Here is a 72,089-nt window from a genome sequence, read left to right as displayed (position 1 = left end):
AACTACTGAAAAAATGAAACTACTCATCAGAGGCTTCCAAGCTTCCTATACATTATTTATCTATGCCTCCGGAATTCTTCTCACGACACAAGCATACTCCACAAGACACACAAGACTGTGGAAGTACAACTACTACCATACTATCCTTCCACTCGCGGGTTCAGGCATCCGCATAGAACATCTCATAAAGATTGCCTCCATGGCTTGGAAGCTCAACCTGCGGATCAGGAAATACTCCAGCCTGAGATCCGTGGGATCCATAAGGACACTGGTGTGGCCTTGGTCCCGTGACTGGTGGTAGTAGAGGTCCCCGAAGAGGGTTGACTCCTCCTATAGCAGGCCAGTCAACATGAGCCGGAAGATGGGTCCTAACAGGGTTCAGCATCTCCATATCTCCTTACCCTGTCTGCACTCCAGGTGACAGATGCGTCAAAGCCGTCCACAGATGGGCACGTGTAGCGTAGAGCTCCATACGAAGGGCACGAGCATCCCTGTCTCTATTCTCTAGCATCTCAGCAGTGGACTGCAGCAGCGGATCCTCCATAGAGGAATCAAAGTAGACCCCACTGAGGTATCCTTATTCACATGGCTGAGAGGAAGGAACATAGCAGAACTCGGAATTCCGCAGCAGTGCATGTCTAGCCCTCATGATGATCAGCATTGAATAGGGAGCATCTTGTACTACCATGTCAATAGTAACCCCCAATCCATAAGACCAATGTATCGGCTCCTCAGCTCCAGGGTAATCTGGTAATTCCCTAACAGTGCAGAGGTACTGGCTCTGATTAAAATCCCGTTACTGCTCCTCCACTGTGTACTCTGGGTACCAGCGGTAACAGGACACTGACATCATCCTGACTAGCATGGCCGTATGACCTGGCACATCAATGCACCTAGTCACACGAACCACCTGACGAGAAGGATGGCCAGGCATATGAAAATAGAGAGTAATGCAAAAGCATTAGAGCTCTGAAGAAAAAATTGGGCAACATAACGGCTGTAAATGCTCAAAAACAATTTTGAGATAGCCCATAGAAATAAGATAGTGTAACCACTCAACTATCAAGTTCAATTCCCTGGTCAACAAAACTTACTTCCTTTTCCTTGGGATAAAAGAAACCTGAAGTACTCTCGACCCGTTGTCCTATAATCTACCGATCAGAAACACGAGCCTAAGAGAAGATAAGTAACCTAGTCCTTAATCCCCGGAGAAAAGACAAGGATGACCAGAATAGAATAACTTGAGAAGAGAAGCAAGAGTCTTACATTCCCTTCCACAAAGAATTCCCTTATATATAACTAAAGCAATTCTAGCACTACTGAAATTCAGAAATTTGCCGTCTGCCATGGCAGACGGCAAAGGGGGCAACCACGGACGGCAAAGACTTTGCCGTCGGTCAGCGTACGGGAAACTAGATGGTAAATTTTTTTCCGTTGAAGAGGTTCTTTGCCGTTTGCTTTTGTAAAGCGGACGAAAAGATTCTTTGCCATGAGGGGGAAGACGACAAATTAACTGGGACGGCATATACTGCAACGTCCCCGTTAAGTGTTAACGGCAGGCGTCTTCTCTTTGCCGTTTGCCGTCCCCCCCCCCTTTGCCATGTGGGGGCAAGCGGCAAAGAGGGGAGAGAGGGGTGGGCTGATTAACCCCTTTGCCGTCTGCCCACCCCCCTTTGCCATGTGGGGGCAGACGGCAAAGTGGGGAAATAGAGGGGGCAGATTCCCCCCTTTGCCGTCTGCCCACCCCCCTTTGCCATGTGGGGGCAGACGGCAATGAGGGGAAATAGAGGGGGCATATTCCCCCCTTTACCGTCTGCCCACCCCCCTTTGCCATGTGGCGGCAGACGACAAAGAGGGGAACTACCCCATTTTAATTGATTTTTTATTATATCCAACATTTTTAACAATAATCAGGATATATATAAATATATTTGACATAAATAAATTTATTTCTGTACTCATAACCATATTAAAATAACTCTCATCCATAGTGCATACATATCATGCAAGTTGCATCCGTACCAAACCATATATTACACCAGTTTCATCCACATGCATACAAAGTTTCATATATATCCATACACTACAATAGTTTCAATACAAGCCATGGTACAAGAAATCATCTTCAAGCATTCCATCAATATAATCCAAGCTTCCCGTGAAGTGAAGGTAATCTGCAAAATTGCAAATAGGAAAGTTAGAAGAATAATACTAGATTAAGAAGGGTATATATAGGTTATTTCGGAGAGAAATTAGCTAAGTATAGACCATTTAGGAGCTAACTAAGCTAATTATGTCATTTAGGCGGAACCCTAGCTAACTATAGGTCGTTTCGGAGCTAACTTGGGTAAAATAGGTCATTCCGGAGCAAACTATGCTTATTAAGCCATTTTGGATCTAGCTAGGCTAATTATAGGCCATTTAATACCTAAGTTAGGGGGGAATAGGTCATCTTGTAGCTACGTAACCCTTATTATGTCATTTAGGAGAAAACTTAGCTAACTGTAGGTCATTTTTTATTAAATAGGTCATTTTGGAGCTAACTAAGCTAATTATGTAATTTCGTAGGATAATTAGCCAATTTAGCCATTCTTGGATGAGTCTAAGCTACGTCTAAGAAGAGAAAGAGAAGAAGAAGTAAAAGAAGGAGGAGGAGGAGAAGGTGAAGGAAGAGGAGAAGAAGAAGAAAAGAAGAAGGAGAAGGAGAAGGAGGAAGAAGGAGGAAGAAGAAGGAGAAGGAGGAGCTCCTTCTCCTTCTTCTCCTCCTTCTCCTTCTCCTGATCCTCCTCCTTCTCCTTCTTCTTCTTCCTTCCTTCCTTTCATTTTTCCTCTTTCTTCTCCTCTTGTCCCCTTCTTCGGGCTAAATTGGCTAAGAATGTCTTTTTGGAGCTAATTATGTCATTTCGAGGATAATTAGCTAAGTATAGGTCATGTTTTATTAAATAGACCATTTAGGAGCTAACTAAGCTAATTATATCATCTAGGTGGAACCCTAGCTTACTATAGGTCGTTTCGGAGCTAACTTGGATAAAATAGGTCATTCCGAAGCAAACTATGCTTATTAAGCCATTTTGGATCTAGCTAGGCTAATAATACGCCATTTAATACCTAAGTTAGGGGGAATAGATCATCTTGCAGCTATGTAAGCCTTATTATGTCATTTAGGATAGAACTTAGCTAACTGTAGGTCATTTTTTATTAAATAGGTCATATTGGAGCTAACTAAGCTAATTATGTCATTTCGTAGGATAATTTGCCAATTTAGCCTTTCTTGGATGAGTCTAAGCTATGTAGAAGAAGAGAATGAGAAGAAGAAGTAAAAGAAGGAGGAGAAGGAGAAGGAAGAGGAGAAGAAGAAGAAAACAAGAAGGAGAAGGAGAAGGAGGAAGAAGGAGGAAGAAGAAGGAGAAGGAGGAGCTCCTTCTCCTTCTTCTCCTCCTTCCTCTCCTTCTCCTTATCCTCCTCCTTCTCCTTCTTCTTATTCTCTTCTTCTTCTTCTGCCTTCCTTTCATTTTTCCTCTTTCTTCTCCTTTTGTCCCCTTCTTCGGGCTAAGTTGGCTAAGAATGCCTTTTTGGAGCTAATTGTGTCATTTCGAGGATAATTAGCTAAGTATAGGTCATGTTTTATTAAATAGACCATTTAGGAGCTAACTAAGATAATTATGTCATCTAGGTGGAACCCTAGCTAACTATAGGTCGTTTCGGGGCTAACTTGGGTAAAATAGGTCATTCCGGAGCAAACTATGATTATTAAGCCATTTTGGATCTAGCTAGGCTAATTATAGGCCATTTAATACCTAAGTTAGGGGGAATAGGTCATCTTGCAGCTACGTAAGCCTTATTATGTCATTTAGGAGAGAACTTAGCTAACTGTAGGTCATTTTTTATTAAGTAGGTCATTTTGGAGCTAACTAAGCTAATTATGTCATTTCGTCGGATAATTATCCAATTTAGCCCTTTTTGGATGAGTCTAAGCTACGTAGAAGAATAGACAGAGAAGAAGAAGTAAAAGAAGGAGGAGGAGGAGGAGGAGGAGAAGGAGAAGGAAGAGGAGAAGAAGAAGAAAAGAAGAAGGAGAAGGAGAAGGAGGAAGAAGGAGGAAGAAGAAGGAGAAGGAGGAGCTCCTTCTCCTTCTTCTCCTCCTTCTTCTCCTTCTCCTTATCCTCCTCCTTCTCCTTCTTCTTCTTCTCTTCTTCTTCTTCTTCTTCTTCCTTCCTTTTATTTTTCCTCTTTATTCTCCTCTAGTCCCCTTCTTCGGGCTAAATTGGCTAAGAATGCCTATTTGGAGCTAATTATGTCATTTCGAGGATAATTAGCTATGTATAGGTCATGTTTTATTAAATAGACCATTTAGGATCTAACTAACTTAATTATGTCATCTAGGTCGAACTCTAGCTAATTATTGGTTGTTTCGGAGCTAACTTGGGTAAAATAGGTCATTCCGGAGCAAACTATGCTTATTAAGCCATTTTGGATCTAGCTAGGCTAATTATAGGCCATTTAATACCTAAGTTAGGGGGAATAGGTCATCTTGCAGCTACGTAAGCCTTGTTATGTCATTTAGGAGAGAACTTAGCTAACTATAGGTCATTTTTTATTAAATAGGTCGTTTTGGAGCTAACTAAACTAATTATGTCATTTCGTAGGATAATTAGCCAATTTAGCCTTTCTTGGATGAGTCTAAGCTACGTAGAAGAAGAGAAAGAGAAGAAGAAGTAAAAGAAGGAGGAGGAGGAGGAGGAGGAGGAGGAGAAGGAGAAGGAAGAGGAGAAGAAGAAGAAAAGAAGAAGGAGAAGGAGAAGGAGGAAGAAGGAGGAAGAAGAAGGAGAAGGAGGAGCTGCTTCTCCTTCTTCTCCTCCTTCTTATCCTCCTCCCTCTCCTTCTTCTACTTATCCTCTTCTTCTTCTTCCTTCCTTTCATTTTTCCTCTTTCTTATCCTCTTGTCCCCTGCTTCGGGCTAAATTGGCTAAGAATGCCTTTTTGGAGCTAATTATGTCATTTCGAGGATAATTAGCTAAGTATAGGTCATGTTTTATTAAATAGACCATTTTGGAGCTAAGTAAGCTAATTATGTCATCTAGGGGGAACCCTAGCTAACTATACGTCGTTTCGGAGCTAACTTGGGTAAAATAGGTCATTCCGGGGCAAACTATGCTTATTAAGCCATTTTGGATCTAGCTAGGCTAATTATAGGCCATTTAATACCTAAGTTACGGGGAATAGGTCATCTTGCAGCTACGTAAGCCTTATTATGCCATTTAGGAGAGAACTTAGCTAACTGAAGGTCATTTTTTATTAAATAGGTCATTTTGGAGCTAACTAAGCTAATTATGTCATTTCGTAGGATAATTAGCCAATTTATCCTTTCTTGGATGAGTCTAAGCTACGTAGAAGAAGAGAAAGAGAAGAAGAAGTAAAAGAAGGAGGAGGACGAGGAGGACAGGAGGAGAAGGAGAAGGAAGAGGAGAAGAAGAAGAAAAGAAGAAGAAGGAGAAGGAGAAGGAGGAAGAAGGAGGAAGAAGAAGGAGAAGGAGGAGCTCCTTCTCCTTCTTCTCCTCCTTCTTCTCCTTCTTCTTATCATCCTCCCTCTCCTTCTTCTTCTTCTCCTCTTCTTCTTCTTCCTTCCTTTCATTTTTCCTCTTTGTTCTCCTCCTGTCCCCTTCTTCGGGCTAAATTGGCTAAGAATGCGTTTTTGGAGCTAATTATGTCATTTCAAGGATAATTAGCTAAGTATAGGTCATGTTTTATAAATAGACCATTTTGGAGCTAATTATGTCATCTAGGTGGAACCCTAGCTAACTATAGGTTGTTTCGGGGCTAACTTGGAGCTAACTAAGCTAAGTATATATTTTAGTTCATCACTGGTCCTTCTAGAATCTTCTTCTTCACGGTTTCCTTCACTGCATCTTTCTGCTGCTTGAAAACTTGTTACACCTTGGGGTAAATGTGACACTGAGCTGGGTAGTGGTTGGTTCCTTCACACAAGAAACAAGTCACCTGACTGCTTGGGCATTCCTCAGCTGGGTGATTTTCTTCACAATGAGTGCATCCATCCTTGTGTTCCTCCTGGGTGTGTCCTATTTCTCCACACGTCTTGCATGCGCAAGTCTTGTTCTTCGGATTATCATATCACTTCTGAATAAGACGGGATCTTAACAGAGTCTTCTTGAATTCGTCCCAAGTTTCTGCTCCACTAAATCCTTGTATGTCATGGTGCATTTTCCACCAGATAGCAGCACTTTCGGTAAAGTACTGGAGAGCGTGTTCCACTTCATGCTTCCTTGAGACCAAGTTGCTCCCGAAGTGGTTCTCCATGTTCTGAATCCATATTTCAGCTTCCAGCTGGGTCATTGGTCCAGTGACTACAAGTCCAGCTTCATACTCCATGTGGTAGGGATGAGGTTTTGGGGATGAGACGGGTAAGAGAGGGAGATACAAACAATATTTTTGAGAATAGATTTTGGTTGTGGCCGTCGGAAAACACACACCAATGACGGCTCACAAATCATCGTATCTAACGTGGGTACATAAAGGGGTTTGGACTTCTAATGGTCATATAATTATTCGAACGCTTCGGGGTCTTCGAGTTCTTCGGGTCTTGAGATTCTTCAATGGGTGTAGCTTCAATTCTTCAATTGCATGGTGATATCCACTTTACTTTGACGTGGGAGTCGATTGATCCTTCATGTGGTCAAAAGGGAAAGGGCATTGTCTAACTATTTGAGGTGAGAGAGAACGTTCTATGAAATCAGAAAAGATGACAAGTGAAAGGTGTTCTAGAAAATAAGATTTTTTTGAGAGATCCTATCCTAAGAAATTCCAGTTTTCTAGGGTCACGTCCTAGAGTCCACATGCGCTCTGATACCATCTCTGCAGCGACCCGACTCAAGACGAGTCAAGCCTCTGTGTTTCTGTGCCATCCCTGGATCAGTATGGTGGCACACACAGTACATCAATGTATATATCAAAGTGCAATCACATGTAAATAGCGTAAAACTGATATATACCTTAAATATCTCAGCGGAGGCAGTCAAGGGAGTGGAGTCCCAATAAACACCAACGGCAAGTTGAGTGTAGACCGTAACCCTGAATCGTACTCTTACTCGTCGAAGAAAAATATCTACAACATAAGACGTTGCAGCCGTGTAGGTGAGCATATTGAATATGCCGGCAAGTCACATAAGAGAGGGGTAAAGTAATAATCAACTATCTCTACATGCATATCTGGTCGGTGGAGCTAAGTTTTGCATAAAGCCAGTTTTATCCTACAACAAGAGGGGTTGAAAGCAAAATGTTACTACAAGGTTTGTTGTTAACGAGATGGTTCCGCCAACCAGTTATCGTACCCGAGTTGTCAATAGTTACCCTCATCAAATATATATATAATGGTGTTGAGAAATCCAGATAACTTCAGTTCCTTTGGCTCAAGTTGTCCATGACCGTGGACACGGCTAATCGATTAGGTTTGAGTACTCTGCAGAGTTTTGCACACGTTCCCCACAAGATTTGATCGCCTCCGTGTATGTCCTCGCACTTCAGGGTGTTTGAAGACCGGATGATCAAAACATGGTCTTAAACCGGGTCCCTCTGAATCCCTGTCGGTGCCCATCCATTCCTACCGTTCGTCTACATCTGCTAGCACCGCCTGTCCAGAGTCGCTGCATTGTCCAACCAAGCCAGAGCCCATAATGACTTGTGGCTGTGCAGGTAAGCCTTGGGTCTTGAAAATATCCGTCTGTCTCTTCGAGCCTGGGTGAAGCTTTCCGCAGGATGACATGGCCTCTCCAGCATCCCGGGCATCCACTGGGTTTTCCAGGGAGCCGATCAACCGTCCTTCACCCAGTGTTGCATTGCGTCCGAGGTCTTGAAAATCTTGTCTTAGTCCGGTCTTGATTATTATATCAATCTCGCATCACTCGTGGTATACACTCAACCGATAACCTGTCTACTCAAGCATAGCTTTAAGAAATTGTCGTCCCGGGGCCAAGTGTCGGGGTTGTTGTGTTCCTACCACATGATACTACAACTATACTAAAGTTTCCAAGTACCTAGGCAGCATGCAATTGGGTATAGGATGGTAGAACTACGATGCATAAAACATAGGTGAAAGTATGATCAAAGTGACTTGCCTGTGATGTTGACGAAGAAGAATTTCTCGAGAAAATAACTTGATAGACTACTCGTCACTCTCCGATGAAATCTATATAACAAACTTATCATTCACATAAGCACAGATTCTAGCAATCATTCTAGCAATCAAACAAAAGAGAGAGAGCGAATGAGAAACCGAAAGAAACTTCAAATAGAACAAAAGAATCTTCTACTACGTCAAACACTAATAGTTTTGTCTAACATAAAATATTAACAAAGAACTAGTATATAAATCTAACTAAGATAAAATAAAGTGTTTTTCACAAGACCTTTGAAAGTATTCCCAAACGGGATTTGAAACAACGGTGAAAACAATTGCACGTTACTACGGAGCTAGAATTGTTTTCATAAAAGAACAAATAAAACTAAAATAAGAACTTGTTGCAAAACTACTGTTAACTAACATAAACAAACAATAATAATCTTTCTAAAATAATAAAGAATTTTTTTTAAAACAAAAGTAGAAAATGAATTAGCCGAAAACCTAAAAGCGGTGAAACAGAAATTGTTTCACAAGAAATAATGAGTTAAATTACTCAAACAAATCTGAAACTTTTACCACTTATACATAAGATCACTAGTGATCAGTACCAAAAGGAATCAAATTAAAAGCTATTTTTAAACTCCTGGAATAAGCAAAACAAGGTTTAAACTAAATCTTCTCTAACTTATATTTAAAAAATTCAAATATAGACAAATTATATGTTTTTTCAAAACTACAGGAAATTTGTGAGCTACTGGAAAAAGAATCAAAGTCATTGGACTTCGGGATAAAATGATGTGGCCAAAACAAAACAGAAAGTTTCTGTTTTTGAAATTTAGACGGAAAAGCTGCAGCTAACTAGTATCTAACAGGGGTACACGTGGCATGTTGCTAGTGGCTGAGATGGGTGCTTGTTGCATTGCTTGGAGCAAACGGCCTAGGCTTAACAAAACTTGCTGGCTAATACATTAAGTGAAAATAAACCGCTGGTTTTTTTCTAATCTAACCGAACAGTTATATATGATCTAATCTACACCCTTGCCTAAAGATCTAAGGGCTACTAACAAAAAGGGAAAATAACAGAGAGGGGAAGGAGTTACCTCGGCTGGGAGAGCTCTCCTCGTGGCTGGCAATGGCCGATGCTGGAGGGGGGGCTCCGGTGGGGAAAGGGGGAGGGGCCGGCGAGGGGTGGTGGAGGGGGGCGAAGGTGGGGGGGTTCCCTGGGGGGCGAGGTGGGCTGCAAGGGGGAGGGGGCTGTAGGGGCGAGGTGGAGGGGAAAGCTCCTGGCGTGGTGGTGCTGGTCGCTGCTGGTTTCCAGGGTGGGGAGGGAGCAGCAGGGGGCGAGGTGGAGGGGTGGCGGCGGTGGAGGAGGGGCTGAAGGGAGGGGAGAGGTGGAGGAGGGCTGCAGGGGGGCGAGGTGGAGGTACAGGGGGGCGAGGTGGAGGAAACTCCTGGCAAGTTTTTCCGGTGATAACTCCGGCGAGGGCGCGCGAGCTAGAGGCGAGGAGATGGTTTTCTCGGGAAAAATGGAGAGAGGAGGGCGGTGGGAATTTATAGGCGGTCTCGGATGGCGCCCGGAAGGAAGGAGGAGGGAGATCGGGAAGGAGGGGATTCCTTCCTCCATGGATGGAAGGTTTCTGTGTCACGTGGGAGAGAGGAGGAAGAAGAAGATCTCCTGGGCCAAATTTGGAAAGTGCTTAATGAGCCACCTAGAGTTTTCCTAATAAAAGTGATCTCCTTCCTATTTTCAAAATTAGGAAACTAAAACGTTAAAAAGGAAATCAAATCAATTCGGAATAAAGAGTTTTTATATACTAAAATTATCAGGAATATAAGATATAGATGATGGGCATTTTTCACGGCAAAAATAAAAACTTCAGAAAAAATTATTTTTCCTAAAATCCCTAAAAGCATTATTTCTTTTTGCAAATAATTTTCAAATGATCCTCTAAGTTTGAGGGTGCAAATAACATTCAAAATTGCCCGGGTATTTGAGGGTCATGTTCCTCCGCTCTTTAAAATGTATTCCCCGGCATTTCTTGCACGAAGAAAACGAATGGAAAAGAATTCAAATGCAAACATCTCCGTTCAAATTATTCATAGTTGAAGAAGTCATGTCATCTTCTCTCGTTGCTTTTAAAAGCTTGAATTTGAATTCACCGAAGAAGGGGAAAGTCATTTTATTCCCTCTCATTCAAAAGTTTCGAAAAGTTTCAAATTTCACACAAGTTTCAGTCACTCAGCAAACAAACAAACAATCAAATCTAATAATTATATTAACATTCCAAAATTTATAATTTTGGGATGTTACACATTTAGATGGAAGTCTAGCTATTTTTTATTAAAACACTAGAAATAACATACCATTATCGTCATCACAGCGGTGAAGCATGGTGGCTCTGGCTTGTTTCACCTGGAGAAGCCTGCCGTGGAGAAGGCTCGAGTATAGAAGGGTCGTGCTATGCGTTTCGGGAGATATTCTGCACCAAACATCGTTTGCAATGTGTAGTTAGCATGAGGACACTCTTAAGATCACTGCACTGAAATGAAACTCACCGTCCCCGCCACATTAATGACTGGCATCGGCGGAGGGACTTGGCCGTTCTTCTCGCACATAGACTGTACATTTGGTGTCGACAAGTCAGACTTTTTATTTATTAATGAAATGGACATTCAAATGCAAGATTTGAAATAACATGAAGAAGAAACTTACCACGAAGAGCTCGTATATGGCCCTGTTAGACGCATCATTCCGTGCCCTCTCCGCCTCCACCAATGCAGTCGTCCTCTCCTCCAGCTCCCTAATTTCCTAATCCTTCTCCACCATAGCCACCTGCATTGCCTCTCTCTCTTTCGGAATAGCATCCTCAACACAAATCATTGTTAGCAATGTAATCATATTGGTTCCAACGCACAACATAATGCGGAAAGATAGTTGAGTCCATTAAACTAACCTCGATGGTGAGCTCGACTGGCCATGGACGACGTGTTATCTCCGGACAAGAGCTCGTTTGGCGTGCATTTATCTTCCGGAGAGTGCTAGGACAACGTATAAGGTCGTCTCCAATGGCGATCGAGCCATGGGGCCTCCCGTTGCGAGCTCTCATCACCAGCTATGGATCAATAGGCCCCTCGCTCGGGTTAAAGTCCTCCCCTTTCCTCGCCTCCCCGTGATCTCTGTACTTCACGAGCTTGTGGTGGGAGGAGATGTTGGTGAAGTTTTTTGGATGCTCGAGGTCAGACTCAGAGAATGCCTTGACCTTCTTGTACGAGGCAGTATGGGCCATCGCATACAGGTCATACATCTGTGGTGCCTCCGTCTTATTGTGACGCGCCTAAAAGAGAGAGAGACGAAAATTGTATTAGTAAAGGGCTCAAGATAGCATTAAGAATGAATTGCATGAGTCATGAAGCAAACCACATACCCAGTTCTCGCCAAATTGGATTAAGTTGACGCTCCCTTGATGGTGTGGCACGCCAACCATTTTGCCACGCCTCTCCTTGGCGTTGTTGTGGCTGGCCTCCCACGTTTCGGAGCACCACTGATCCACCAAGGCCTCCCAACAATCCATCTTATCCACACACCATCTCGGGGGCACCTAAGTTAATAAAGAGAAATTTGAGCGCGTAAGAACCAAATCAAGGAAACTAACTACAAAGCCTTAATAATATGTAATTACCTTCATGTAATGCTCCTTCTCCATCTTAGCATCACGACATTTCACCTTGTCAAGCCTAATACGCCGCGAGGAATAGTAGTCTCGAACAGCCTGCACCCGAGCCTCGTGCCGAAAGTTTTGAAGTAGGCGGCGACATTCGGTTTCGATAACCTTTGCCGCGTCCTCCTCGTATCCCTCCTCACACCTGTAGTAGGTCTGCAAACGAGACAACACCGATTAGTACAATAAATAGCTATGGTTGATTTATAATTGTGTGAAGGAGAAATTACCCAGAACTTTCGGATCACCATGTCCGCCCTCCTGTCACACAAAACACCGTCGATCTCCACCTCCGGCGGGGCCGGGGCACCCAAGTAGTGCTCCCAGGTCATTCCTACCTCTCGCTCCCGACCGAGCAACGTAACAAACCCTGGGAAGTTTTTACGACAAAGAACACCAAGGACGCTGTTGGGCTTGCGGACTCCCTTGGCAACAATCCAACCCCTACAGTATGACAAATTAAAGCCAAAACATTAGATATTTCATAAAACGCAAAGGCAAAAGGTTAAATAAGAGTAAATTAACTTACTTGTCCCCATTTGGCCTAATCGACCACCTCTGCTCGGGGGTCGCTGGCACGAGCGGGAGCGCCGAACTACCATACTGGTAGACGGTAGCCCCCTCACCCAGCTCCTCGTCGCTACCAGCACGGCCACTTGGCTCAGCCCAGGTATCCCACTGGGTCTCTTGGGATGTACCCTCATCCCTGCTTTGTTCCGGAGTCGCCTGGAAGGAAGCCTCTGGGACACGAGTCTCGTGGGTCGAAGGCTCGTCGACCCGAGGCTCGTGAACCGGAGACCGTGTAGCCTCCACCTCAGACGAATCCACCCTAGATGTCCTGTGCTGAGGTGAATCAGCTTGGGGTGGTGGCGGAGACCGTGTATCCGCCACCTCAGAAGGCGTGGCAGCCACCGCCGTACCTCTCCCGCGGCCACGTGTACCTTTAGTACAACATAAATACCAATATGAGTAATAAAATGTATATAAATACCAATATGCATACAACATGAATACAACGTGTACCTTTAGTGCCTCTCGGCTTTGCGGGGGGTCGATCTCCTGTCACGGGGGGCGCTCCTTGCATAGTAGAGAGCAACACTCTCCGAAGAGGCGAGGCAGGAATGGAAGTACCCACCCCATCACCTGCCGACAAAGAAGCAGCCGCGGAGTGCTTTCGACCCTTTCCCACCATCTTTCAACACCTGTCATGACAAAGAGTAAATGAAATTAGTACAACATAAATACCAACAGGACTAATAAAATGTATATAATTTAAGTGTATCATCGTCATAAATACCAACATGACTAATAAAAATTGAATACCTAACATGAACTCAAAATTTATATATAGTATAATAGTTGAATACCTGACATGAACTAATAACAATCGTGCTCGTCTATATATGCTTCGGGGTCAATAAATGCATCATGGTCATCACTATCATCAATAAATGCATCATCATCATCACTATCACGAAGAACATGTGGAAGGCCACCATTATGTAATCGGTCAAGAAGTGATAGGTCATCCGTAGCAGGAACCTCTTCTTCTTCCAGCTCTTCCTGTTCGGGCTCAGGGGTTAAGACGGATTCACTGTCGCTGTCTACTTCAATGTTCTGGGTGAAGTAGAGCGGTTCTTGAAACGTTTCTTGGACATACGTGTTTCTTGGAAGAATTCTCCTTCATATGTGTCTGGGTTAATGTGAGGTTCGTAATCCTCTTCATTGAGGGTAGGTGGTCTAAAATGTGGTGGCACTTCATAAATGACATCCCAACCATTGAGATTAGGATCAGTTTGGCAGGCCCACGGTAGATAGAAAACTTGTGTCGCCTGTTGAGCCGTAATATAGACATCGGGAACATCTAAGTGGGTGTTTTGGTTGATTTCGACTAGTCCTATATGTTCATGAGTCCTTCTACTCTCCCTCGGGTCAAACCAATAACATTTGATGACTACGACGGTCGATGGGTTTTCACCATAGAATAGAAGTTCATAAATTGCTTCAACTCTTCCATAATACTCGGTGTCTCCTTCGCCGATAGTAGAGACATAACAATTTGTAGACTTCAGGTCGGGCATAGATAGCTCTTTGCCAAAGGTACGAAAGTGATACCCGTTGATGTTGTATTTGTCAAATGAACGGACCTTATAGTCAAAACCATTAGCGAGTTTTCTCAACACGGCGTCCATATTCTCTGCATCAGCCTACAAGTTTAATACGAAAGAATGGATGCATTAGCCGCAAATTAGACCAAGAAATCAAATGGGCCCTTAATGGTAATTAATTACGCTTTGTTTCAACCAAGAGATGAAACCGGGACAGTCGCCTCCATGCTTTGCGAGAAGCTCATACTCTTCGACGGAATCCTTTTCGATGACCGCTCCATTCGAGAATTCAGCGACATATCGACTATATCAAATATCCGGGAATAAGAGTAGTTCAAAGCAATTAGAAGTTGCGGAACAATAAATTACTGAGAACTTACTCGATGTACGGCCGCACTTCTGTTAGGTTGGTGAAGATATACAATGAAATGGTTCGCCATTTTTTGACATCAAACGATTTCCCTTTCGAAGCACCGGATGGTGCGAGCTTACCTTTGAATAGGCTGAGTTTGGATTGAACTTTTTTTCGATCGCCATCATTGTACCGAGGCTTCGGATTATGAAAATGATGATTTTTGGCTTCGTAGTGTGATGTCACGAAGTTTGCCGCCTCCTCAGTAATGAATGCCTCAGCCATCGATGCTTCAATTCTACATTTATTTTTACACTTAGCTCGAAGCGTCTTCTGCATCCTCTCAGTTGAGTCGCACCATCGATTTTGAACGCCCCCCCATTCTTGCCTTCATCGGGAGATGCAAAATCAAATGTTGCATTGGATTAAAGAAGCCCGGTGGAAAGATCTTTTCTAATTTGCAGATCAACTCCGGCGCCAACTCTTCCATTTCATCTAGCACGCCAGGAGATAGTTCTTTCGCACAAAGAGAACGGAAGAAATAGCTCAGCTCTGCCAGTACTAGCCATTCATCCGCAGGGATAAAGCCACGCAACATCACCGGCATTACCCGCTCAATCGATATGTGCCAATCATGACTCTTGAGCCCAAATATTTTCAATTTCTCAAGACTCGCTCCCCTCTTTAGATTCACAGCATACCCATCGAGGAACATCAACCGCATTTTCACCCACAATAGCATTTCCCTCATAGCTGGCCTTTCAAGATTGAACCACGCCTTTGGCTTCGCTATGCTTTGCTTTCCTTTCCGTCGTCGCAAGTTTTGCAACGGTCTATCACATAGAGCCTCCAGGTCGATTCTAGCCTTAGGATTATCTTTTGACTTCCCCTCTATGCCGAACAATGTACCAAAAATGGCCTCCACAATATTCTTTTCAGTGTGCATCACGTCAATGTTGTGTGGGCAAAGGAGATCTTTGAAGTAAGGCAGATCCCATAAGCATGACTTGTGAGTCCAGGCGTGCTCCGTATTATACCCTTTGAAGTATCCTGGACGCAAAGGATCAGGCTCGAGAGCGTTTAACTGATCAAGGGTCTGTTGGCCCGTCAACGCAGCTGGTGCAGTGTTTTTGACAACTCTACCTTTGATGAAATTGTTCTAGTCTTTTCTGAACTTATGGTCACGATCCAGGAATTGTCTATGCATGTCGAAGCAAGAATACTTGGGACCAGCCTGCAGCCAACGGAACTGAAGAGCTGTCTTGCATATGGTGCACGGGAACCTTCCATGCACACACCAGCGAGCGAATAGCGCAAACGCCGGATAATCATGCGTCGAGTACATGTACCACACATGCATTTTGAAATTTGTTTTGGTAGCCGCGTCGTAGGTCTTGATCCCATTATCCCAGGCTTCTTGCAACTCATCCTTAAGCGGCTGCATGTACACATTCATATTCTTCCCCGGATAGTTGGGCCCTGGAATTATCAACGTCAGGAAAATGTTGTTTCTTTTCATAATCTCTCCGGGTGGCAAATTTAGTGGAATGACAAATACAGGCCAACAACTGTATTGTGCTGACGTCATACCATACACATTGAACCCATCCGTGCTGATGGCAACTCTAGGTTGCCTTGGATCTTCCGATTTATCGTTATGTAATGCATCGAAGTGCCTCCATGCAAAATCTGAAATGTATACCAGCATCTTGTTCCCATCCGCATCTAGTTCGGTTCTTTTGCCCAATTTGTGCCATGTCATCTGTCTGGCCGTCTCTTCGACCATGAAAAGACGTTGAAGTCTTGGTACGATTGGCAGATACCGAAGAACACTAATGGGGATTTTGGTCTGATTCTTCTCACCCATGCCGTTGTCTACCAGAATATACCTGGAAGAATTGCAAATGGGGCAATAGCTCAAGGCCGCATACTCAAGCCTAAATAAGGCACATCCATTCTCACAGGCATGTATCTTCTCATAGGGCATCTTAAGTACACGGAGGATTTTCTCTGAATAGTACAGGTTTGCAGGCAGTACATGGACTTTGGGTAGAAAGCGTCCAAATATCGTCATCATTGCGTCGTAGCATTCTCTGCCTAGGTTGAATTGAGCCTTCAGAACCATTACTTGCGCGATGGCATCCAGTTGACAAAGCTCAGTCTGCCCGTGGAGAGGATGTTTTGAACACTCCAACATTTCATAGAAGGCCTTTGCAGATTCCTCCATCTCATCGTCCGAATCCCGAGCATCATCAAAGTCTTGGACCATGTCTTCAATCCCGGTACCATGCTCGTCGGTGCATCGATGAATCACCTCCGCTCTGGCACGTTGGTTAGACTCACCATGAAAAGTCCACACCGTATAATTAGGCGTAAAACCCCACTTCTGCAGGTGTTTACCCATTTCAAACTCTATCTGCTTTTTCCAGTTGTCGCAGTTGGGACAGGGGCACCATGTTTTTTGCTGGCCATTTCCAAATGCAGCTCTCACAAACCCCCTGGTTTTTGTTAACCATTCATGGGTCATGTCTTTCTGACTGGAGTGACCAGTGTACATCCAAGCACGATCACTCATGTTGCCTAGCTACCTATGGGGGCACAAGAAATAAATATATAATTCATCATCTATATTCATACGCTAATCAAGTTTGTCATTTTATTACGTCCTTGCAACCTACATGCTAATAGCTAAAGATAGGTCCTAATCCCACCCGAGTATGTGTAGATTGGGTTCGTTTTCCCATGCTCTGCTCCAGATGCGACGCAGTATTTCGGCAGCACCTCCCCGCTGTTCTCCTGATACACGTCTCGGCAATAAGCAGAGAGGATGTGTACCCGGAGAACAACAGGGGAGGCACTGACGAAATTCCGCATCGGATCCAGAGCACACCATACGGGAAAACAAACCCAATCTACACATACTCGAGCTCTCCATGGATAATGTTGGACAACTCGAAAGGATAGCGGTTATAAATATGCAAAGAAATGCATATTTATAGATGTCGCCTTTCGAACAGGAGACGCATACTGGTCACGCATACTCATGATTGAAGAAACCTATAGCTAGCAAGTTTCATCGGCACGAAGACCGGGACAGAGCAAATTAAGGAGGGGGGTAGGAGGAGAAGTCATTTGTGCTGACCAACAAACGCAAGGGCGGAGGTCGTCCAACGCACGTGGAGGTCGTCGAACAACGGCACATTGAAATTCACACGATCAACGAAAATATGATGTTTTTATAATTAACATAATCGGAAAATATGTGACCTAACTCATAATTTACAAAACTATGACCCCGTGGGCCTCTAGAAGGCCGGAAAGCACCTTCTCATTCAACAGAAGGCAGAAGAGGTGTCGGGGGTCGGGGCTTAGTGGCGTCGGGAGTCAGTGCCGTCGAGGGTCGGTGGTGTCGGGTGTCGGTGGTCGGGAGTCGGGTTAAATGCGTCGATGGTCGGGGGACAGTGTCGTCGGGGGTCGAGGGTCACTAGCGTCGGGGGTTGGGGTCTTTTCGATCAACAAGAGGCCAAAGAGGTGTCGGGGGCCCGGGGTTGGGGTTGGGGGTTAGGGCGTCGGGGGTCGGGGGTAGGGGTTCGGGGGTTGGGGGTTAGGGCGTCGGGTGTCGGGGGTAGGGGGTCGGGGGTCGGGGGTCGGGGGTCGAGGGTCATTGGTGTCGGGCGTCGGGGGTCGGGAGTCGGGGGTCGGGGGTCAGTGGTGTCGGGCGTCGGGAGTTGGGGGTCGGGGGTCAGTGGTGTCGGGCGTCGGGGGTCGGGGGTTGGGAGTCGGGTGTTAGTGGCGTCGGGGGTCGGGGGTCGAGGGTCGGGGATTGGTGGTGTCGGGCGTCGAGGGTTGGTGGCGTCGGGCGTCGGGGGTCGGGAGTCGGGTGTCGGGGGTCAGTGGTGTCGGGTGTCGGGGGTCGGGAGTCGGGTGTCAGTGGCGTCGGGGGTCGGGGGTCGAGGGTCCGGGGTTGGTGGCGTCGGGCCTCGGGGGTTGGTGGTGTCGGGCGTCGGGGGTCGGGGGTCGAGGGTCAGGATCAGTGGCGTCGGGGGTCGGGGGTCGAGGGTCAGTCATGTTGGGCGTCGGGGGTCGGGAGTCGGGGGTCGGGGGTCGGGTGTCGGGGGTCAGTGGTGTCGGGCGTCGGGAGTTGGGGGTCGGGGGTCAGTGGTGTCGGGCGTCGGGGATCGGGGGTTGGGAGTCCGGTGTCAGTGGCGTCGGGGGTCGGGGGTTGGTGGCGTCGGTCGTCGAGGGTTGGTGGCGTCGGGGGTCGGGGGTCGAGGGTCCGGGGTTGGTGGCGTCGGGCCTTCGGGGTTTGTGGCGTCGGGCGTCGGGGGTCGTGGGCGGGGGGTCGGGGGTCGGGGTCCTTTTCTTTCTTCTTCTCCTCTCTCCTCATTTTCTTCTTCTTCTTCTTCTTCTTCTTCTTCTTTCTCCTCCTCCTCCTCCTCTTCTTCTTCTTCTTCTTCTTCTTCTTATTCTTTTCTCTCCTCTTCCTCTTCCTCTTCTTCTTCTTCTTCTTCTTCTTCTTCTTGTTTCTCCTCCTCCTCCTCCTCTTCCTCTTCTTCTTCTTCTTCTTCTTCTTCTTCATCTTCTTCTTCTTCTTCTTCTTCTTCTTCTTCTTCTTCTTCTTCTTTTTTTCTCCTCCTCCTCGTCCTCCTCCTCTTCTTCTTCTCCTCCTTCTTCTTTTCGTTCTTCTTCTAATTATTTTCTTATTTTCCTTTTTTCTTTTTCATTTTTTCCTTCTGCTTTTCCTCTTTTTTTGTTCTAACCTAATTAGCCTAATAATCTAACCAAATAAACTAACTAAATTACCCTATATATAATAAAGAAAGTAACCTAATAAACTAACTAAAGTAGTTAACTTATTAAAAAAGAAAAGGAAGAAGAACTCACCGGCGAGGTGGTGTGGGCGGTGGTGGACGATGGCCGAGGCGGTGGACGACGGCAGGGGGGAAGGGGGCGCGCGGCAGGGGGCACGCGGCAGGGGGCGTGCAGCAGGGGACGGGGCAGCTCCGGCGACGGCTGCGGCGGAGGTGGTCAGGCGAGAGAGAGAGAGGGCAGGGCGAGAGAGAGAGAGCGCGGGCAATGGGCGCGAGAGCCGTTAGCGGAGGGGGTGGGGGCTATGCGCCGTTAGAGAGGGAGCCCCCTTTGCCGTCTACAAAGGCTGGGTGGCAGAGGGCAAAGGGGTGGGTGGGGTGGGGTGGGCTCCGGCCGCTAGGGTGGCACCCCCTTTGTCGTCTGCCTTCCCTTTGCCGTCCGCCTGTGGTTCCTTTGTCGTCCGCTGGACGACGGCAAAGGCAAGGCCGACGGCAAAGAAATTTTTTGCCTTAGGTGTTGTCTTTGTTCTGCTTTGTGCCAGCTAACGGCAATGAAGCTCTTTGCCATGTGTCAGCTGATGGGAAAGGAAAGCTAGACGACAAATTTCTGAATTCCAGTAGTGTAGACTCAACCTCGACGAGTATGGTTTAGTAATCCTACAGTCAGTCACGCTCTGATACCAACGTTGTCGGGACCCCGATCCTAAGTCATAGGCATCTCTTTGCGGTCTCAAGCACGGTTATCCCCACGGCTGCAGCCTTACCTTAGCGGGACCGTTTGTGCCTTTTGACTCGCGTATGCAATTGTGTCGCTAGCATTCCAATGACAAAGAACCCGGATCGACATGTCTAGTCATAAACCAAAGCGGCAGTTCCGCACAGTGATAGGCATAAATGACCCAGCAAAGCAGGTGTCGATCACCAGCGAATGTAGACGAGTCGTAGCAAGCTACAAGAACTCCATTACATTGCATGACATTTCCCCAAAGGGACATACACAACAGCTAAGAAGGACACATGCCGGTCAACTAATGTGTCCGGAGCAGTAGCGAACTACCATGGCTCGCTGGAATCACGAAGGGGCATTTCCCTGTAAGGATTGCTACTAAAGCCTAAGGCTAGGTATTCGAACCCCATACATATCAAGTACAACACACATATGCATGGCATACCGATATTTAAAGATACATCGATGGCATCAGAACATAACCATAAACGTAAAAACTTTATTTAGAAGGCTCAGAAGAGCCTCACACATAATATTACATGGTAGGGGTCTCACGACCCATCATCACATGTCATACACACAATTCTTACAAGCCAGCGGAAGAGTAAAACTGTCTGAGTACAGACAGATGGAAAGATAAAGGCACATGGCCTGACTATCTACAAACCCATTCTAGGGCCAGATCGTAGCTGGGATACCAGCTACTCGTCGTCGTCGATGTCTAGGTAGAACCCTCCATTAGGGTCATTAACAACCTCTGCAACAATTTATTAAGAAAACGTGAGTACAAAAGTACTCAGCAAGACTTTAGGAAATCTATCTACTCATGCAATGTATCAACAAGGAGTTGTGGGGTTTCATGCGGAAAGCCAGCATTTGACTCTTGGCTAGACAACTTGCATTTTTAAATAGTTTTGACAACTATGTTTCTCGCACACGAGTACACTGACACCACAACAATATTTTATCGTGGAATCATTTCATCTTCGTACGGAAATGCCGTCCACGACACTCACGCTTATCTTGACACTTTTATGAGTAGCCATTATAGTTATCTATGATCAACATACGTTTCCAAGTAGTCCATATCCGCGGACGCGGCTATTCGAATAGATCATAACCCTACAGGGGTGTACTTCTTCACACACGCTCTCGCCACTTATCGCTATGTGCACGTCATGCACCTCGACAACCTTCAAGCGGAAGCCCAGCTAGGGAGTCGGCCACGACCGTTAACCACGCTAATACTTAGTCCATGTCTATCGCCTATCTGAGGGTAACCCGCACGGAAGTCCGGCCGAGGTTTCTGCCACGGCCCCAAACGATGTGCGCAGGGTTCCCAAGTCCACCATCCGAGTGCCACTTGGTACACTGTGCCACTGCCTACCGCATCATAGCCCACCTCTAAGGTCAGCGCTACGCATGGCCTCCAGCATGACTATAAACAATAAAAACTACTTGCAAGTCCTGGACAGAGTACTAAGCGATTAATAAGTCGAGCGGGATCATATTTCAGGGCCCAGCATGTGGTAGTATCTCGTCTTGGATTACATACACGGAACTCAGTTCCTAAGGACGGTTCCAATGAAACAACCCGCCATGTACTCCTACATAGCCTTTCACCGGTACCTTTACCAAATCAGGTTCAACACACAACCTTTACTTACTAAACACATTTCCACAATTCTGTTCATCACCCAGATGACAGACGATACACAACTCTAAGCATAGCATGCATAGCAGGATAAGGCACATCATGGCTCAAGCATCTACCAGGTATGGTAGGTTGCAAGGTTCAACTATTTATTATGACAAGGACAGGTCATGCAAAGGAAGTGGGTTCAACTAACGTGGTAAAATTAGTGAAAGCATTTTGACCTAATGCAATAAGTAAGAGTAGGAGCGAGAACATGGGATTTAATGGGATGATCAAAATGGTTGCTTGCCTTGTTGCTTAGCAGAGGAATAATAACCGTGAGTCGGATATTCGGTGGAATCCGGAGGAGCGGGGCCTACCGGTAAAAACAACATCGATCAATAACAATCATATTCAACAAGATGATGCATGAGCATGGCATGAAAATGAAAGGTGGTAGGCTAATGTAGCTACCATTTCTTAAGTTGAAGTTAATTTGAATCAAGATTCAAATATCACTTCAAACAAGGTATTTTCGAATACCCTTTTAATTGATTCGACCTGATGCTCAGGTAATCTTGTTTTAGCATGCACGAAGATGGTATTTGGAGGTGCTGATTTTTCTTGATCATTGTTTGGTCATAATAGTTGAAGTGGAATTCAAATGGATTTCAAATTCCAACTCCAAATTATTTAATAAGGTTATCCTATTCAACATTTTATTTGTTTGGTGATGTTAACATTTTCAAACATTTTTGAAAATATCAAAATCATATTCCTTGGATTTTTCTGATCATTTTTCATATATAAATTATTTTCATTGGAGCTACAGATTATTTTCTATGATTTTTAGAAGTATTAGGCATTTTCTAGAATTCTTTTTAAATCGGAAAATCTCTTTATTGTGTCGGATCTACGTCAGCACTGCGTCAGCAGGTCGGCCGACTTGGTCAGGTCAAAACCGACATGTGGAGGCCAGTGGTCAGCGACACAGGAGATAATCCCGCGCTGACCAGCCCCTAAGTGGGTTTGACCCACTGCTAGGGCCCACTGTCCGTGACTATTTAGCGCTAACTAATAGGGATTAGGCCGACCACGTCGTTCCCCACTGGAGACTGACCGGCGGCGACCAGATCCGCGGCGGATCTTCGTCGGAGATGCTCCAGATCTGGCTGTGGTGCTCGGAATCAAGTGCCGAGAGCAATTCAAAAATTAGTTTGAATAGCCCTCAGTGTGAGTTGGAATATTTCCAACCACTCATAAGGTTTTCAACATTTTTTAAAACTTGAATGTTTTTGAATTCAAATTTAAGTTTGAATTCAAGGGCTTTCTGAATTTAAATAAATGCCAAGGGTGTTTTGAAAATAGTTTTCTCCCCTGATAATTTATTTTCAATATTTATCAGAAATATTGAACTTTTAAGAAGGCCATTTTGGGTTCATTGATTTTGGCAAGATTTGAATTTCCTTTGAATAAGAAGTGGCTAGGGTTTTTGGTTTGAGTTTCACCACTTCCGTTGATTTTGTTTTCAACTTCTTGAATGCAATGTAAGAAGACATGAGCACAAATACAAAACCCTAGTTAGGGATCCAGGGATGTGACATGATGTTCCAATAAATAAGAAAAATCTAACACTACAGTTAAAGTTTGTGTTTTTGCACAACACATATCAAACAAACAATTCAAACATCCTAAATGTAAATCTTGAAACATTATTTTTATAGTACAATGGATTTGCACAAGGCAATAATTATTAGTTTTGAAAAGTTTTTGTAATCAATATTGAAAAGTTTCCATGGGCATGGACAAAGTTTATGGCTAACCCCCACTTCGACGGTGCTCATCTTTCTCACGTTCACCTTTCTTCTTCGAAATTTTTTTTAAGTTCCCAACTTTTTTAATTATTTTAAAACCAAAGAAAAGAAATAAATGACTATCTAAAACTTCTGGGTTGTCTCCCTAGCAGCGCTTTCTTTAAAGCCATGAATCTAGGCATATAGTGCTCAAGTAATTGATCCACCCAGATCCAAAGGTATAACAAAGCCAATTTTCATTATCAATGATTTCTAATTTAGTAGTGACAATAAAGTGATATATATCATGAAGCAAAGAAGTCTAACTCTCTTCCTATGAATTAGCGTGTCATAAAAGAACAATTCATTCACATCAAGTAAATTTTATCGTATTAGAAACATAAAGAGGTGAACATTTGGTTCCTCTCTCATGATAATTGCAAGTAGGAGCAGCAATCACGAGCATATTCTATTCATCAAAATCATCATGTGTAATATTAATACGGAACCCACTAACATAATCCTAAATAGGTGCAAACATCTTTGATATGGTGTAGTTGGGCGAATTCAAAAAGATAATAGGACTATCATGAGTGGGTGCAATAGCAACAATTTCATACTTAACATAAGGAACTATAGCAAGGTCATCTCCACAAGCATAGCAACTATCAAGTTCATTAAAAAGGGATATTTCAAATGAATCCAAGGGATAATAGAAATTATCATAGTATTCATCCTTCGGTATGTGCAGAGGGAAATTAAACAATGTATGAGTTGAAGAGTTACTCTCATTACGAGGTAGGCACGGGTAGCTAATTCGCTCTTCCTACTGCTCACGGTTTCAACAGTTTCTTGTTTCATAGATTCCTGCAAAATATTAGTCTCTTCCAAAGAAACGGTCATTCTTTCTATAAATTCTTTAACATAAGCATTAGAAGCATAGTAGTCATAGCAATATTTAAGTATGATATATTTTTCAGATTTGTAAAGACTAACATCATACTTTTCAATAAAAGTAGCAATTTCATAAGCACCCTTAAAATCAACAAATTGTTCAATTTGTTCAACATCATAATAACAATAGGCCTAAGAACGTTGGCATAAGAAGATAGTATTTCGTTATCATTAAACACACATTGGTAGGGAAGGTGTTTTTTAGTTTCTTCAAAACAACAAGTAAAATCATGTAACCAACATAAATTCCAAGCATAGCAGCACAAATTATTAATTTGATGCCACAAGAGTTTCCCTTTTTGAGATATGCGGTGTCGCACATAATAAGCATGCTCATATAATGATTTTTCCCTCAACTAAGGTAGTTGTGTTTACAGCACAAGCACAAAGGATCGAAGATGATCCAAGTAATATTCTTCGGTAATATAGAACACAAATGGTTCCTCAACTTTTGGAGCAGCAAGTACAACTATTTTTTTTGGTATTTTGAATTTCATACCTATATCTAAAGATAGAAAAACTTACAACCTATAAAATCAAAATTACTTAGTGATAAAGCAAACAAGCACACACGAGAATATCAGCCACTACACTATTGCTCCCCTGCAACGGCGCGAGAGAAATTCTTGATAACGCACAAGTGTAGGGAATTGTTTGTAGCCTTTTTTGATAAGTAAGAATGTCGAATCCAATGAGGAGAGAAAGGTAGAATTAATACTCTCTCAAGTTCTATCGACCAACGGTACAACTCTACACACGCTAACACATTAACTAGATCAAGTATGAAACTACTTTGCAGGAAAGAAAGTAGAAATAGTTAGTAGGTGTAATAGATAGTTTTGCAATATGATAAAGAACACGAAAATAAAAGGTTGTTACTATTTTAATAAAGTAATAATCAAGTAAATATAGAGAGTGGGCAAAAGTGGTCATAGGACTTGAGAGGTTGTCCTAGGCAGTTGATAACGACAAGGGTAATCATTATTGAAGTTTTATATGAGGGAGAGGCTGAGATAACATACTTTCCATACATGGATCATATGCACTTATGATTGGAACTCTAGCAAGCATCCGCAACTCAAATCAATCAAGATCATTAATCAACCCATAGGACAAAAAGGAACTAGTCAAACATCATAGGATAGCCACACGTCATAGTATAATAATATATAGCATTAAGAACCAAGTTCAAGTAGGGAAATCAGTGGGATGCGGGAGAATGGACCACTGTAAATAGATGAGGGAAGGTGATGGTGGAGGTAATGATGGCGGACAAGTTGTTGCTGCAGATTGTCGTCGCGATCGTTTCCCTGACGACGCTCCTGCGCCACCGAGAGAGAGGGGGACAGAGACCCCCTCCTTCTTCTTCTTCTTTGGCTTCCTCCCTAGGTGGGTGGAGGGTGTATCCTCTCGTCCATGGCCGCCATGGCTCCCAGAGGGCAACAAACCCTCTGAGATTCGATCTCTCTGTTTGTCTCCTATTTTTGCTTGTGTTTTCTCGCCCTTCACCGTTTTTAAATATCCGGAGATTCGTAACACCGACCAGTCTGAAATTTTGAGGGGATTTTTATTTTGAAAATATCTTTCTTGCAGCCAAAGGAGAGAACAAACCAACTTAAGTGCTAGCAAGAAGACATCAGCCCCCTCCCCCAGGTCGCGCCATTTTGGCTTGTGGGGCTCTCGGGCATCCGCTTGCGTTGATTCTAACTCCTAAAATTCACATATATTCCTAAAAAATATCGATATATTTCTATCGCGTTTGGACTTAATTTGATATGGAATTTCTACGAAACAAAAAACACACAAAAATAGGAATAGGCAACGGGTACTGGGTAAGTAAATTAGTCCCAAAAATAGTATAAAATGTTGCCAAAAGTATATGAAAGTTGTAGAATATTGGCATGCAAAAATAAAAAATTATAGATACGGCAGAGACGTATAATGGGTAGCCAGCGGAGCGTGCTCGTGCCCCCTGGGAGGCGCCCGAGGTGTGGCAGCGGACGTGCGAGGGCGACCTCGCCCCCTCGCCGGCTTCATCACCTCAACCTCTTCCCTCGCCACGTTTCCCTTCTCAGTAGCGGAGGACCTCCTCATGGGCGCCGTCTTCGCTGCAATGACAAGCGGGAGTAAAACTGCAGGGGCAGTTAAGATGAACCGAGGGACCCTTTCCCTTGCGTATTTGTAGCAGTCGGTGGATGACCGACCAATTCCCCCTCTCCTTCGCTAGGCGTATGTAAGGCAGGGAAAAGCAATCATTGTCTCGCACCGCGTGCATTCTTTATGTCAGCATGGTAAGTTGACGAGCATTGTGAGGAACTGGGGGCATCTCACGCCCTGTCGTGTGGCACGCGTCGCGCCTAACCCGCAGGTGATTGGGGCCTGCACCGCTTCACCCCTCAACTCGCGGATCATGAACCCCGTGTGCCCAGGGGTACTATCGGGCTCGTTGAATTGGGGGTACCCAGGCCCGTCAACCTAGAGCCCAAGATGCAACGCAGGTCATGGGCCTGGCTCGGCCCACCATCGGGATTCATGGGCAAGACCCTCACGAGGGACCCCAGCTCGTGAGGCATGTGTCATATCACGTGAGAGCCCAAGATATAACGGTGGAAGTTGCATGTCAACATATCTCATAATGGCTATGGAAATGCCATAATACGTAGACATGGTCCCCGTTTAGAGGAAGATACAATGTGGCTTATTTGTGATAGAGTTATGTCACAAGTTCATTCTTGAAGACGTTATTGGGCCTCCAAGTGTACAATTTTGTAGGACAACAACAAATTTCACTCAAGTGGATGACCTAAGGTTTATCACTCTATGAGTAGAATGAAGATGGTCTCTCTCAAGAAACCCTGCAATCAAATACAAGAAATGTCTTGTGTCCCCAACACACCCAATACAATGGGAAATTATATAGGCGCACTAGTTTAGAAAAGAGATGGTGATACAAGTGTAGTATGGATAGTAGATATAGGTTTTTGTAATCTGAAAATATAAAAACTACGTGGTAGCAAATGGAAAACAGCAATCAAAACATTATATAAATGCTTGGAAATAAGGCCTAGGTTTCATACTTCCACAAGTGCAATCTCTCAACAATGCTAACAAAATATAATCATATGAAGACCCCTCAACGTGCAACAAAGAATCACTCCAAAGTTCATATATAGCCAAGAACGTAAATGAAATTGTTGTAGGTAGTAGAACCACATCAAAATTATCCTTTCTGATCAATCTATTGGGTTGTTCCTATAGGTGTCACAAACAACCCTAGAGTTCATACTAGAATATCACCTATGATACACATTAGTCAACCCTAATTTCACCTAGATACTCCAAAGTCACCACAAGTATTCATCGATTAAATATTCAACATGCATCAAACAATTTCAGATCCATCATATTCAATCCAACACAAATAACTTTAAAGAGTACCCCCAAGATTTCTACCAGAGAAAGTAGGACAAGAACATATATCAACCCCTATGCATAGATTTTCCCATTGTCACCACATAAATCCATAAGTTGAGTACCAAGACATAAGTGATCTAAAATCCAATATTCAATCTAACATAACAAGAACTCAAAGGGAAAGATTCAATTCATCACATCAAGATAGCAAGGGAAGAATACCGTATGATCCAACTATATTAACAAAGCCTATGATACATCAAGATCGTGACATCTCAAGAACACGAGTGAGCGAGATAGAGAGAAAGAGATCAAACACATAGCTACTGGTACATACCCTCAGCCCAGACGGTGAACTACTCCTTCCTCGTCATGGATACCACTGGGATGATGAAGATCACCTCCGGTGATGATGACCCTCTCCGGCAGGGTGCCAAAGAGGGTTGTGAATAATTTTTTTCACTGCATAGGCTCGCTGCGGTGGAGTGTAATTTCTAGGATAACATTCGGAGGTTTCTGGATTTATAGGAATTTTCAGCGTTGGAATCACATCAGCTAGAGCCATGTGGGCCCCATAAGCTAACATGGTGTGCCTAGAGGGGTGAGCCGTGACATCTTGTGGCCCATGGGTGGCCCTCCTTCGGTGTTTCTTTGCTCCAATATTTCTCATATTGCCGAGAAAAAAGTTCAAAAAGTTTCGGGCGATTTAGAGAACTTCTATTTTCTACACAAAAAAATAACACCACTCTAATTCTACTGAAAAAGAGCGTCAGTCCAAGTTAGTTCGAAATAAATCACATAAAGTGCAATAAAACCATATAAAAGTATTGTAAACATGGGTAAATATAGCAAGAATACTTCACAAGTTATCATTAAATTGGAGAAGTATTAGCATCCCAAGCTTAATTCCTACTCGTCCTCAAGTAGGTAAACGATAAAAGAAGTAATTTATGAAGTGTGAATGCCAGCATAGTGACTAATATGGATCAATGAATAATCAAACACTTTTTCTAGCATCATTAACATCAACTTTTCTCATAAAACTCTTTATGATAGAGTAGCAATCAATTCACATGTCATGGTTCAAACAATGTATTTTCTTAAAACTTAATAAGCTATGTTCTTAGTCATCAAACAATTTCAATGGATCATGAAGTCTAAGTAATAGCTCCTAATACTCAATTATCATATAGTCTATGATTGCTAATACTCAAATCATAATTTTAGAACAAAAACATCCATTGAACACAGAGAAAGATAGGGGCGTAATGTTTCGCCTCCCAACATACTTATCATAAAGATAATTGTCAACAATAATGAATCTTGATCAAATATATATAACTGGATATATGTGTTTGGATCTTTCCCCACCACCTGATGCTTTCAACTAATATACTGAGGTTGGATGGGGAATTTGACTCAACATAAAAATTAAATAACATGAAAGTAACATGCTAGAGCTCATTGTTTAAAACAGAGATGAATATATTTTGGGTGGTGTTACTTTCCTATAAACGTTACAACAAGGGATTTCAATATCTTCCATGCTAATCACACTATTGGTGGTTCCCCATAGAGAATTGAAATTTTACTCCCCCTCCACCATTCAATCACATTCCATGGCTAGGCGTATCCACGGGTGCCCTCCAAACAATGACAAGTGAATAAACACTCATCAAGGTAATAACTCACTTATCATGGAAGATATAGACCGCCCTGGTAGCTCCTTGAGAGGTACGAGCACTAAAACGGATATTTATTTAAAGGTTTTAGAGGTGGCACATGCAAATTTACTTGGAACGATAGTTAAATACAATATATAGGTAGGTATGGTGGAATCTCATGGAAGAAAGTTGACTCAAGGATTTGGATGCACAAGTAGTATTTCTACTCAGTACAAAGTATTGGCTAGCAAAAGGATCTAAGCAAGCACCACTTGTTAGAGGATCCATAACAATATAACTTATATGCAAATATACCCAAACATAACCATTATGTTGCCTTCCTTGTACAATATCAACTATTTGATCAAGGATGAAGATAATTAATGGGTATTCACAATCATAAAATATACTGAAGATAATATATTTTTATGTGAAAGTTCTCTTTCTTATACCAATCATTCATGAATTGCTTGTATGACCAATATTGTGACTATCAAACTTCAATAAATTTTACTTTCTAAACCAAATGTGAAACTACTACTCCCTCCGTTCCTAAATATAATTATTTTTGGAGGTTCACTAGGAATCTACATACGGATGTATATAGACATACTTTAGAGTGTACATTCACTCATTTTGTTCCGTATGTTGTCCACCAGTGAAATCTCTTAAAAGACTTATATTTAGGAACGGAGGGAGTACTAAGCATATAGCACATTGATAATTTCCGTTTTATTATATTTCATTCATTCATAATTTACTCTCAGGATATAAGTGAAGCACAAGAGTAAACATCAAACTACTCTCGAAAGATATAAGTTAACATCAATGAGTAGTCAAACAATAAAGTAGCTATGTGAGGAATCTCTCTCAATAAATATTTTCAGATATAAGATTTATTTCAAATAGCAAAAGAACAAAAGTACACTCCAACAATAGCACATATCATGTGATCGAATAAAACTTAGTATTAAAGTACACTAACCGATATTTGTTGATGAAGAGAGGTGGGATGCATATCATCCCCAAGCTTAGCTACTTGAGACTTCTTGTAATATTTACTTGGGGTGCCTTGAGCACCCCAAGCTTTAGATTATGTATCTCGTTCAATCCTCTCATATCCCGGTTTCACCTAAGTTCCAAAAAACTTCATCAATACAAAAATTGAAAAGTACTCGTGAGATAGGTTAGTACACATAAGAATTAATCAACACTTCATGTACTGTCAAGACAAGTTTAATAATAATTTTAAAACATTAGGTATAGTATACTATCATTTGCACAATTTATATCTACCAATATAAGCCATGAAAACTCTATGATAAGTAGATAACAAAACTATGACATGATGATGTCCAAAATGAAGAGTATGTAGCAATTAATTTCAACAATGTACTTACGTAACTCCAAAAAATCTTTAAATTTTGTATGAAAGTACGGTGTAAAAATTTAATAGACTTTCCATGTTTCAGTAAAATCATATATTTTGTATACTATAACATAAATTTGTGTTTTTGTACAACACACATCACACATGCAATTCAAGCATTCTAAAGGCAATTCTAGGAACTTTTTATTAAAAACATCATTATATCTAGCAGAGAAAGAAAATGATGCTCCAAGAAAAACACATATCATGTGATGAATAAAAATATAGCTCCAAGTAAGATATACCGGTAGAGTCGGAGATAAAAGAGGGGATGCCTTCCGGGGAATCCCCAAGCTTAGACGCTTGATTCTTCCTTCAATATTACCTTGGGGTGCCTTCGTCATCCGGGAGCTTAGCTTCTTTCTTCTTCTTATTCACCTCATATCGGCATCTCACCGAAAACTTGAAAACTTCAATCACATAAAAGTTAATGGAGCTTTGTGAGATGGGTTAGTGTTGTAAAGATATATCATTAACTTAGGTACTGCCAATACAAGATTCATAATTGTTATTACATACTACCTACTGTATTCTAACACTTCCATAATTTTTATCATCAAATATAAGCAATCAAAACATTAAAAAAAGCAAACTATGCATGCAAAACATAATCTGTTAAAAAAAGAGCGACCTGTAATGATTAGCACACACACTATACTTCCCAGTCTCTAAAAGTTCTGAAACATTATATAACGTAGAGAATTTTCATAGCAAAATAGTGTTAAAGTTTCAGCTGTTTTTGACTCTCGAGTAAAATTACATAATTCATATATTGGACAGAAAAGTTTCTGTTTTTGCAGAGAATCAAATCAACAAGTGTCCACACCGTCCCAAAGGCTTTACTTGGCACATTACTAAAATAAAAGACACAAAACATGATTACTACAATATCTTAATCATGTGAACACACAAAAATACTAGGTAGAAGTACTGGGTTGTCTACCAACAAGCAATTTTCTTTCATGCCTTTTAGCTAGGCATCATGATTTCAATGATGCTCACATAAAAATTAGTAATTATTACTTGCAAGAGAGCATCATGAATCTCATGGCAAGCACATTTAAGTCTAACCCACTTCCTATGCATAGGGATTTTGCAAGCAAAAATTTATTGCAGAAAGAATGAATTTGCATAGGAAGGCAAAACAACCATAACTTCAAGAATTTGAACACTTAGAGAGGAAACTTGGTATTCTTGCAATTCCTACAAGAATATGTTCCTCCCTCATAATGTTTTTCAATATCATCATGAAGGAATTCAACAATATAACTATTACATAAAGCATTCTTTTCACTATGCACAAGCATAGAATTTTTACTACTAGCTACAAAAGCAAATTTCATCTCATTCGTAGTAGTGGGACCAAACTCAACAAAATAAGTATCTTGTGATATTTCAGTGACATAATGCAATTGAAAATTAAAATCATGATGACAGGTTTCATGGTTATTATTACTGTTTCTGGCATACATAACATCACCATAATTGCCATAGATGGCAACTTTGTTGACATAGTCAATTGAAACCTCTTCCAAAATAGTGGAATCATTACAAAATAAAGTCATGAACTCTACAAACCTACATAAATCATTATAATAAGATTCAACACCCTCCAAAGTAGTGGGATAACAATCACCTAAAGTTGACACTCTTGCAAACCCAGTTTCATCACTATAATCATCATAAATAGGAGGCAAGCTTACATGATAATAAATTCCCTCATCAAAACCTGAGGGACTAAAAATATCATGTTCATCCAATATGGCATCCCCAAGCTTGTGGCTTCGCACATCATTGGCATCATGGACATTTGGAGAACTAATACTCACAATATCGTATCATTCTCATCATTCAAGAATTTCACATTAAGCATTTTTATAAACTCTTCCTCTAAAAATTGAGCACAATTTTCTGAACCAGCATTCTCACGGAAGACATTATAAAGCTCAAGAATTTGAGGCCACCTCAGTTACATTTTTTGTACTTTTATTTAATAAAACCAAACTAGTGATAAATAAGAAACTGAAAGTGCGTTATATCGACTAGCGGGGGGCGGGGGGTGAAAACGCATTTTTTACAAATTAATCACTCAGGAAATTCCTAGTGAGGAAAGTCCTCACTCATGAATGGGGTGTAGCGGAATAAGTACTTAAACAGATATGCAAAAGCGGCTATAGCTAAGTCCTCAGAGTGAGTTGAAGTGTTCGGTTTGCACAGGTCACATGAACAAGATAAACAGGTGATGCATAACTTAAGTGAAGAATTTGAGGTGAGGAATTCAAAGTCTTCAGTCAAATTCTTCATACAGTACAGATCAAAGTCATCAACATGCAATTGAGGAAATGAAAGAGTTGAAGAAATAGAACCAGTAGCTCGATGAAGACAATGGTTTGATGACTCAGTTCCAACTGTTTTGCCTGTTGTACGTATGGTTTGGAGCAGCTTGGTATTTAAACCAAAGGACACATAGTCCTGGGGCACATAGTCTGTACTGTAGTCTCCTTGAGCTTAGGACACATAGTCCTCGCCCAACACTCGTGGTAAATCTTCAGGGCAAACTTCCAAGCCCTCACAAACTTGGTCACCCGACGATCCATAATTGACTGCTGGATGCTCTAGACCATGAAGGCTAACCGTTTGGAGGATGCACAGTCCTGAAAGGTACCAAGCATCGGTTCCACACAGGAACAATCTCTTCAGTGATGCTCAATCACTTGGGTTTTTGGGTTTTGGTTTGGGTGTTTTGGGTTTTTCCTCACTTGATGATTTTCGCTCAAAGTCCTTGAGGAGTCTGTTGCTCTAACTGACAAGTGTGAGTTCCTCTCAGAGCAGCTAACCAACTAGTGATTGAGGGGGGCTATTTATAGCATGGGATCATCCCGACATGATATGACATTAATGCCCCCAATGATATGATTCAGGACAGATGGCGCACGGTGCGGCAACGGTCGGATCTTTAAACTAAGAAAGTCCGCATGTCTATTATATTCCTCACTGATAGGCAGTTCGCACTGGCGAAATCCTAACTCCTCACTTAGTGCAATTTCTTCACCGACCAGAAGAACTTCATCTCTGTTACTAAAGACATTGACTAAGCTTTGAGAGATTATCAAAGGCTTAACTTGAAGGATTTGGTATGTGTAGGTTTGAGCTAAGCATCATGAGGAAATCTTTCCTTACTATTACCTCGACCCCCTTTAATAGTACGGTGTTCCTATGACTCGAGAAAGAAGAAAATGAAACACAAAGAGTAAATTTTCAAGCTAAAAATCTTCAGAGCATTTTCTTTGGGATACACCGAATTCCTCATTTTCATTGTCTCCATGAGGAATTGCAATATCTTCGCTTTCAAAGTCTTCAAGGAACGACCAAGGACTTCACCTGAATACATGCATTTTTAGGGGTCGATATTCTTTGAATAACTCAAACTCCTCAATGTACAGAGCCTGTGTACACTCACAAACATATTAGTCTCTTAACCTATAAGTATTCAATCCACCGAAATCACGAAGGGGCACTAGATTCACTTATATAAACTAAAAGATTTAATTATAAGATCTAAAGGTATACCTTAAAGCACTCACCTCCCCCAGAAACCCTGCAATCAAATACAAGACATCTCTTGTGTCCCCAACACACCCAATTCAATGGCAAATTGTGTAGGTGCACTAGTTCAGCAAAGAGATGGTGATACAGGTGTAGTATAGATAGTACATTTAAATTTTTGTAATATGAAAATATAAAAACAGCAACGTAGAAAATGGAAAACGGCGAGCAAAATGTTATATAAATGCTTGGAAATAAGGCCTAGGGTTCATACTTCCACTAGTGAAATCTCTCAAGAATGCTAACATAATAGAATCATATGATCATTGCTCAACGTGCAACAAAGAATCACTCCAAAATTCGTATCTAACAGAGAACATAAGACAAAATTGTTGTAGGAAGTAGAACCGCCTCAAAGTTATCCTTTCCGATCAATCTACCGGGTTGTTCCTATAGGTGTCACAAACACCCTAGAGTTCGTACTAGGATAACAACTATGATACACATCAATCAACTCTAATGCCGCCTAGATGCTCCAATGTCACCACAAGTATCTATGGTTTAACTATTCTACATGCTTCACAAAATTCACATTAATCATATTCAATCCAACACAAAGAAGTTTAAAGAGTACCCCAAGATTTCTATCAGAGAAAGTAGGACAAGATCATGTATTAGTCCCTATGCATAGATTGCCCCAATGTCTCCACGAGGATTTACAAGTTGAGTACCAAGACATAGATCAAGTGATCTCAAATCCAATATGCAATCCGACATAACGAGATCTCAAAGGCAAAGATTCACTTCATCACATCAAGATAGCAAGGGAAGAAAACCATATGATCCAACTATATTAACAAAGCCCGTGATACATCAAGATTGTGACATCACAATAACATGAGAGAGGGAGAGATCAAACACATAGCCACTAGCACATACCTTCAGCCCCGAGGGTGAACTACTCCCTCCTCGTCATGGACACCGTTGGGATGATGAAGATGGCCTCCGGTGTGATTCCCCCTCTAGCAAGGTGTCGGAACAGGGCCCCGGATGAGCTTTCTTCAGTAGAGAAGCTTGCGGCGGCGGATCGGAAGTTCTAGGTTTACTTTGGGAGGTTTATGGATTTATAGGAATTTTTAGTGTTGGAATCACGTTAGATGGAGCCAGGTGGGCCCCACAAGCTAACACGACGTGCCTAGGGGGATGGACGCGCCCAGTCGACTTGTGGCCCATAGGTGCCCCTTCTAGTGGTTCTTCGCTCTCGTATTTCTCATATTGAAAAAACCATCGATATGTTTCGGGCGATTTAGAGAACTTTTATTTTCTGCACAAAAAACAACATAACGGTAATTCTGCTGAAAGCAACGTCAGTCTGGGTTACTTCTAATTAATCATATAAAGTGCATAAAACATACAAAAGAATTGTAGACATAGGTAAATATGGCATCAATACTTCATAAATTATCAATACGTTGGAGACGTGTCATAGAGTGTATCATGACACGGGGTTCGGATGCATCGGCGAAGGCACGGTACTGAGGAGGCTAGGAAATATGGCAAGATAAGTGTACGTACATGCATGTATTTACATTAGTCATAAAGAACCCACATACTAATCGCAAATACTTATCAGCTCTCTAGAAGCAAAGTACTGCTGCATGCCCCAAGGGGGAGGTTGGTAGGAGTTAACCATCGCGCGCCATCGACCTCAACAACACTAGGATTTCAATGAGGAATAAGAATGCTAACACATCATCACCATGCCATAACCATTATTTAGATAAATGAAAAGTAACACACTTTAATTCTCGATATTTCTACTAACCAACAATCATGTACTCATGCCCTTTCATATAACCACATCAATATCATTAACCCACAATTTCTCTTTTATGTGCTACTTGCAAGTTTTGGTTATATCTTCCTTGAATACATATAATTTTTGGACTAGTCCGATAACCTGTGGAAATTACCATTACTCCCTTTTATACTGAAACAAATAAAAGTGAAGAACTATAATGCAATTATTTATATAAACTCTTCACGTCACCGTGCTCTAAAAGATGCTTTGTTCAAAAGATATAAGTGAAGCACATAGAGTATTCTAACAAATCATGATCAACATGTGTCTCTCTTAAATAGGTGTGTCCAACACAAAATTATTGTGGAAAACTAAACCAAAAAACAAACTATAATACACAATGCTCCAAGCAAAACACATATCATCTGATGAACAATAATATAACTCCGAGTGACACACTGATGGAATGGAGACAAAAGAGGGGATGCCTTCCGGGGCATCCCAATCTTAGATGCGTGAGTCTTCCTAGGGTATTACCTTGGAGTCTGTTTGTAACATCCCAAAATTATAAATTTTGGAATGTTAATATAATTATTAGATTGATTGTTTGTTTGTTTGAGTGATTGAAACTTGAGTGGAATTTGAAACTTCTAAAAAAAATGAGAGGGAATAAAATGACTTTCCCAAAATTTTCTATTTTGAATCCCTTTTCAATTTTGAGTTTGAATATTTTCAAAACCCTTTGATTTAAAGAAAAATCAAACGAGAGGAGGAAAATGACCCTCCAAAATCAGAGACTATGTCTTGATTCAAATTTTAAGTAATTGCAATTTATTTGAAATTCAAATTCCTTTTCATTTTAAAGTTATTGCAAAAAAATAATTTTTTTAAAGTATTTTTTTGGTTTTGAAAATATGTTCATGCTTTAGAAAATTTTATTCTGAAAATTTTGATATATAATATGTCTATATAAAATGTTCTCTCTTTTTCGTTTATACGTTTTTTCTTTGTTTCAAAAAAATTTGTTCGTCCGCAAAAAAAAAAAGACACAAAGGGCACGGCTCCTCTTGCGGCCGGCCGAACCATTACTTGGCCCATGAGAGGCTTTGTTTCTTTTCTCTCCACGTTACGTATATTTTTAGTCCCACATTGCCTATCTATGGACCATTAGACCTCCCTTCCACCTATAAATATAGATCCATAGGAGCATCCAAAAATCATCTATTTTGGGTTAAATCAATCTTTTGGTTTAACTAGATTTATTAAATAAAAATATTTTTTTTCTTCTCTTCGGCGGGATTTCTCTAAGTCGTCTCCTCATTGGAATTAATTCTTACTCTGCATTCTAAAGGTATTTCTCTTCGTATTTTTTTTATACTTCCGTAGTTTATTATATCTAGACTAGTATTCCTACACTAGTATACGGTAGAGTAATTAGATATATTAATTAGTCTTCGTATTTCCACATTAGTACTAGAGTTCCTTTAGACGTAGCACTTTTATTCCGTAAAACAGCTTGGCCCTGATTTTTCAAATAGCCATAACTTTTTACTCGTATATCCGAATTAGATGAAACCAATGCCTAGAGTTTCGTCTTGATCCCACCAATCCTGTGAACCTATCATATCAACTTTTTGAAATTTTCAAATTTCGAAATTTGTTCATATTCATATTCAAAGTTCTTTTGATCATATCTTTTTATCCGTAGCTCCGTTTTAGATGAATTCAATTACATCGGATTCGTATCAAAGTAATCTTCCCGTTTGTATCATTAGTTTTAACTTTTCAACTTATAATTTTGATCAAATCAGATTTATCTATTAGTCCCAAAAAGTGTTCACATCGTTATATTGAAGTATTTGTATCTTTTGATCCGCTATTTCAAATCTAGTAATTCTTTTTTCTACACGCCCATATTGATCTACTATATCCAATAGCATCATTAGTTTCGACCTTTGAACCTTACAAATTTGAGCGATTCAAATTTGTATTCGAACATTCATTTGATCTTATCTTGCAAAGCGTACCACCTTTTCAATTGATTCATTTCACCCCTAAACACTCATGTCATATATTTTTGTACATAACCATCATACTTCAGTTCAACTTCTCTTGACCTTTTTAATGCAAATTTAATTCATACTTCAGTTTGCTATAACTTGCGTTGTCGTGCTCCATTTCAAGAAATTCTTTCTACAAATAAATTCTTATGTCTTATACTATTTGTCAAACAACATTCATGTTGTTCTCCCAATATTTTTGATCATCTCCCATAGTGTATGCAAGTCGAGCTTATATAGCAATGATTCCTCGTCCATTAACTCTTTTGATCCCATTCATGCACCTTCACTTTACAACACACTTAGGACCTTTTTATTAAACCTTAGTACGTTGTTATTTTGCACCAAGACATGCTTTGTTCTTATGTTCTCTTGGTTCTTCCTTTTTGGCATGAATGTTTATTGAATGCTATTCACTTACGATAGATTGCTCGGAGTGTGGCGAGTAGAATTATCAGGATTTTGAGAGTGACTATCTTCATCAAGTAATACCAGGCAAGTCACTTTGATCATACTATCACCTATGTTTGATGCATCGTAGTTCTACCATCCTATGCCCAATTGCATGCTCCTTAGGTACTTGGAAACTTTAGTATAAGTTGTAGTATCATGTGGTAGGAACACAACAACCCCGAGACTTGGCCTCGGGACGACAATTTCTTAATGTTATGCTTGAGTAGACGGGTTAACGGTTGAGTGTATACCACGAGTGATGCGAGGTTGATATGATAATCAAGACCGGCTAAGACAAGATTTTCAAGACCTCGGACGCAATGCAACTCTGGGTGAAGAACGGTTGATCGGCTCCCTGGAAAACCCAGTGGATGCCCGGGATGCTGGAGAGGCCATGTCATCCTGCGGAAAGCTTCACCCAGGCTCAAAGAGACGGAGGATATTTTCAAGATCCAAGGCTTACCTGCACAGCCACAAGTCATTATGGGCTCTGGCTTGGTTGGACAACGCGGTGACTCTGGACAGACGGTGCTAGCAGATGTAGAAGAACGGTAGGAATGGATGGGCACCGACAGGGATTTAGAGGGACCCGTTGAAAGACCATGTTTTTATCATCCGGTCTTCAAACACCCTGAAGTGCAGGACATACAGGAGGCGATCAAATCTTGTGGGGAACGTGTGCAAAACTCTGTAGAGTACTCAAACCTAATCGATTAGCCGTGTCCACGGTCATGGACAACTTGAGCCAAAGGAACTGAAGTTATCTGGAATTCTCAACACAAATAATAATATTGATGAGGGTAATTATTGACAACTCGGGTACGAGAACTGGTTGGCGGAACCATCTCGTTAACAACCAACAATGTAGTAACATTTTGCTTTTAGCCCCCTCTTGATGTAGGAGAAAACTTGCTTTTCGCTAAAAACTTATAGCCCCACCTGCCATATATGCATATAGTATAGATGATTACTTTTCACCCCTCTCTTATGTGACTTGCCGGCATATTCAATATGCTGACCTACACGGCTGCAACGTATCATGTTGCAGATATTTTTCTTCGACGAGTAAGAGTACGATCCAGGGTTACGATCTACACTCAACTTGCGGTTGGTGTTTATTGGGACTCCACTCCCTTGACTCCTTCCACTGAGATATTTAAGGTATATATCAGTTTTACGCTATTTACATGTGATTGCACTTTGATATATACATTGATGTACTGTGTGTGCCAGCATACTGATCGAGGGATGGCACAGATACACAGAGGCTTGACTCGTTTTGAGTCGGGTCGCTACACTGTTGGACATCCCCAAGCATAGGTTCTTGCTTCTCCTTATTGCTTCAGCCATCGCGTTCACATCCAAAACTTGAAAAATTCAACACACAAAACTCAACAAAAACCTCATGAGATCCGTTAGTATAATAGGCAAATCGTAGACTTTAGGTACTGTTATAAATTCATTAATATTTAATTATTGCATAAGGTACTCTATTCTAACTTCTCCATGACTTATAGCACCCCTCCTTGATAATATCCATAGCATCATCAAAACAAGCAAACTATATAAGCAAAAAACAGAATTTGTCTCAAGGAGAATAGCTTGTAATGATCAACAGTAAAAACATACTTCTGTAACTTCGAAACTTCTTATATATGAGAACAACCTAGGAAATTTTTATATCAATCATGTGTAAAAAAAATTCAAATAAAAAGGACATTCAAGTAAATTCATAGTAATTTTCCATTGGACGTAAAAGTTCTTGTTTTTAAACAGGATCAAATCTATTGTCACCCAAATCATCCCAAAGGATTTACTTGGCACAAGCACTAAATAAAACATAAAAACATAAAAACACAATCATTACAGTACCAATAATCTTGTTAACACAAAATAACATCAAGGAGAAAAATAGTTTAAGATAACTATTGGGCTGCCTCCCAACAAGCGCTATCGTTTTATGCCGCTAGCTAGGCATAAGGCATAATATCAAGTGATATCATCTTTGGCATTTAGTGCATAAGTGGCCGTCATGATAGATTCATAAGTTTGTTTAATTATCTGTCTAAGGAATTGTTCCATCCCTTTATTTAATGGATTCAATATCAACCACAATGAAATCTATAGGAACATAATTTCTATTAGCAAGACCAAGAACATAATTTATTCTACCAAAATGTTTCTTAATAGTGGAATCCGTAAGATGCAAGTTATGGGAATACTCATGTATATTTTGAGACCAAGCACATCATAAAGATATTTAGGTATAGTAGAAACACTAGCACTAAGGTCACACAAAGCGTTACATTCATATTCGTAAAGCTTAATTTTAATAGTAGGTTCCCATTCATCATGCAATTTTCTAGGTATTGAAACTTCTAATTCAAGTTTCTCCTCATGAGCATTGTCATAGCTTCTACGATATGTTTAGTAAAAGCTTTACTTTGTTCATAGGCATTGGGTGAGATAATTAAGGATTTAAACAAGGAAATACATTCATTTTTAGAACAAGTCTCATAATTAAAGTCCTTGTAATCCAAAATAGTGAGCATATCACTAGTTAAAGTTTTGACCTCTCCAAACCCACTTTTTATATTTTTGTCTTTAAGATCATCACCCTCCAAACAAATGGACGCCTTATAGATAAATTTGAATAATCTTCAGTCCCTTTATCATCAATTTTCAAATTAGTAAATATAGATTCATTAGGAGAAACACCAACATTTTAAGATCTTCATCATGATTACGGTAAAAACTGGGTGGAAGAGATTTTTTCTAAGAATTCTCGGTTAGCCCTTAATATAGAGTTCCTCTTCTTACTTTAATTCATAGAGGCTTGGAAATATTTATTGGAATAATTAATATCATGCTTAGGTGGCAATTTTTAAGAGTTTCCAAATCATGAGCAATTTTATCCATATTTCTAGCCATATCGTCACTTTTATTAAGTTTTTCTTCTACCATGGTATTGAAAATATTTTGAGAACCAACAAATTATTTAATGGTGTTCTCAAGATGAGAGGGCATCATATTACTGTTAGACAAATTTCCATAGGAATTACCATATTTATTAGAGGAATTACAGGGGTACAGTCTAGAATTGAAATTTCCTTTATAAGCGTTTTTGTTGGAATTATTTTGAGAGACAAAATTCACATCACTAGCATCATTATTTTTCTAAATCAAAGTAGATGACGTTACATCATTGGGATAAACAAGAGCATATTTATTAGCAAACATATTCATAAGAGCATACATCTTATCACTCAAATTGGCAAGTTATTCAACATATAGCTTCTTATCAGTTGGAGCTTGCTCGGGGGTGCCATTAAGAATAATTTTTCATGATATTGTCAAGAAGTTTTGTAGCCTCTCCCAATGTCACCTCCATACAGATTCCATCACCAATAGAATCTAAAAGATTTCTAGATACAAAGTTTAGTCTCGCATGGAAATTTGGAATAATCATCCATAAACTTAAGCCATGGATGGGACAATTTGTAGTCATAAATTTAGTTCTCTCCCATGATTATGCAAAATTTTCTTGCTCATGTTGTTTAAAATTCATAATTTCATTATCAAGGGAGATAATCTTAGTAGGAGGAAAATACTTGGCAATAAAAGCATATTTACACTTATCCCATGTTCGAATACTATTATGAGGTAAATATGAAAACCAAGCTTTAAATTGTCTCTTAATGGAAAAGGAAATAATTTCAATTTGACTACATCATTTTCCATACCCATTTTCTTGCTCATTTTCTATAGAGATGTGAAGCCGTATACCCATTGGTACTTTTGTAAAATTGTTCTTTCATTACAATATTTAGAAATGCAACATTAATATCATAAAACTCTGGACTAGTGGCAGGTGGTACATAGTACTAACAAAATCATTACTATTAGTATTCGAGAAGTCACATAACTTGGTATTATCTTCAGACATAGTGACAAAGCAGGTGTATTTTCAACCAAGATAAGTAAACTAGCAACTAAAGCAAGCAAACAAGTAAACTATCGAAGATAAATATTTTTGTATTTTCGATATTTTTAAGAAAGGAAATAAGGAAAATAAAAAGTATAACAAGTGACTGGTAATTTGTGTGAAGGAACCTAATAAGATTTGATAATGTCTCCGAGGCAACGATGCCACAAATACTTCTTGTGACTTGTAAATTGTGCTGGGTTTTCCCCCAAAGCTGAGAGGAGACGCAACATAGTGGAGATAAGTATTTCCCTTAGTGATAACAAAGGTTATAAAACCAATAGAAGAACCACACAAATTCTCCTCGTCAGCACCTACACACAAAGAACGAAACACTTGCACCCAACGTGGGCAAGAGGGTTGTCAAGCCCCTTGAAGTCGTTACTTGCAAGGATTAAGTAGTGATAGATAGATAATATAAATACAAAATAAGATAAACAAAAAATAAATAGCAGCATTATTTTTTGGGTTTTAGTAATATATTTTGTGTAGACCCGGGGAGCAGAGTTTTCTTTAGAGGATTCTTTCTCGAAGATAGCATACTGTAGGTAAGCAAATTACTGTTGTGCAATTGATTGAATAGGGCATAGTTATGAAATATTTATTCATAGATTTGATCATATATATAGGCATCACATCCATAAGCAAGTAGACCGAGTCCTACCTGCATCTGCTACTATTAGCCACTCATCGACACCTACCTAGCATGCATCTAGAGTATTAAGTATGAAACAAAGTAATGCTTGGAGAAATATGACATGATGTACACAAAGTAAACTCAAGAAATATGAACAAACCCCATATTTTTATCCTTAATGAAAGAAATACAAATATGTGTCATCTCCCATTTTGTGACTGGTAATGAGCACCGGAAGATTGAACCCATTACAACGCACCATTCCCACTAAAGATATATCAATCTAGTTGGCCAAACCAATCCGATAGATCAGGGAGAAATATGGATCTATAATAGTTATTCTTAAATTAATTTAGAAAACAGTCAATTAATATTCATGAATAATCTGATAATAAACCACAATTCATCATATCCCAACAAACACACCGCAAAGAAGTTTACGTTGAATAGATCACCGCGGGAATCACTGTGAACTTTCTATTGAAGATAACACAAAGAGATATAGCCATTTAGGTACTAGCTATGGACCCATAGGTCTGTAGTAGACCGCTCAGACAACATCACGGGAGCAAAAAGGTTGATCTAGATACCATTCGTCATTGATCCCTCCTCCGGGAGGGCACACGAAGAGGGTTCAAGATGGGATCACGGCAGAACAAAAGTTTGCAACGGTGGAGGACCTAGGTCGGGAGGACGCATGAGGTGGCCCAAGAGCATCAGGGCGCGCCTAGCCCCCCTCCTCGGCACGCCCTGATGCCTTAGCGGTGCCTCATGCGGCTGATACGTCTCCAACGTATCTATAATTTTTGTTGGTTCCATGCTATTATTTTGTCAAACTTTGGATATTTTGTATGCCTTTTATATCTTTTTGGGACTAACTTATTAACTCAGTGCCAAGTGTCAGTTCCTGTTTTGTCTGTGTTTTTGACCCTTTTCAGAGGAGAATATTAAACGGAGTCCAAACGGAATAAAACTTCCAAAAAGATTTTTTTCCAGAAGAAAAGATACGCAGGGGGCGTGAGAACCAAGGCACAGGCCACCAGGGGAGGCCACAAGCCCCCTAGGCGCGGTCAGGGGACCCGCGCCTAGCAGGCTTGTGGGCCCCGTGTGGCTCGTCTGCCCTACCTCTTCCGCCTATAAATTCCCAAAAAATCCAAAACTACGGGAGAGATCGACGAAAATAATTTTCCGCCGCCGCAAGCTTGTGTCTCCGCAAGATCCCATCTGGAACACGTTCTGGTGCCCTGCCAGAGGGGGGATTCGGATACGGAGGGCTTCTTCATCAACACCATTGCCTCTCCGATGATGCGTGAGTAGTTCACCATAGACCTTCGGGTCCATAGCTAGTATCTAGATGGCTTCTTCTCTCTCTTGGATCTTCAATACAAAGTTCTCCATGATCTTCATGGAGATCTATCTGGTGTAGTCTTCTTTTGCGGTGTGTTTGTCGAGATCCGATGAATTGTGGATTTATAATCAGATTATCCATGAATCTTATTTGAATTTATTCTGATCTCTTATATGTATGATTTCATATCCTTGTAATTCTCTTCGAGTTGTTGGTTTCGTTTGGCGAACTTGATCTATGATTCTTGCAATGGGAGAACTGCTTGGTTTTGGGTTCATACCGTGCGGTGACCTCACCCAGTGACAGAAGGGGTAGCGAAGCACGCATCGTTTTGTTGCCATCAAGGGTAAAAAGATGGGGTTTATATCTATTGCATGAATTTATCCCTCTACATCATGTCATCTTTCTTAAGGCGTTACTCTGTTCGTCATGAACTCAATACACTAGATACATGCTGGATAGCGGTCGATGTATGAGAGAAGCCTCTAGTGAACACTATGGCCCTCGGGTCTACTTCACATCATATTTTTAGCCATACACTTTTACTTCATTGCACTTTCCGCCTTCTGATCTCACTTTGCAATCAATCTTGAAGGGATTGAGAACCCCTTTATAGCATTGGGTGCAAGCTTGTTTCTGTTTGCGCACGTACTCTGGACACTTGGCTTGATTCTCCTACTAGATTGATACCTTGGTTCTCAAACTGTGGGAAATACTAACTGCTGTTGTGCTGCATCACCCTTTCCTCTTCAAGGGAAAAAACCAACGCAAGCTCAAGAGGTAGCAGCGGCCTCCGTCCTCCCTCCGAAGCTTCCTAGTATTATTGTTGTCCAGAAAAAATGTCAATTTTTTGTCACATTTGGACTTTGTTGGTACTCATTTCCTGAAATGCAAAAAAAAATAACATAAATCAACAATTAGCACTTGGCACTTGGTTAATACGTTAGTTCCCAAAAATTATATAAAACAACATATAAATGCATATAGGGTATCCAAGAATGGTAATATAATAGCATGGAACAATCAAAAAGTATAAATACGATGGATACATATCAGCATCCCTAAGCTTAATTCATTCTCGTTCTCGAGTGGGTAAATGATAAAAAACAAAAAATTTATGTGACATGCTACCCAACATGTAATCATTTTCCAGCATGATCATTAAGAAACGATGAACAAATAAACATAAACACAATAATATCCATAAACATAAATAACACAATCATTAACTTTCAAAATATAAGATCCTTGAAGAACGTTACTCCCCACTCATTTTATCATATTAGCATGGCAAGGCTCCGTTTTAACCACATAAGTACAAATCATAAGCATCATGGTGTCAAATCAGGCAATTGGATCATACTTCTATCGTGCTTCAGCATTTTCATCCTCAATCAAAACATGAGCATGAACCATGGACATAGCAACATGTGTAATAGAGTATGGTGGTGGAGACCAAAAGAAGTAAAAGTTGAAGGAAACTCTCACATCAACTAGGTGGATAAACGGGCTATGGATATGACCATCAATTGATATCAATGCGAGGTGTAGGGTTTGCCATGCAGTGGATATACTAGAGCTATAAGTATCTGAAAGCTCAACGGAAGTTAAGTGAGTGTGCATCCAACTTGCTTTCTCATGAAGACCTTGGGATTTGAGGAAGCCTGTCATAGGAATATACAAGCCAGGTTCTATAATTGAAAAATCCCACTAGCATATGAGAATGAGAACTCATGAGACTCTCTATATTAAGATCACGGTGCTCACTCTAAGCACAAGTGTGGAAAATTAAGTAGTAGCACTACCCCTTCTCTCTTTTTATCTCACTTATTTATTTTTCTTCTTTATTTCTTTTTTTTATTTCTCCTTTTTTCCTTCTCCCTTTCCCCTTTTTTATTTTTATAGGGTCTCATCCCGACTTGTGGGGAATCATAGTCTCCAGCATCCTTTCGTCACTCAGACAATGCTCTAATAATGATGAACATCACATTTTTATCTACTTATAACTCGATATAATAACTCAATGATGATAAAAGAAATGACTCTATATAAATGCCTCTGGTAGTGTATCGAGATGTATAATGATATAGCATAACATGTAAATAATGATGAACAGTGGCTTTGACATGAATACCGTGTCAGCTACATGATCGTGCAAAGCAATATGATGATGATTGCATAAGTCATGTGATATAACGGTGGAAATTGCATGGCAATATATCTCGGAATCGTTATGGAAATGCCATTATAGGTAGGTATGGTGGCTATTTGAGGAAGATGAAAGGTGGCATATGTTGATAGAGCGTATCATATCGCGGGGTTTGGGTGCATCGGCGAAGGCTACACCATCCTCAAGGTGAGAATGGGCAATGCATGGTACCGAAGACGTTGGCAAATATGAAAATGTGAGTGTGCGTATGTCCATGGATTAACAATAGTCATAAGTAACTCATATACTTATTACAAAGACTTATTATCTCTCTAGAAGAAAAGTACTCCCACATTCCGCCAGGGAGGAGGTTGGTAGGAATTAACTATCACGCGGCCCCGAGCTAAACAACACTAAGATTTCAATGAGGAATAAGAATACTCACACATCATTACTATACCATAACTAATATTTAAATGAACAAGAAGTAACTAACTTTAATTATACATATTTCTACTATCTAACAATCATGTACTCATGGCCTTTCATATTACCATATTAATATCATTAACCCACAATTTCTCTTTTATGTGCTACATGAAAGTTCTTATTATATCCTCCTTGAGTATCTATCATTTTGGATTAGTCTTATAACCCATGAAAATTACCGTTACTCCCTTTTAGACTCTCAAACAAATAAAAGTGAAGAACGAGAGTGCAATTATTTCTATAAAATCTACATGCCACTCTGCTCTAAAAGATATAAGTGAAGCACTAGTGCAACTCCTTAGCTCAAAAGATATAAGTGAAGCCCATAGAGTATTGTAACAAATCATTATAAACATGTGTCTCTATTAAATAGGTGTGTCTAGGAAACAATGATTGTGCAAAACTAAACAACGACAAACTATAATACATGACACACCATCAAAACACATATTATGTGATGAATAAAAATATAGCTCTGCATGACATACCGATGGAATGGAAACGAAAGAGGGGACGCCTCCCGAGGTATCCCCAAGATTTAAGTGCTTGAGTCTTCCTAGGATATTATATTGGGGTGTGTTGGGCATCTAATACATCCCAAACATATCTATAATTTTTGTTGGGGAACATTGCATGGGAAACAAAAAAATTCCTACACACACGAAGACCTATCATGGTGATGTTCGTCTAAGAGAGGAGATTATATCCACATACCCTTGCAGATCGCTCAGTGGGTAGCAATAAGAAATGCGGTTGATGTAGTGGTACAACTTCTTGATTCAAATCACCGTCGTCACACGATCTGTCCCACGATCCATTCCAATCTAGCGCCGAACGGACGGCACCTCCGCGTTTAGCACACGTACAGCTCGATGACAATCTCGGCCTTCTTGATACAGCAAGAGAGACGAAGAAGTAGATGAGTTCTCCGGCAGTGTGACAGCGTGCTCGTATTGGTGATGATCTATTCCTGCAGGGCTCCGCCCGAGCTCCGCAGAAATCTAATCCAGAGGAAGAACTATGAGGTGTAGGTTTGAGTTGCACGTGGCAAAGTTGTGTCTCAAACAGCCCTAAACCTCTAGTATATATAGGAGGAGCCAAGGGGTGGGGCAAAGCTCTAGGGCACCGGCCAAAGGAGGCCTTCCTTGGGTCGGTCGAAGTGGGAGGGAGGAGTCCTTCTCCAATCCCACTTGGATTAGGACTCCTTCATTATTTTCCCACCTCTTTTGAATTTTCCACCTTTTCCTCATGGGCTTTCCTTGGGTGTCTTTATCAGCCCATTATACCTTATTGTACATCCAATAAACCCATGTGGACCCCTTGGGGCGTGGTGGGCCCACCCAGTGGGCCCTCGGAACCCATTCGTCACTCCGAGTACACTTCTGGCAATGCCCGAAAACTTTCCAGAATCCAAACACAAACTTCCTATATATCAATCTTCTTTTTCGGACCATTCCGGAAACCCTCGTGACGTCCGTGATCTCATCCGGGACTCCGAACAACCTTCGGTCACCCACACATATAACTCAACTATACTAAAACATCATCGAACCTTAAGTGTGCAGACCCTGCGGGTTCGAAAACTATGTAGACATGACCTCAGACACTTCTCGGTAAATATCCAATAGCGGGACCTGGATTCCCATATTGGATCCTACATATTCTATGAAGATCTTATCGGTTGAACCTCAGTGCCAAGGATTCATATAATCATGTATGTCATTCCCTTTGTCCTTCGGTATGTTACTTGCCCGAGATTCGATCGTCGGCATCCGCATACCTATTTCAATCTCGTTACCACCAAGTCTCTTTACTCATTCCGTAATACAAGATCCTGCGACTTACACTTACTCACATTGCTTGCAAGGCTTGTTTGTGATGTTGTATTACCGAGTGGGCCCCGAGATACCTCTCCATCACACGGAGTGACAAATCCCAATCTTGATCCATACTAACTCTACGGACACCTTCGGAGATACTTGTAGAGCACCTTTATAGTCACCCAGTTATGTTGTGATGTTTGATACACACAAGGTATTCCTTTGGTGCCAGTGAGTTATACGATCTCATGGTCATAGGAATAAATATTTGACACGAAGAAAACAATAGCAATAAAATGACACAATCACATGCTACGTTCATAGTTTGGGTCTTGTCCATCACATGATTCTCCTAATGATATGATCCCGTTATCAAGTGACAACACTTGTCTATGGTCAGGAAACCTTGACCATCTTTGATCAACGAGCTAGTCAACTAGAGGCTTACTAGGGACAGTGTTTTGTCTATGTATCCACACATGTATTTCTGTTTCCAATCAATACAATTATAGCATGGATAATAAACGATTATCATGAACAAAGAAATATAATAATAACTAATTTATTATTGCCTTTAGGGCATATTTCCAACAATTTCTGCTTCTTCCATGATCTTTTGGGTGACATATTTATATGTTTTGCTACACTTTCATATTATTTTACACATATTTATACTAATTAACCTACTAACTCAGTGCACCCAGTGCCAGTTTCTGTCTACTAATGTCTATTTTGCATGGGCTTTTACCCAATTTTCCGAAGCCCGAAAAATTCCAGGAAAAATATATTAAAAATCACCGAAACAGAAGCTTCCAGATCACCGAAGATGAGCCACACGGGGGGGCCAAGGGCTGTCCAGGCGACCTTCTAGCGCAGCCAGGCCCTAGGCCGCGCCAGCAGGCTGCCTGGGTGGGCCCCACCTCCTCCGGTGCCCTCCTTTGGCCTATGTTTAATCCTCCGAGAGGAAACCCTTCGAGAACTTCCATAATCAAGAATTTCTCCATTTTTCCGCCGCCGCAGCGCTTCCGAGATCGGGAGCGTTAGGAGACCTCTTCCCGGCACCCTGTCGGAGGGAGGATTGACCTCTGGGAGCTTCTTCACCGCCATGGACACTTCCCGAACGTGACGTGAGTAGTCCTCCTTGGACCATGAGTCCATGACCAGTAGCTATGTGATGTCTTCTCTCCAATGTTGTGCTTCAATGGTTAGTCCTTGTGACCTGCCCTACATGATCAAGGCATCCATGTAATTCTCTTGCTATTGCTATGCTCGGTTTGTTGGGATCCGATGGATTATGAGATGATGTTTAGATTGTTATCAGTTATATATTTGATTATCCTTTTATATTATGTTCCTTAGTGATTCATGCATGTACTCCGTTCTTATTTATTGCTTTGGCCGAGTAGTAGATTGTAACTCCAAGAGGGAGCGTTCTGCATGGTTGTGGGTTCATGCCCCTCGATGTCTAGCTTGAGTGACAGAAACATGAGACTAGGGATGTGCTGTTGCCACCAGGGATAAAACAACGGTGCTTGTGACCATGGTTGCAAGGATTGTTTACCTTACGCATAGTTTGTTAATGCAGTTGTCCGTTGCTTTGAGTTTACAATTTGGGTGGGGCTTGCAACTTAATACAAGAGAGATGTTCTGGATAGATATCTTAAGGTGGATGATTAGTAAGTAGATGCTGATGAATAAACGGTCTACTTGTCTTGGTGTACTGCTCATTAGTATTGAACCTCTAACCATCAAGTAGCATAATTAGCATTGCGGTGTGTTTATAATTCTGTCAATTCCCAACTGTGATTTGTTTACCCAAGCATAGTTGTTTTTCGTCTTTTGGGAGAGAGACATCACTAGTGAATATCATGTGACTCCGGTCCATATCACCATTATTGTTTACACCTCCATCATTTAGCGTTTTCATTTACTTTTCCGTTGCTATCACCATTACTATTCCCGCTTGTGTTTTGATCCTTTGCAAACTACAAGGCCGGAGAGATTGACAACCTCTGTGTACTCATTGGGAGCAAAGTTATTTGTGTGTGTGCAGGTCCACGTCTTGTGCTAGCGCCAGGGTGGGAGACACCTACTTGTTGAGCCTAGGAGTCCTCCTTGTTTGATAAACCTTACAGTCTCCGTCTAAGGGAAAACTTGATACTGACTACATCTCAACCTTCCACTTGGGGTAACCAACAAGGACCGAGAAGTTTTTGCTTTAGCTCCTAAATTGATTGCTAACCTTCCACTTGTGAAATCTAGCTGCTAAATTGATCGCTAACTTATGGAGGGGTTGGAATATGTAGAGTACCCTCATGTTACCATGAGTCGAGGATGCGCAAGGATAACCAAACCCCCAAATACTCCTCCTCGGGGTACTTGTCTCTTTTTGAATTTCCTAACTAGATAGAAAGTTACCGATAATAAGTGTATGAGTTCTTCGGACTAATGTGAGTATTCGATTGTTGGCACATCCACCATCCTTATTTTGCTAGCCTCGTCGGTACCGTGCATCGCCCTTTCTCACATAGAGAGTTGGTGCAAACTCCGCCGGTGCATCCAAACCCATGACATGATACGCTTTGTCATACATAAGCCTCATTATATCTTTCCTCGGAACAACCACCATACCTACCTATTTAGGCATTTCCATAAACTTTCAGAGAAATATTGCCATGCAACATCCACCATCTCATGACTTGATCTTCATGTCATGCATGCTTTTGCTTGATCGAGGAGCCGCATGCTAGTTTGGCCTTGCCCTTATTAAAGCTACATGATGCTCTAGTATCATTGCTTGTCCTGCTACACTGGCAGAGGCATTCATTTGCATACATCATGATAGTGTTCACTTGTCTTTATGTTGAGTACTTCTTATAAAGTGTGATGATTTTCTTTTTATTCTTGTAAAACATAGAGTATTGCCCTTAAGAGAGGAAAAGATCCCAAAGAGGACAAAAAAAGATCCCAAAGAGGACAAATGAGAGATAAAGAGAAAGAGCCAAAGAGGCCACAAAAAATAAAAGAAAGAAGAAAAAGAAATAAAGAAATAAAAAGAGAGTAGGGGGCAACACTACTATTCCTTTTGAAAGATCCACACTCGTACTCCATTGCTATATTTGTACTACATAGAGATTATCATTCATGCATAACTATGTGGGGACCCTTACACTATAGAACTTGGTTTGCATATTCCAATGATGAGCCTCCTCAAATGAGTTCTAGGTCTTCATGAGAAAACAAGTTGGATGCACCCCCACTACTTCTATTGGAGAGATTACCTTAGCTCATATGTGCATCCGTTACATGGGAATCCCTACTACTCACATCATATCTATCATTTGGCTTTCTCTCGCCTATGGTTGTCCTCATTGATGTGAGCCTTTCACACCTTTTTGTCTTCCTTCCCCATCATTATTCTATTTGCCATCCTAAGTGCCAATGTATCTTTCTTAAGCTCATCCATTGCATGACTGCTCAAAATCGAAAGGGAGAGGATCATTTTGACTTGTGCCTTTATGGTCTGGGGATGAGTCGAAATAAGATTTCAAAGGAGACCAAGCGTGAGGTTTAGTAGATTGAGTTCTAAATTAATAAATATTTTATGATCTCAACCCATCTCCCACTTCTTGCACGCAAACACCATTTGGAGACATTCGAGTCACGGACAGCGAGAGCTCTTGCACCTTTATGTTCTTACTTTGCTAATCTCAATACTAGATATAAACTCTTGCTTGTTATACTCTTGACTTGGATTGCATATCTTACTTGCTTTACTTTGAAGTTCTTATATGTGTGTTAACATGTCACCACAGAAATTATTGTGTTATCATTTATCTTCTCGAGGACGAGCAGAAATTAAGCTTGGGGATGTTGATACGTCCCAAACGTATCTATAATTTCTGCTTGTTCCATGATCTTTTGGGTGACATTGTTATATGTTTTACGACACTTTTATGTCATTTTACACATATTTGGACTAACCTACTAACTCAGTGCACCCAATGCCAGTTGTTGTCTAATGATGTCTATATTGTAGGGGCTTTTACCCAATTTTCCGAAGCCCGAAAAAGTTCAGGAAAAATATGTAAAAAATCTGCGAAACAGAAGCTTCCAGATTACCAAAGATGGGCCAGAGGAGGCCCAGGGGCCGTCCAGGCGACCTGCTGGCGCAGCCGGGCCCTAGGTCGTGCCAGGAGAAACCCTTCGACAACTTCCAGAATCGCAAATTTCTCCATCGTTCCGCCGCCGCAGCGCTTCTGAGAACGGGAGCATCAGGAGAGCTCTTCCCGGCACCCTGTCGGAGGGAGGATTGAACTCCGGGAGCATCTCCATGGCCATGGCTGCTTACCGGACGCGCCGTGAGTAGTCCTCCTTGGGCCATGAGTCCATGACGAGTAGCTATGTGATGTCTTCTCTCCAATCTTGTGCTTCAATCGTTAGTCCTTGTGAGCTGCCCTACATGATCAAGGCACCTATGTAATTCCCTTGCTATTGCTATACTTGGTTTGTTGGGATCCGATGGATTATGAGATTATGTTCAGATTGTTATGAGTTATATATTTGATTATCCTTTTATATTATGTTCCGTAGTGATTCATGCATGTTCTGCGTTGTTATTTATTGCTTTGGCCGAGTAGTAGATTGTAACTCCAAGAGGGAGCGTTCTGCATGATTGTGGGTTCATGCCCCTCGATGTCTAGCTTGAGTGACAGAAACATGAGACTAGGGATGTGTTGTTGCCACCAGGGAGAAAACAACAGTGCTTGTGACCATGGTTGCAAGGATTGTTTACCTTACGCATAGTTTGTTAATGCAGTTGTCCGTTGCTTTGAGTTTACAATTTGGGTGGGGCTCACAACTTAATACCGGACAGATGTTCTGGATAGATATCTTAAGGTGGATGATTAGTAAGTAGATGCTGATGAATAAATGATCTACTTGTCTTGGTGTACTCCTCATTACTACTGAACCTCTAACCATCAAGTAGCATAATTAGCATTGCGGTGTGTTCATAGTGTTGTCAATTGCCCAACTGTGATTTGTTTACCCAATCATAGTTGTTTATCGTCTTTTGGGAGAGAGACATCACTCGTGAATATCATGTGACTCCGGTCCATATCACCATTATTGTTTACACCTCCATCATTTAGCGTTTTCATTTACTTTTCTGTTGCTATCACCATTACTATTCCCGTTTGTGTTTTGATCCTTTGCAAACTACAAGGCCAGAGAGATTGACAGCCTCTCCGTAGTCGTTGGGAGCAAAGTTATTTGTGTGTGTGCAGGTCCACGTATTGTGCTAGCGCCAGGGTGGTAGACACCTACTTGTTGACCCTAGTAGTCCTCCTGGTTCGATAAACCTTACAGTCTCCGTGTAAGGGAAAACTTGCTACTGACTACATGTCAACCTTCCACTTGGGGTAACCAACAAGGAGCGAGAAGTATATACATCATCTCATCATCAGCATCCCCAAGCTTAGGATATTTCCACTCCTTATTCCATCATCCATCGTGATCACACTAAAAACATGAAAACTTCAGCACACATGACTCAACAGAAACCCCGCGAGATCCGTCAGTATAATAGGAAAAACATAAACATTAGGTATTGTTATAAATTGATTCATATTTAAATATTGTATAAGGTTCTCTATTCTAACTTCTCCATGACTAATAACCTTTCCCCCTAATATAATTCATAGCATCATCAAAACCAGTAAACTATGCAAGCAAAAACAGAATGTGTCTAAAACAGAACAATCTATAATGATGAACATTAAAAAGGTACTTATGTAACTCTGAAAATTCTTAAACATGAGGAAAACCTGGGAAATTTTATATGAATGTTGTGTAAAAAATCCAGATCAAAAAGACGTTCGAGTAAAATTCTTGTAATTTTAGACTAAATGTTTTCTTTTTTGAACAGGATCAAATCTACTATCACCCAAATCATCCCAAAGGCTTTACTCGGCACAAGCACTAATAAAACATACAATCACAATCATTATTGTAGATATCATATTGGGTAGCCTCCCAACAAGCAATATCGTTTTATGCCCCTAGCTAGGCATAATGCGTAGTATCAAGTGATATCATATTTGGCTTTCAGTCCATAAGTGACCCTCACGGTAGATTTTTAAGGTGGTTTAATTTTATTTCTAGGGATTTGTTCCATCTATTTATCTAATGGTAATTGGAATCTTGTATTTCCTTCCTTCATATCAATAGTACCACCTATAGTATGTAAGAAAGGTCTACCAAGTATATTGGACAAGAAATATTGCATTTAATATCAATAACAATGAAGTCCACAGGAACATAATTTCTATTAGCAAGAATAAGCACACCATTTATTCTACCCAAATGTTTCTTAATAGTGGAATCCGCAAGATGCAAGTTAAGGGAACACTCATGTGTATCAGTGAGACCAACCGAATCACAAAGAGATTTAGGTATAGTTGAAACACTAGCACGAAGGTCATTAATACTCGTGATCTGTGTTGGATTTTCCATGAAGAGAAATAGGTTATTGCAGCACAATGTGGGTAAGTATTTCCCTCACTTATGCAACCAAGTTTTATCGAACCAATAGGAATTTCAACCAGAGCCGTCTTCACTGGGTGAAAACAAAAGAACAAACAACTTGTACCCAACACATGCAAGAGGGTTGTCAATCCCCTCGAACTTGATATTTGCAAGAGAGTGGGTGTGTTGATAAGTGTAGATATTTTTGAATTGCAAAATAAAATAAAAACAAGTACATGGTAGCAAGGTATTGAAGGTTTCTAAATATATGGCGAATAGACCCCGGGGGCATAGTTTTCCCTAATGGCATTTCTCATGAAAAATAGCGTACGGTGGGTAAACAAATTACTATTGAGAAACTACAAAAAAGCGGATAGTTACATGATATTCACGACAATGATCATGTGTACATAGGCGTCACATCCATAAACAAATAGGCCGACTATTGTCTTCACCGATTACTATTACTCCGCTCATTGACCTCTATCCAGCATGCATCTACAGTATTAAGTAAAACAGAGTAATGCATGGAGAACGATGACATTATCTAGACAAAGTATACTCAAGCAACATGAATAAACCCCATCGTTTTATCCTTAGTAGCAGAAACACAAAGACGCATCTTGTCCCCTTTTATCACTAGGATATAGAAATTTGCCAGGTTCAACCAACTACAATGCACCTCTCTCAGCAAAGAAATATCAATCTACTTGGCCAAACTATTTCAATATATCGGAGAGAATTACGAAGCTATCATAATCATGCACATAAGAATCATATTAGTATTCAGAGAAGACTCAAATATCTATCATGAATAGTCTTATCATAAACCCACAATACAATCAATCCCAACAAGCGCATCGCATAAAAGGAATACATCATGCGGATCAAAGCAAAGATGCGATGATCATTGCATTCAAGATCAAGAAAGGGACAGATTGCCATCTAGGTACTAGGTATGGACCTGTAGGTCTGTGGTGAACTACTCATGCATCATTATGAGGGCATCAAGGTTGATTAATAGGCCCTCCATGATTGATCCCCTTTGGTAGGGTGCCGGAACAAAGCTCCAGATGGCCTCCCATCAGGATAGGCTTTCAAGTTCTTAGGTTAACTGAGAAGTTATAAGCCATAGAATGGAGTCGGGAGGGCTCAAGGGCCCACAATCCAAGAGGGCTCTCCCCAGGCCACGCGCGGGTTGCCTTGTGGGTCCCTCGTGTGGAATCCATCCTTCTTCTGATACATGGTGCTCTTCTTTTGGTCCACAAAAAATCTCCAAAAAGTTTCAAGTCAATTGGACTTTGTTTGGTATTGGAAACCTGGAAAATGAAAAACATGCAGAAAACATCAACTCGCACTTGGCACTAGGTCAATAGGTTAGTGCTCAAAAGTAATATAAATTGGTAAATAAATACCCAAAAAGTATTATATAATAATAATATATCAGAATGGAATAATGAAAAATTATAAATACATTGGAGACGTATCAACATCCCAAAGCTTAATTCCTACCAGTCCCCGAGTAGGTAAATGATAAAAATAGAATTTTTGATGTGCATGCTACCCATTATGTAACCTCGTGCATGTATGCTCCATGAGAAATGATGAATAAACAAACATTAACATAGTAATACTTATAAGTATAAGCAACAAAGTCATTAATCTTTCAAACTTTACGATCCTCAAAGATTGTTTTACCCCATTCATCTTATTATATTAGCAAGGCATAACTTCATCTTTACCACATTAATGCAAATGCCAAGCACCACGGCACCCAATTTAGGACATTGGATCATACTTTTTCAATATGCATCAAGTTTTTATTCTTCACGCAATACATGAGTGTGTACCATTAGACAAAGCATATAGGTGGAATAGAATATGGTAGCAGGTATCAAATGGGTAAAAATTGGAGAAGTTACCCTCACATCAACTAGGTATACCAACGAGCTATGGAGATGCGCGTCGATAGATATCGATGCAAGGAGTAGGGATTTCCATGCAAATGATGCACTAGAGCTATAGGTGTATGAAAGCTCCACTTCAGTAGGGATTGCCAGCCTTCTTATCTACCAAGTACCTTGGGTAGTTTCGCTTTAGTGATCGTTCCCCTCATCACAGAAGAACTTTGTCTCAGGTTTGGGTTCAACCTTGGGTTTCTTTAATAGAGCGGCAACATGTTTGACATTCATGAACTATGCCTTCTTTCCCTTGCCCTTCTTGAAACTAGTGGTTTTACTAACCATCAACAATTGATGCTCCTACTTGATTTCTACCTTCACAGTGTCAAACATCGGGAATAACTCAAGGATCATCATCCCTAGCCTGATATGTTATAGTTCATTACGAAGCTCTGTAGCTTGGTGACAGTGACTTTGGAGAACTATGACAATCACTATCTTATCTGGAAGATCAACTCCCAATCGATTCAAGCGATTGTAGTGCCCAGACAATCTGAGCACATGCTCGACGATTGAGCTTTTCTCCCTTACTTTGTAGGCCAAGAATCTTGTCAGAGGTCTCATACCTCTCTGCGCGAGCACGAGCCTGAAATCCCAATTTTAGCTCTTGGAACATCTCATATGTTTCATGACATTCAAAACGTCTTCGGCGCCTCAATTCTAAGCCGTTAAGCACTACGCAGTGAACTATCACGTAGGCATCAAAAACGAGTATGTCAGATGTTCACAACATCCACGAACGACGCTCGGGGTTTAGCACACCGAGCAGTGCATTAAAGACATAAGCCTTCTGTGCAGCAATGAGGACAATCCTCAGTTTATGGACCCATTCCGCACAATTGCTACTGTCATATTTCATTTAAGTTTTCTCTAGGAACATATCAAAAATAGTAGAGCTACAGCGCAAGCTACAACATAATTTGCAAAGACATTTTGACTATGTTCATGATAATAAGATCAATTAATCATATTACTTAAGCACTCACACTCAAATTGGCATCCCTCTTGTCATTTGAGTGACACATGATCCAAATTCACTAATTCAAGTCCGATCATCACGTGAGTAGAGTTAGCTTCAATGGTGAACATCTCTATGTTGATCATATCTACTATATGACTCATGTTCGACCTTTCGGTCTCTTGTGTTCCGAGGCCATGTCTGTACATGTTGGGCTCGTCAAGTTTATCCTGAGTGTTCCGCGTGTACAACTGTTTTGCAACCGTTGTATGTGAACGTAGAGTCTATCACACCCGATCATCACGTGGTGTCTCAAAATGATGAACTGTCGCAAAGGTGCACACTTGGGGAGAACACAATTTTATCTCGAAATTTTAGTGAGGGATCACCTTATAATGCTACAGTTGTCCTAAGCAAAAATAAGTTGCATAAAGGGATTAACATCACATGCAAATCATAAGTGACATGATATGGCCATGAACTTGTGCTTCTTGATCTCCATCACCAAAGCACCAACATGATCTCCATCATCACCGGAGCCACACCATGATCTCCATCATCGTGCTGCCATCGAGGTTGCCGCCCCACCTATGATGTTACTACTAAAGCTACTGAACTAGCGATAAAGTAAAGCATCACCGGACACAAAAAATAAATTAAGACAACCCTATGGCTCATGCCGGTTGCCGTAGCATCGACATGCAAGTCGATATTTAAAAATAACGACATGATCATCTCATACATCGAATATATCATATCATGTCTTTGTCCATATCACATCACATGCATACCCTGCAAAAACATGTTAGACGTCCTCTAATTTGTTGTTGCATATTTTACGTGGCTGCTATGGGTATCTAGTATGATCGCATCTTACTTACGCAAAACCACAACGATGATATGCAAGTTGCTATTTAAACTTCTCCAAGGACCGCCTTGGTCAAATCCGATTCAACTAAAATTGGAGAAACAAATATCCGGCTGTCATATTTATGCAATTAGTTGCATGTTAGTCGATGAAACCGGTCTCTCGTAAGCATACAAGTAATGTTGCTCCGGGCTGCTTCATCCAACAAAACCGTCAAATCAACAAAAGACTAAGGAGGGAAGCAATCTGAATAACAACACCCACACACTCCTTTGTGTTCTACTCTAGATATCATCTACACATAGACCTAGCTCTTGATTCCACAGTTGGGGAAGATCGGATGGGAAACAAAAAATTTCCTACACGCACATAAAATCTATCCATGGTGATGACCACCTACGAGAGGAGAGATTGGATCCACATACCCTTGTAGATCGCTAAGCGGAAGTGTATATAACATCGTTGATGTTCGTGGAACTTCTTCGCGATCCAAATCATAGCCCTTCCCGTGATCTCATCACGATTCTTCCCGCGATCCCGTGAAGATCCATCTCGATCTAGTGCCGAACAGACGGCACCTCCGCGTTCAGCACACGTACAGCTCGATGACGATCACCGCCTTCTTGATATAGCAAGAGGGGCGGAGAGGTAGATGAGTTCTCCAGAACGACAGCGTGGTGGTGGTGGTGGTGAACAATCCAGCAGGGCTTCGCCAAGCTTTGCGGAACTAATCTAGAGGAAGGAGACGATCTATGGACGAGAGGGCAACAAATGGCTTTTTGTGTTGTGTTCTAGCCCCAAAATCTCCACTACATATAGGAGGAATAGGAGGGAGGGCTGCCTTGCGTCCTCCTCCAAGGAGAGATTCGACCGAGCCAACAAGGGAGGAGAGTCCTCCTCCAGTTCGGTTTGGTGGAGGACTCCCTTCCTAGTTGGTTTCCGCCTTCCCTTTTTCTCTTTTTCTTTTCCTTTTTGCTACTTGGCCGAAATAGGCCCTCTTAGGCTAGCCGTACCAGACCACTAAGGGCTGGTGCACCACCTTTAGGCCTATTAGGCTCTCTCCCGGGTGTGTGGCCCCTCCCGGTAAAACCCCGGAACCCATTCGTCACTCCCGGTACTTTACCGGTAATGCCCGAAAAATTTCCGTAAACCGAATGCAAATTTCCTATATATCAATCTTTACCTCCAGAACATTTCGGAGCTCCTCTTGACGTCTGGAATCTCATCCGGGACTCCGAACAACTTTCGGTCACCAACATACATAACTCGATAATACCGAAACGTCACTGAACCTTAAGTGTGTAGACCCTGCGGGTTCGAGAACTATGCACACATGACGTGAGACACTCTCCGGTCAATAACCAATAGCGGGACCTCGATGTCCATATTGGCTCCTACATATTCTACAAAGATCTTTATCAGTCGAACCTCTATCGTCGGTATCTCCATACCTAGTTCAATCTCGTTACCGGCAAGTATCTTTACTTGTTCCGTAATACGAGATGTCGTAACTAACTCCTTGGTTACATTGCTTTCAAGGCTTGTTGTGATGTTGTATTACCGAGTGGGCCTTGAGATACCTCTCTGTCACACAGAGTGACAAATCCCAGTCTTGATTCACTCCAGCCCAACAGACACCATCGGAGATACCTGTAGAGCACCTTTATAGTCACCCAGTTACGCTGTGATGTTTGATGCACACAAGGTATTCCTACGGTGTCCGGGAGTTGCATGATCTCATGGTCATAGGACCAGATACATTGACATGCAGAAAACAGTATCAATAAACTGACACGATCATATGCAACGTTCATAGTTTGGGTCCCCTCCATCACATCATTCTCCTAATGATGTGATCCTGTTATCAAATGACATCTCATGTCTATGGCCAGGAAACCTTGACCATATTTGATCAACGAGCTAGTCCTAAGAGGCTCACTAGGGACAGTGTGTTGTCTATGTACCCACACATGTATTTGAGTTTCCATAAAATACAATTCTAGCATCGATAATAAATGATTATCATGAACAAGGAAATATAATAATAACCAATTTATTATTTCCTATAGGGCATATTTCCAAAAATAACATGAGACTCTCTATATGAAGAACAAGGTACCACTTTGAGGCACAAGTCTGGTAAAGGATAGCAAAGTCCCTTCTCCGTTTTTCTTATCATTCATTTTTTTATTACGGTAGTCTACTTTGGCCTCCCCCATTTTTATTTCCTCACTAGGACAATGCTCTAATAATGATGATCATCACACTTTTATTTACTTACAACTCAATAAGAAAACTAATAAGACGATATGACTCTTAATGAATGCATATGCTAGTGTACCAGGATGTGCAAATATCTAGTGTGACATGTATAAAAAATATGATGAATGGTGGGTTTGTCAAAAATACAATGCCAGCTTTATATGATCATGCAAAGCATTATGATGACGAACGAACTAGACATGTGAAGTGATGATGGAATTCGCATGCCAATATTATCTCGGGATGGCTATGGAAATGCCATGATAGGTAGGTATGTTGCCTGTTTTGAGGAGGATAAAATAATTCTTATGTGCAAGAGAACGTGTCATGTCATGGGGTTTCGATGCATCGACAAAATTTGCAATGATAAATCAGGGACGAAAGAAATACTTATGGCGACTCCCACCTCCCACCTCCCACCGCGGCGACCCAATGGCGATCTGGCACTCTAGCCGGCGTATCCTCCATCCTCGCCGCTCCTCTGTTCAGGTGAACCCTCCCGACCCTCCACGTGGTCGTGCATGGCTTGCATGGGTGGTTCTACGTTGGATCTGGATTTTTCGCATGGTTTGGCTTTCTCCGATGAGGTTTATCGCCACTCTGGTGTTACGGTGCACCCTATGAAACACCGCCGCTCTTTCATCATGGTGGTTTCCTTTGGTCGTCATGTGTTCCGTCTCTCGACGGACACAATCGCCGCAGCTTTGGAATCGGTGATTGGGGGATCGGCTATTGAGTTTCGTGTCTCTCAAGTGACAGATTCGGTTTTCTCATTCAAAGTGTCCTGCATGCAAGTCGGTTTTCATATTCTGGATTTACGTTCTTTCAAGTGCTCAAGTTTTAAATGCTTTTTCCATCTATGGGGACATGGTGGTCCTAATTGGCGTCGGGAATTTGCTCTGTGGAAGAAGCAATGTGATGCTGAATGGATTATTGTGAGTTACTCTGATTCCAAAGAAGAGATCACTTGAACATGTGGGAGATTATAGACCAATATCACTTACTGGAATGGGTCTCAAATTTCTGTCCAAAATGATTGCTAACAGGCTACAGTTGCAGATTGTGAAGTGCCCTCACAAGAATCAGTATGGTTTTATCAAATCTAAGACCATTCAAGATTGTGTCGGCTGGACTCTGGATTACCTGCACTAATGTCATCAATCCAAGAAACCTATAGTTATTCTTAAGCTGGATTTTGAAAAGGCCTTTGATTCTATGGAACATGAGTTCATTTTCCAGATTCTTAAGCACAAAGGCTTCAATGACAGATGGATCCTTTGGGTTAAGCAGCTCCTAACTTCTGGCTCATCTTAGTTCTGATCAATGGTGTGCCTGGAAAGAAGTTCATGTGCAAGAAAGGTGTCAGGCAGGGAGATCCCATGTCTCCACTGCTTTTTGCTATTGCTGCTGATTTTTTACAAACTCTGGTTAATCAACTGCTGGTGGAGGGTTGATACAGCTGCCCATACCTTGTCATGATAAGGATTTCCCCATAGTGCAATATGCTGATGATACCCTTATCATCCTACCTGCTGATAAATCCCAGTTGTTGCAGTTCAAGAAAATGCTCTTACTTTTCTCACAGTCCAGTGGATTACAGGTGAACTACCACAAATCTGCCCTTCTACATGTTAACACTTCTCCTCAGCATCTACAGGATCTGGCAGACTCCATTGGTTGCAAGGTGGGATCTTTGCCCTTCACATATCTTGGCCTTCTTGTTGGAACAACTAAACCAAGAATCATTGATCTCATGCCTCTGGTTGATAACATGGAAAGAAGACCCAGTGCTAGTTCATCTTTTCTTGCTCAGGGGGGAAGGATGCAGTATTTAAACTCAGCCCTGTCTTCTGTGCCTATCTTCTTTCTATGCAGTCTGGATATCCCACCAGGCATACTGAAGCAGCAGGAGAGGATTCAAAGGCAATGTCTATGGAGAAGAAATGGGAATGATCAAGCACCCTCTCTTGTTGGTTCGCCTCTAGTGTGCAGGACTAAAAATAAAGGGGGTCTAGGGATTATGAACCTAGCAGTCCAGAATGAAGCACTACTGCTCAAACATGTTGATAAATTCTTCAATCATGCTGATATCCCTTGGGTTCACTTGATTTGGAACACTTACTATCATGACACAGTACCTCAGGGAACTGCCCTTTGTGGTTCTTTTTGGTGGAAGGATATCTGTAAACGGCTTGACAAATTCAGATCAGTTAAATATGTTCTGCCGAACAAGGGTGACTCCTTCCTGTTTTGGTCTGATTCCTGGTTGATTGGAAACTCCATTATGCCACTGGCTGCCAGATTCCAAAGACTCTTTTCTTTTGTGGCTGATCCTTTCTGCACAGCTCAAGAGGTCTTTACAGCCTTTTATGATGACAACATGCTCTCCATGTTTCACTTACCACTGTCTACTCAAGCTTATCAGGAACTGCTTTCGGTCCAATCTTTGCTTCAGGACCTGGTTCTTGATCACCAGGCCTCTGACAGATGGGTATGGGGAAAGGATGCTAAGGTTTACACAGGCAAGCGTTACTATGCTCATATTCATAGCAGTATTATACCAAACCCGTTACTAAACTGGATCTAGAGAAGCTGCTGTACCATGAAGATTAAGATGTTTGCCTGGATGCTCATCATGGACAGGCTAAATACTCAAGATATGCTTGAATGGTGTCACTGGAATGTTTCTGACTCCAACCTTTGTGTTCTATGTCACGCTCGAGTCAAGGAAGACAGAGATCACTTATTCTTCAACTGTCTTTTTCAGTACCAGAGTCTGGAATTACCTGCAGATCACATGGCAGGGTCCATCCATGTGGAGTGCTGTCGTTGCTGCTAAAAGGGACTTCCATAACCCTTTCTTTGTTGAGGTGGTCTTCACTGCATGTTGGAACATCTGGACTATCAGAAATGCAAAGGCTTCAACCAGGAGCAGCCAAAGTTCAGAAAATGGAGATCTGGATTAATTCATGACATTTCTGTGTTAGCTCATAGAATTAAGGCTAGTTTCAGGGATGATCTCCTTAAATGGGTTTCCTTTTTGCCTCCTTGAGGTTTGTAATCTTTGCTCCTCTTCCCCTTTGTACATTCTAATTTCCTCTTGTACATATTGCTCTCATATATGGGAATAAAGGAAAAATGGCTGTGGGGGGTTTTCCCTACAGTAGCCGGTCAAAAAAAATTGCAACGATCCTCGAGGTCAGAACGAGCAATGCACGGTACCGAAGAGGCTAGCAAATATGAGGAGGTGGGATTGCGTATGTCCATTGTGTCACATTAGTCATAAAGAACTCATTTACTTATTGCAAAGTTTTATTAGTTTTATCGGACATCAAAGTACTATTAGCATGCTCTGCGGGAGAGGGTTGGTAGGAATTAACCATTGCGCAACTTCGACTCGAAACAACAGTGGGATTTGAATGAGAAATAGACATGCACATGCATCATCACCATGCCCTCACAATTTTTAGATGAATAGGAAGTTTAACATCTCTTAATATCGAAACCTCTCAGAATTAATAATAATGCACTCACACCTTTTTCATATCACCACATCAGTATCATAAACACATAATTTCTCTATATGTGATACATGCTGGTTTTAACTATCATTAATTGAATACATATTATTTTTTATCTAGTCTTATGACCCATGCAAATTACGGTCACTATTTATTTAACTGTCAAACAAATATAAGTTAAGAAGGAGAGTATGATATTCCTATAAAACCTACATGCCACCATGCTCAAAAAGATATAAGTGAAGTACTAGAGCAACTGCTAAGCTCAAAAATATAAGTGAAGCACACAGAGTATTCTAACAATTTATGATGATGGTGTATATCTCTCAAATAGGCGTGTCCATCAGAAAATGATTGTGGAAAACTTAAAGTAAAAGCAAACAAAAGAAAACGATGCTTCAAGCAAAACTCATATTATGTGATGAATAAAATTTTAGCTCCAAGTGACATACCGATGGGTTGAGACGAAAGAGGGGATGCCTTCCGGGGCATACCCAAGCTTAGATGCTTGAATCTTCCTAGAATATTACCTTGGGTTTCCTTGGAAATCCCCAATCTTAGGCTTTTGTTGCTCCCCATTCCTTTGTCCATCGGGATAATACCCAAAACTTGAGTACTTTATGGTACTTCTCATCTGCGTTGGGTTTTCCCTGAAGCGGAACAAGTTATCATAGTACAATGTGAGTAAGTATTTCCTTCAGTTATGAAAACAATGTTTATAGATCCAATAGGAATATCAACCACAACCGTCTTTAGTGGCGGCACAAAAAAGAACAAACAAGTTGCACCCAACATGGGCAAGAGGGTTGTCAGTCCCCTTGAACTTGTTATTTGCAAGCGAGTGTGGTGTGTAGATAATTGTAGATAGTTTTCAATAGCAAAATAAAATAAAAACTAACAAATGGAAGCAACATATTGAAGGTTTTGTAAATATACGGCAAATAGACCCAAGGGCCATAGTTTTCCCTAATGGCATCTCTCATTTAAAATAGCATATGGTGGGTAAACAAATTAATGTTGGGCAATTGATAGAAAAAGCGGATAGTTGTGTGATATTCACGAGAATGATCATGTGTATATATGCATCACGTCCATAAACAAATAGGGCGACTCCTTCCTGCACCTATTACTGTTACTCCACTCATCGGCCGCTATCGAGCATGTATCTAGAGTATTAAGTAAAACAGAGTGATGCGTGGAGAACGATGACATGATGTAGACAAAGTAAAATCAAGCAATATGAATAAACTCCATCGTTTTATACTTAGTAGAAGCAACACAAACACGCATCTTGTCCCATTCTATCACTAGGATATAGAAATTTGCCAAGTTGGACCTACTAGAGTGCACCTCTCTCACCGAAGAAATATCAATCTAGTTGGCCAAACTAGTTCAATAGATTGGAGAGAATTATGAAGCTATCACAATCATGCACATCAGAATCATATTAGTATTCCGAGAAGATTCAAATGTTTATCATGAATAATCTGAACATAAACCCACAATTCATTGGATCCTAATAAACACACCGCACAACAGGAATTGCATCATGTGGATCAAAGCGAAGATGCTATGATCATTGTATTGAAGATCAAGAGAGAGAGAGAGAGAGACCGAGAGAGTGAGAGATTGCCATCTAGGTACTAGCTATTGACCCGTAGTTCTCTAGTGAACTACTCACACATCATCATGAGATTTTATAAGAAAGAGAACGGAGTTGGGAGGGCATCGAGGGGCCACAAGCCAACACGGCACAACCCCGAGGCCGCGACGGGTTGGCTTGTGGGGCCCTCGTGTGGCCCCCATCCTTCTTCGGATGCTTGGCGGTCTTCTTATGGTCCAGAAAAAATCTCCAAAATGTTTTAGGTCAATTGGTCTTTGTTTAGTATTGGAAACTTGAAAAGTGAAAAACATGCAGAACACAGCAACTAGCACTGGGCACTAGGTCAATAGGTCAGTGCTAAAAAATAATATGAATTGGTAAACAATAACCCAAAAAGTATTGTAGAATGATAATATATGATCATGCAACAATAAAAAATAATAGATACATTGGAGACGTATCAATCACCCGAGACATACCGATCTAGTTGGCCAAACTATTTTAATAGGCTGGAGACAATTACAAAGCTATCCTAATCATGCACATAAGAACCATATAAGTACCCATAGGAGACTCAAATATTTATCATGAATAGTCTGAACGTAAACCCATAATTCGTCCGATCCCATCAAACATACCGCACAAAAGAAATTACATCATATGGATCAAAGTGAAGATGCGGTGATCATTGTATTGAAGATCAAAAGAGAGAGATATTGACATCTAGGTACTGACTATGGACCCGTAGGTCTATGGTGAACTACTAACACATCATCGTGGGGGCATTAAGGTTGATGAAGAGGCCTTTCGTGAACAGTCCCCCTCCGACATGGTGCCGGAACGGAGCTCTAGATGGTCTGTCGTTGGAACACAGACTTGCGGCGGCATAAAAATAGTTTTGGGACTCCCTATGATGTTTTTACGATAGATGAGAATTTATAAGCCAAAGAACAGAGTCGGGAGGGCCATGAGGGAGGCCCAAGCCATCAGGGCGTCCCCCAGACCGCACCATGTTGGCTTGTGGGCCCCTCATGAGGCCTCCACCCTTCTTTCGATCCTCGTTCTTCTTCTTTTGGTCTAGAAAAAATCACAAAAAAGTTTCAGGGAATTGTACTTCGTTTGGTACGGAAAACCTGAAAAGTGAAAACACGTAGAAAATAGCAACTCTCACTGGGAAGTGGGTCAATAGGTTAGTGCTCAAAAATAATACAAAATGGTAAATAAATACCCCAAAAGTATTATAGAATGATAATATATCACGATGGAACAATCAGAAATTATAGATACATTAGATACATATCAACGAGCTAATTATGATTTGCAACAAGGAAATATATTCAACTAAAGAACAACTCTCGTAATTAAAGTCTTTGTAATCCAAAATAGTAGGCACATCACTAGTTAAAGTTTTGACATCTCCAAAACCACTTTATCCATGTTTATCATTACGAACATCACCCTCCAAACAAACGGGACACATTCTTGGTAAACTTGACTCATATTCAGTCCCTTTATCATCAATTCTCATATTAGTAAATAAAGATTTAATAGTGTAAACGCCAATCATTTTATGATCTTATCATGATTACGGTAAAACTGGGTGGAAGAGATTTTTTCTACGAATTGTTGCTTAGCCCTCAACCTAGTGGTCCTCTCCTTACTTTAATTAATAGAGACTTGGAGAGATTTAATGGATTCATTAATATCATGCTTAGGTGGAAACTTTTTATTTAATAGAGTTTCCACATCATGAGCAATCAAACCCATATTTATAGACCTATCGCCAACCTTATGTAATTTTTATTTGAGAAATAATAAATTATTTAATAGTGTTATCAAGATCACACGGTATCCTATTATCATTAGATGTATTTCCATAGGAATTACCATAAATATGAGAGTAACTAATGGGGTAATCTCTAGCATCGAAATTTCCTCCATAACCATTGCTGTTGAAATTATTTCAAGAGACAAAATTCACATCAGTATCATCATTATTTTTCTGAATCAAAGTAGATTATGGCATATGATTGGGATCAACATGAGCATGTTTATTAGCAAGCACATTCATAAGAGCACACATCTTATTAGTAGAAGTGGCAATTTCTTCAGCAAAATTTACCTTCTTACCAGTTGGAGCTCGCTAGGTGTGTCATTGAGAATAATTTGTTATGATATTGTCCAAAAGTTTTTTAGCCTCTCCTAATGTCACCTCCGTGAAGATGCCATGTGCAGGTGAATCTAGAAGGTTTCTAGATACAAACTTTAGTCCTGCATAGAAATTTTGAATAATCATCAATAAACTTAAGCCATGAGTGGGACAATTTCTAATCATCAATTTGATTCTATCCAATACTTATGCAACATGTTTTCTCTCATGTTATTTAAAATTCATAATTTTATTATTAAGAGGAGGAAAATACTTGGCAATAAAAGCATCTTTACACGTATCCCATGTTCCAATACTATTACCACGTAAAGATGAAAACCAAGCTTTAGTTTTGTCTCTTAATGAAAAAGAAAATAATTTTTATTTGACAAAATCATTATCTATATCCATTTTCTTTTGCATAACACATAATTTAACAAAATAATTAATATGTGAAGTTGTATCCTCATTAGGACTTTCGGAAAATTGTTCGTTCATAACAAGATTTAGCAATGCAGCATTAATACCATGAAACTCCACACTAGTGGCAGGTGGTATAGGAGTTCGCATAAAATCAGTGGCATATTGCTTTGCATGATCATAAAATATCTTGCATGATATTTCCATGGGTTGTACATGTTTTGATATCCTCACTACGGTAGATCATAGAACATCCTCGTACACCGCCAAAGGCATTCATATACAGTCATATTGTTTGTAGGTTTTTCATATCGAGTTGTAAGTAAATAAAAGTGTGATGCCATTCATTATTAGGGCATTGTCTCACTGAGGAAAGGATGATGGAGACAATGATCCCCCCCCCCCAAAGTCGAGATGAGTCTTCGGACGAGAAAAGAGAAAAAAAATAAGAAAATAAAAAGGAAAGAATAAAAAGGAAAGAAAGAAAAAATGAGAGAAAAGAGAGAAGTGATAGTGCAACTACCACTTTTTTCCACACTTGTGCCTCAAAGTGGCACCATGTTTTTCATATCGAGAGTCTCATTTTTTGTCACTTCCTTATGCTAGTGGGAACTTTTCATTATAGAACTTGGCTTGTATATTACGATGACGGGCTTCCTTAAATGGCCGAGGTCTTCATGAGCAAGCAAGTTGGATGTACACCGACTTAGCTTTGGTCGAGCTTTCGTACACTTATAGCTCTAGTGCATCTGTAGCATGGAAATCCCTACTCTTTGATTGATATCTATTGATGGGCATCTCAATACCCTGTTGATACGTCGAGTTGATGCGAGACTTTCTTCTCTACTTTCACCCCTTTGAAACCTACCACCATATTGTATTCCACATATATGTTATGTCCATGATTCACGCTCATGGATTGACTGAGGTATAAAATGTCGAAGCGCATTCAAAAGTATGATCCAATTGCTTGGTTTGACACGTGGGTGCTCATGATTTGTACTTTATGGTAGGAGGACCAAGCATGACAAGCAATATGATTTTGTAGGGATAGCGTTATTTATCATTGTTATTTTGAAAGGACATGATCAGGGTTTTTTACCATGAAACAGTAGGAGAGGCACCTAGTGTGATATAATAAAAGATGAACCTTACATTAGTTTTTACAAATCCATGAACAAAATCCAAGGGGTCTTCCCACAAGGGGAAGGGATAAAAGAAAAACAAATATGCCTTTGAAAGAGGTGTGGGGTCAGGTGATGTATAGGCATATCAAGAGATAATAAAACAATTACAAGGAGAGATCTAAAAGGGTAATGTAATCCTAGAAAATTGTGTCCCCCTGTATTTAAGCGAGAGGAGATCAGATTTGGTCCTCTCTCTCCAAGTTTTCATGGTGGGATGTATATGAGTGAAAATAAAATTATTTCTCTCCTTCAAATATTCCAACCCACAATACCAAGAGTCTCAAGAAATAAATACTCTGTGAAGCTCTGTTTGATAGCTTGGACGTGACTCCAAGTAATCCCAACTTTGGTGCAGTAAGCAACACTAAATGTACATATCAAAATTAGATGATCAATTGTTTCTTCAGCTCCAGAGGAACATAGAACACAATCAAATCCATCATCTGTGTTAAAGCGCTTTATCTTCAACCTGTTGCGTGTATTGAGTCTGTCAGCAAGTAGGAACCACATAAAAACTTTAAGCTTCATTTGAAGTTTTGAACTCCACATTCGAAGAAACGGTGGTGCAGCAATGATGTCTTTGTGACAGTTCATGTATAACTTTTTAGCTGAATATGGTGGTCCACAATCAAATTCCCAGGAGTCGAAATACTCATTTTGATCTAAATTGATAGGCTTGAGATATTGGACATGTTGTAGTTCTGCAAATGCTTCAGGAGAAAGTGGAAGATGAAATAAATTTGCAAGAGCGGAGGAAGGTAAAAACGAATCGATTGAGCTGTCCTCATTAATCACATAAGAAAATAGGCAGGGGGAGCGAGTAACAAGGGGATAACCATTCCACTTGTCATGCCACATGGAAATGTCTTTCCCATTCGGAACCACACATGAAGAAACTCCTTTGAAAATTGGCATAAGCTTGACGACTTGTTTCCACCAGAAAGAACCGAAAGGTACAGAAGCATGTGGGATGGAGGAAGAGTAGTAAGTGTCCCAAATGAGGCGTACCCATGGAAGATTTGCTTCGTTGTAAAATTTATCAAGGAACTTAGTTAACAAAGCAGATTTTGGACCTTAAGGTTCAACACACCTAAACCACCACAAGACTTGGCACAACATACCCTACTCCATGCCACCACGGAGTTACAAGAGGTACCTTGATCTGATTCTTTGGTCCAAATGAAGCGCCTTCTAACCTTGTCAAAGTACTAAATGAACATGGGATTTAGCTTCAGAGTGCACATTGGAAACTTCATCATAGAAGTGGCAAGGGAGTTAACAAGAGTGATCCTAGATGCATGCAAAGCAGCGAACAGGTGCTAGAAAGCTTTCTCTCAACACGATCCACCAGAGGTATTAAGTTATTCTTGGTGGGTTGTGTGGTGCCTAGTGGAAGATCTAGATAGGTGAATGGAATTTTGCCCACTTCTCATCCAAACACAGCAGCAATGTCCATTGCCTCGGACACATGAACAACCATGATTTATGTGTGAAAGTTTATTTTAAGGCCAGATGATGACTCAAAATCCTTTAGCACCTCTTTTAGTTGAGAGGGTTGTATCGGGTAAGCAGGAAGCACAATTATTGTATCATCCGCATACTGGAT

The sequence above is a fragment of the Hordeum vulgare genome, chromosome 7H (assembly GCF_904849725.1).
Source record: "Hordeum vulgare subsp. vulgare chromosome 7H, MorexV3_pseudomolecules_assembly, whole genome shotgun sequence".
NCBI lineage: Eukaryota > Viridiplantae > Streptophyta > Magnoliopsida > Poales > Poaceae > Hordeum > Hordeum vulgare.
This window is presented reverse-complemented; position numbering follows the sequence as displayed.